A 72089-nucleotide genomic window follows, 5' to 3' on the forward strand; every position below is an offset into this window, starting at 1 on the left:
GCAATACAGACAAAGCTTTGTCAGGGGGGCTGAGGAGAGGGCTCCTGTTCTGATGCATATTTGCATGTGATGATGGAGCACTCCTAACTTGAATAGAGACTGCCACTATATGGTCTGTGTCCCAAATGGCACCCTATTCCCTATTTAGTGTACTACTTTTGACCAGGGCCCATAGGGCTTTGGTGAAAACAAAAGTAGTGCACAATATTGGGAATACTGTAGGGTGACATTTGGGACACACCCATAGGGCCTGTCAGTTTGAAAAGCCTTGGGCAGAAATGACTGATTTCTGTTTTTACAAACATTGAAATTACTCTTTCTTTTACTTTACAACCGTATTGCCACTGCAGGCACCAGCGTTTTAGCATCTTGCACGTCATATGTACAGCTCTACACACACACACACACACACACACACACACACACACACACACACACACACACACACACACACACACACACACACACACACACACACACACACACACACACTCACACACACACCAACACACAGGTTTTAAGGTGCAGCAGATTACAAAGTAGAGTGGAGTAAGGGCAGTTCTCCATGGCCTGTCCTGGTCTCTCTGGAGTAATCACCTGCTCAGACTGCAGTGTTTCTACAGGAAACAATGGCTCCATTGTGACCAGTGGATTTCTTTGTGCCCTGGGTGAGCTTAGAGCCCCATCACAGCAGCACTGGGTCCTGACTCACATATTCACAAACATGCAAGCATGCACACGCGCAATCACTTTTGACACACACACACTCAAGTGTATGCGCTCACTTGAGCGTGCACACACATACACACACACCCCAACGTCTGGAGCAACTCACTCAACCTTCTCCTATGGGACCCTACTAATCTCCCTGTGTGTGAGGGGTTTCACACCTGCCAGCACAGCTCTCACAGACTTAGCTAGATGTGCTTTTACTCAGCCACATTTCCTCATTCACAACACATCATGTGAAGTCCATGTGAATCCCTTTAGTCACTCTCCTATTCATTGATTAATATTGGCATTTTTCACACAAAAAAAATGAATTGTTTCAATAGAATCTAGTGAAGTTGAGAGGGAACTAAGGCCATTCTACGTGTTGTCCCATTTCAAAACACAGGTCAATAGCATCCTCTGCTGGAGATGTCCGTATTTTCTGAATTCATGTGTAATACTGCTTGAAGCCCAAGCGAGGGGGATATGGCGCAACATGTTGAATTCAAGTTTCTCATTTAGCTAGCCTGAGGAACTCCCTCCTTTATGCCAGGGTTTGTCAAACTATGGCAAAAACCAAAACGTGCACCCAGGGAAGGCCCCAGGACCGAGTTTGGGAAACCCCGCTTTGTGCAGTGGTGGAAAAAGTACTCCATTCTCATACTAGAGTCTAAATAAAGATACATTCATAGAAAATTACACAAGTAAAAGTGAAAGTCACCGAGTAAAATTGTACTTGAGTAAAAGTCTAAAAGTACACTACATGACCAAAAGTATGTGGACACCTGCTTGTCAAACATCTAATTCCAAAATCAAGGGCATTAATATGGAGTAGGTCCCCCCTTTGCTGCTATTATAGCCTCCACTCTTCTGGGAAGGCTTTCCACTAGATATTGGAACATTGCTGTGAGGTCGAGCACTGATGTTGGGCGATTAGGCCTTGCTCGCAGTCTGCGTTCCAATTCATCCCAAAGGTGTTCGATGGGATTGAGGTCAGGGCTCTGTGCAGGCCAGTCAAGTTCTTCCACACCGATCTCGACAAACCATTTCTGTATGGACCTCGCTTTGTGCACGGGGGCATTGTCCTGCTGAAACAGGATCTTCCCCAAACTGTTGCCACAAAGTTGGAAGCACAGAATCGTCTACAATGTCATTGCATGCTGTAGTGTTAAGATTTCCCTTCACTGGAACTAAGGGGCCTAGCCCGAACCATGAAAAACAGCCCCAGACCACTATTCCTCCTCCACCAAACTTTATTGTTGGCACTATGCATTGGGGCAGGTAGCATTCTCCTGGCATCCGCCAAATACAGATTTGTCCGTCGGACTGCCAGATGGTGAAGCATGATTCATCACTCCAGAGAACGCATTTCCACTGCTACAGAGTCCAATTGAGGCGAGATTTACACCACTCCAGCCGGCACTTGGCATTGCGCATGGTGATCTTAGGCTTGTGTGCGGCTGCTCGGCTATGGAAACCCATTTCATGAAGCTCCAGACGAACAGTTCTTGTGCTGACATTGCTTCCGGAGGCAGTTTGGAACTCCGTAGTGAGTGTTGCAACCGAGGACAGCCGATTTTTACACGCTAAAGCACACGGCGGTCCCATTCTATGAGCTTGTGTGGCCTACCACTTCGGGGCTGAGCCGTTGTTGCTCCTAGACTTTTCCACTTCACAATAACAGCACTTACAGTTGACCGGGGAAGCTCTAGCAGGGCAGAAATTTGACGAACTGACTTGTTGGAAAGGTGGCATCCTATGACGGTGCCACATTGAAAGTCACTGATCTCTACAGTAAGGCCATTCTACTGCCAATGTTTGTCTATGGCGATTGCATGGCTGTGTGATCGATTTTATACACCTGTCAGCAACGGGTGTGGCTGAAATAGCCAAATCCATGAATTTGAAAGGGAGTCCACATACTTTTTAAAATATCTGGGTTTAAATGTAATTAAGTACAGTGGTGTAAAAAGTACTCAATTGTCATACTTGAGTAAAAGTACAAAGTAAATGCTATACATCAAATTCCTTATATTAAGCAAACCAGACAGCATTATTTTCTTGTTTTTTTTATTTACTCCAGCACTCAGACATAATTTACAAACTCAGTATTTGTGTTCAGTGAGTCCGCCAGATCAGAGGCAGTAGGGATGACAAGGCGTTATATTGATAGGTGCGTGAATTGGAACATATTACTGTCCTGACTTAGCATTCGAAATGTAACAACTACTTTTGGGTGTCAGGGAAAATGGGAATAAAAAGTACATATTTTCTTTAGGAATGTAGTAAAGTCAAAATATAAATAGTAAAGTACAGAGTCAGATACCCCCCAAAAACGTCAAAGTATTTTTTATTAGTTACTTTAGTGAAAGGCAAATTCCTATTTGTTAAGTTTCAAACACTTTCAGGGTCTCTCATTATCATTGTCATCAGTTCTAGCTGTTGAAAGTGCCATTAAAGGACACCCCCCCAGAGGAAGTTGCCGCCACTATTTCAACATAATTTCCTGTCCTAGAGAGGAAATGCAAGTTTAGGTTCCACCTCCGAAGAATGACAAAGGCTACTTATACATATTCACAAATTGGGTGTAGGAATTTCCACGTGGAGTTGATGTCACGAGTTGCTAAGCCAGAACCCAGAAGCAGACCAGGACAAGGTAAGTTGAAACGAAGGTGAGTGTTTATTACAAATTCAAGAGTGATGCTGAATAATCCAGGGAACAGAGCGGGCGGCGTTGATTAGTTGTTGGGGGTGCAGTGGTTGATCCCATCCTGGGTCGGCAGCCGCCGACCACCAGGCAGAGGTTGGATGAAGGTTCCGGACGGGTGACTGCAGATGGAACAAAACGGGGGTAAGTAAGCAACAAACCAACAAGGTGCAAAAACAACAAAACTAACGCTAGGCTCTAAGACTGATACTCTGGTAAACCTACTGTTCATGGCTAACGATCCGGCAGAGAATGGATGTTAGGCCAGAGCCTAAGAAGGGTGATGATCAGGACCAGGTGTGCAGATTGCTGATGGGATGCAGGTGCGGAAATCAAGAGAGCTCCCCGGAGCGTTCCCGAACCCTCGGGAAACTGGAGATCACGAACAGAAAAACTAGTCACCAGACAGGACCCGACTCAGACTGCCGGGATCGTTACAGTTGATAAACATCAACAAATAGGGCACTGACAGCTGTCAGTGTAGCTAGCTAGCATGCTAACCTTATCTAGCTAGCTAGCTAGATATCTTGATAACCTTATCTAGCTTGCTAATGTTATCTGTTGTTGCTGGGTTTTTTTACAGCGTATTCAAAAGATTACCCAGCTGTAATTTTAGTCCCATCTGAATCTGCCATGTCAGTAATATTTACTTAGCAGGAAGGTTATTATCCCAGCCCTAAAAACCTACAGTTTTTCAGCAATCTCCAAGGTCCTCTGATAATCCTTATCCCCTGCGAATCGTCATACTTGTGTTTTGAGGGATATTACGGAGTTTAACAGGTGCTGTATCCCAGTTTGGGTAAGAACATGGGAACAAATTGAAGCATATGCACGTAGCCTACAGATGAATGATCTGTTTTGTCATATATCAACTTTCGTGGTGCCATACTTCTCTTTTAAAAGATAAAGTGGACGATATTGTGCCAATGAATTGATAAATTGCCAAATACATCAAGTAATTAAATGTCCGCATAGGTTACAGTTCATGGTTCTTATTGATATGCATTATTATTTTGACTTTCTTCAAACTGAAGGCCATTAGGCCAATATTAGGCTATCCCTAGACATTTGAAATATCTTCACGCCTAGAAGAGCCTCCAGGCTTCCGTCACAACGGTCAATTGTGAATGAGGAAAAAAATGAATTACAGGGGCAGTTTGGTCAAAGTAATCCCGTCCGAATCGTCCACTGGAAAAGCAGACATGCTGGGGTAATAATTACATAACCAACTTTCTATAATGTCTATGTTATTTTTTCACAATGATGAGACTGGGTATAAATGGAGGGCTTCATTCTAGAATCAAATTAAATCTCAAATCTCTTATGAAGTGTTCTTTCGTCCAAATAATGGTCAAAAATGAATAAACACACCTTTGTCTTTGGTTTCCATCAGCTGACACCAAAGACTGTAGGTCAAAGTTGAAACAGAAAGATTGGATTGGCTGAAATGTGGGAAATGTCATCAATTGCAGGAAAAGTGGGATCTAGCAAGCCAGCTGGCCTTGCTCCTGGACAGGCGTTGATGGCAGCGAGTAGTGAGAATGCGGCGATGGAGGATATGGAGAGAAGGTTGGAGAAGCAACAGCTGCGCTCAATATGGTTGATAGTTTTGATGATATGGGTCGGGAGGATGAGGGTCAGTAATAGGAACAAGAGAGACCATGCTACTGAAAACAGTGGCGCTTCTAGTGCAGAGAGCGTGATGATGGGGAAGGTAGGGAACAAGAGTAATGATGTGTTGGAGTGGAATGTTGTGATGGTGTTTGATGTGACCACAGGGCCGCATCTACACCCTATCCCATTAACCAATGGCATAAAGAAAGAAATAGGTGAAGTAAAACTAGCCCGGTTCATTGGAAATATTAGACTGCTAATATTCTGTGCTAGCCGTGCTCAGCAGGGGAAGATTCTTCAAATATAAATTCTCAACGGGAAGAAGATCAAAAGCCATGACCCTGGAGCTTATGCTAAGTTGAGGGGAGTCATTTCTGGGGTCCCACTATCCATGTCCATAGATGATATTAAATAAAATGTGAAGGGAGGCATAGTGATTGAGGCCAAAAGGTTGATCAGTAGGAAAGAGGGTCAAATAAATTAAAGTTTATCATTGCTACTGAGGTTTGAGAAGATTTTGCCTGAAAAAGTACAGACAGGATTCCTTAGTTTCAATGTCAGAGAATTTGTCCCATCCCATTTGCAGTGTTTTAAATGCCAAAAAATGGACATGTAGCTGTTCAGTGTAAAGGAAAGAAAAGATGTGCCAAGTGTGGAGGGGAAGATGATTACGGTGACTGAGGGAACAATGTGAAGGATAAGTGTTGTAATTGTGGGGGGAACATAGTGCAGTATTTGGTGGATGCCAGGTGCAGAGAGAGGCTAGAGAGGCCCAGAGATATAGGATCAGTCATGATGTCTCATATGCAGAGGCTGTAAGACAGATTGGTGGAACTACTAGACGGATTGATGGAGCTTCCATGGCTGCTCCCGTAGTAAGTGGACATACAGTCAGAACTGGTGCTTCTACTATTCCTGAGTGTGATAGAAGGAGTCAGGCGCAGGAGGGTAAATCACCGAATACAGAGTTTATTCCGTCGTACACAATTGCGCTGGATAGCGACACACGAAAACAGGCACAGGGGAAACTATCTACCCTGGCAATACACGGTACAGGATACTGCAACAATATACAGGCACAGGGGAAATATCTACCCCGCCAATATAAAGTGCGAGTAGCTCCACCGAGCTACACTACTCTCACAAATAACAATCACCCACAAGGACAAGGGGGGCAGAGGGAACACTTATACACTGACTAATGAGGGGATATCAACCAGGTGTGTGTAATTAACAAGACAAAACAAATGGAATGATGAGATATGGAGCGGCAGTGGCTAGTAAGCCGGTGACAACGAACGCCGAAGCCTGCCCAAACAAGGAGGGGAGGCAGCCTTGGCGAAGTCGTGACAAATCCTGACATGCTTTCGAGGCCTGTTCAGAAATCTTGCTCCCACAAATGTGCTATGTCAAAGGACACTTTCATAGTAAATAAAATTGACTTCATAGCTTTCATTGGAAAGGTTATCAACACGACTCGGATTGTGGAAAGCAGAAATGCCAGGATGAAGATTATTGTGGATACGGCAACAGAGTTATTGGGGGTAACAGATGTTACCCACTAGGCACACATTGGTTGAATCAACGTTGTGTCCACGTCATTTCAATGAAATGAAATTGAACCAACTTGGAATAGACGTGGAATAAACATCTGTGCCCAGTGGGTACTATATATGTTTGTAGTACAGAATTAGGCACACCATGATTGATCGCACGGTCCAGCACAGTAGGTGGCGGCATGCACCTTAAACATTTGTTTGCGGAATGCCATTATACCATAGAAGAAGAAGAATAATATTTGAAGGTGAAGAAAAAGATGGTCACAGAAAATATGTGTAATGTTAGTTTAGCTGAAAACGAAAAAACATGCTGGATTGAAAGCATTAACTTTGGAAGTTGTCTATATCACTCTTGCTCGGATAATCTGTTTTTCGACAGGTCAGTGTTCAATACGCTTTCGCTAGCAAACATTAGCTACATTTCCATTGCTTGTTGTTGCTTGTTGTCTGTTTACTTTACCGGCCGCGACTTGTCTGGCCTAACCAAATCATGTTTGGCAAAAGAAGAAGTGCCAAGGAGTTGAATGATAGAACAGACTGCTACCCTACCCAGGCTAGACTTGACCCGATCAGAGACCTTCTATTCCCAATGTTCTACCATTCACTTCATTGTAAACTCTGGGTTTTCTAACACAATTTCTTCTAATAACTGAAATGTAGGCTATAGCCCATTATCACGGTTGTTATTTTATAATGTTGAAGGCCTCAGCAAGTACAGTACCCATCCCCAACACCCCTACCAACACCACCCCATGAGAGCTGATTACAATTTTCTACCCTCTGGACTCCCCAATAACACACCACACCCAACATACCACTACTTCCTTCCTGCATCACACCCACTTACTCTCCCACCTATTTCAATTTCCTCATGCTATCACCCCACTTCCCAAATGCCACACCATCCCACTCAGCAAACTACCCCACTTTTACCCTTGCACTTTTCACATATACACTGAGTATACCAAACATTAGGAACACTTTCCTAATATTGAGTTGCACCTAGGGCTGTGGCGGTAATGACATTTAGTCAGCAGTTTATTGTCATGCAAAAGACTGCCGGTTTCACAGTAATTGACCGTTAGTTAACATAAATACATTTAGCGTCTCCAGGGCTCCATACAAGCCGCATACAAGCCGCTGAAACGAGCCTTTGGAACATCTACATAAAAAAGTCTAATAAATAAATTGAACATACACCATCACAATAAATCCATTATTTATTTTAGGCAGGTCTAAAGAAACATTATGATATGAAGAAAATGTATTTCAGAAGAACAGAATATGAGTTGGCCTACTGTATGTTCTCTGGCTATGCGCCATGCCATAGGCTGCAGGCTTGTTCATTTAGCAGACAAGATATGTGTTTAAGTCCCGTGCCATTATTTTATATTATATGATTTTATTGTAAGAATATAATTGAACTTAAAAAAGAAAGGATATTTGCACGCATATGAAGTGGCAATGTTGAGCATGAAAGTGATCATTTGAAACAGGTCCTATAAACTAGATTTAGAGTTATTTGGCAACTTTAGTTGTGAATGATACAAACCTTAGAATGTCTTATAAATCAAACATATACTGAACAAAAATATAAACGCAACATGTAAAGTGTTGGTCCCATGTTTCATGAGCTGAAATAAAAGATCCCAGAAATGTTCCATACGCACTAAAAGCTTATTTCTCTCTAATGTTGTGCACAAATTCGGTTACATCCCTGTTATTGAGCATTTCTCCTTTGCCAAGAAGATCCATCCACCTGACAGGTGTGGCATATCAAGAAGTTGATTAAACAGCATGATCATTACACAGCTGCACCTAAAAGGCCACTCTAAAATGTGTAGTTTTGTCACACAACACAATGCCACAGATGTCTCAGGTTTTGAGGGAGCGTGTAATTGGCAGGCTGACTGCAGGAATGTCCACCAGAGCTGTTGACAGAAAATTGAATGTTAATTTCTCTACCATAAACCGCCTCCAACGTCATTTAGATCATTCGGCAGTACATTCAATCAGCCTCACGACCGCAGATCACATTTAACCACGCAAGCCCAGGACCTCCACAACCAGCTTCTTCACCTGCGGGATCTTCTGAGACCAGCCACCCATTTTATCGATGGTAAATTGAATGCACAGAGATACAGTGATGAGATCCTGAGGCCCATTGTCGTGCCATTCATCCGCCGCCATCATCTCATGTTTGAGCATGATAATGCACGGCCCTGTGTTGATCTGTACACAATTCCTGGAAGCTGAAAATGTCCCAGTTCTTCCATGGCCTGCATACTCACCAGACATGTCACCCATTGAGCATGTTTTGGATGCTCTGGATTGATGTGTATGATAGCGTGTTCTAGTTCCTGCCAATATCCAGCAACTTCGCACAGCCATTGAAGAGGAGTGGGACAACATTCCACAGGCCACAATCAACAGCCTGCTCAACTCTATGCAAAGAAGATGTGTCACGCTGCATGAGGCAAATGGTGGTCACACCAGATACTGACTGGTTTTCTGATCCAAACCCTACCTTTTTTTAAGGTATCTGTGACCAATAGATGCATATCTGTATTCCCAGTCATGTGAAATCCATAGATTAGGGCCTAATTAATTGTATTTCAATTGACTGACTTCCTTATATGAACTGTAACTCAGTAAAATCTTTGAAATTGTTGCATGACGCTACTTAGATTTTTTTTGTCAGCTCCGGTTGTACAACTGACTAGCTATTCCCTTTCCCCATGATGTATGTACGCAGACCTGCGAGCAACTGCGATGAGTTCAGACACAGAGTTTCTAAACCCAGAGGCACAACATCGCTAGACTTCCGGGAATGCTTGCGAAGCAGACCAAGCAGACCAGTTTGGGGTTAGAGAAATCAATGAAACATTCTTCCTTAGTTGTTCATTTTTTGCCAAATCTAAAGGCACAACCTAGATTCGAGCCGATGTCTTAAGTAGTTGAACATGTTCTTACTCCAACCTCGTGAAAGTGACAAACTGACACGTTTTCATTTTCGTCAAAAACAACTTTATATAGGAGTGCCTTTGAGTTGACGGCTTGCACATGCGCAGTTCAGCATGAGATGACCGTTAGACCCGATGATGTGTTTCTGCACATGAAATCTTCATACTGTACTGTTCCGATTTTTTTGTGGCCCCCACCCCCATCAAAGTTGCCCAGGCCTAAATGGAAGACAGATGCCACAAACATTTTGTCACTGAAAAATACTGTTGTCTGCAACTGTTAAAATCAGTTAAAACATTGTACAGTAAGTGTATATTTTGAATTTGTGAAATTATTTTTTATGTTATGCTGCCATGCTGGAGGAGCATGCAGCCTTTCGCTGTGCGACAGGTGATATTTCCCCCAAACTCTGTATGCCATGGGCTCTCCAACCCTGTTCCTACAGCTACCCAGTTCTTAATTTGGGAAACCAAGTGAAATCTGTTCGGGAACATCGATAGTAACATGTTTTCACAAGGAAACATATTTCATTAAACTGTTGACAGCCCCTCTGTGTGCACTTGAGAAAGGAATGAAGGAGAGAGGGGAGGACATGAAAATGAATGGTGGTGAGATCTGAGTCTGTAGTTAAAGGTAATGTGTCAGCCTATTAATTATGAAAATATAAAAAATGCCCTATTACTAGACTATTCAGAATCAAATACAAATTCACTATAATTGTAGGCAAACTCTGTAAGCTGCCCTGCACAATCAATGAGCCAACAGCATCACCTAGGCCTATAGTCCCACACAGTGGACGCATCATAATACCCATACAGCCTAGCGGTCAAACACGGAAATGGTTCCAATCGTCTTTCCACCATATATTTTTCACATAGTAAATTTTACAAACACTTCAAATTAAGTATGTGTTTGGTGTAGCCTTACCTTGGCGTGACGTTTTTATAACCGTGTAATTCTCTCTCAGACAAGGTGAGTTTTATCAATATACTCGCCTCAATTTACTCAAAAAACAGAAAGACAGAAAAGACCTCAGCAAGACTACAAATTCCTGCAGGAAGCTCCTGCATGTCATTTCTAGCTGACACTGTCAGCTACCATTCACCAGCGAGATCAGAGACCTGTGCCCAATCCATGATGAATCCATGTGCTGTATTGAAATTAATTGAATAAAGTGTTGAACTTCTTCTGTCCCCTTTCTCTGTCTTAGCTAGCCACGGACTACACTTTAGCTAGCTAGTTAGCAGAGCAGTAGATCAAAAATGTATTTTGTATTACTTAGCCTAGATAATTGTTTGTACAGGATGTCGACTTTAGTGTCTATTTCAGACCTTATGGCATTCTTCAAGGATGAGCATCAGAGCATTAAAAGGGGAGAAGATCACTATAAGTCTGGCCATGTGGAGAAGTGCAGCTATAGTGAAGGGCAACTTACTGGTTTGGTCTGGGCCAGCATGTGGGTTAAAGTTTATCCTGTGTCGGTGAGTGTAGCTATTAAGTTAAATTTGAGCATCTTAGCAACACAATGTGTTCTATACAGCTGTCAACATACTACAAGGAAAGAGCCACTTAATAAATTATGTAATCATTAACCAGATTACCCCGGATACCAGACTTAGATGAGTGATAACTCAGTTCTAGAATGTTATCATTGATGAGAATGAATCAAAAAATCTATTGACGTTCAGAATTGACTTTGTTTAGACATCCAGCCTGTATTGTAGTTTCATGACCAGAGACAGATATTCAAAGGCACAGTATTTATTTATTCGGAGTGGTACATGCATTCACACAGTCTTGATTTACAGGATCCTTACCACTATATGATTAATATGTCAAGTGATAAAATCCCAAGTTATCAATTAAAAGTGGCGCAGTGGTCTAAGGCACTGCATCGCAGTGCTAACTGTGCCACTAGAGATCCTGGTTCGAATCCAGGCTCTGTCCAAGCCGGCCGCGACCGGGAGACTCATGGGCGGCGCACAATTGGCCCAGCGTTGTCCAGGGTAGGGGAGGGAATGGCCAGCAGGGATGTAGCTCAGTTGATAGAGCATGTCGTTTGCAACGCCAGGGTTGTGGGTTTGATTCCCATGGGGGGCACTTGTCCTCATGTGAAAATTACAGTTTATTAGATATTCTACAGCTGTAATGTCATCAATCAAATCCAACTTTGTTTATATAGCACATTTCTTACAACAAATGCATTTCAAGGTGTTCAAAGTCATGCACTGAAAGGCATGTGACACTTAACATCCTTCCTCTTGGCAGGTCTCTATAGGTGACCAGGGGATTCTCTCTACCACATGTGAATGCCTCTGTGGAGCTCATAAGTGTAGCCATGCAGCCTATTTTAGCGGTTCACAATATCAGCTGTACGGATGTGGAATGCGAATGGAGGAAGCCAGCCATTCCCAACCAGGTGCAGTCAGTGGAGGACCTGTACCCGGCCGAAGACTACAACCCTCTGTCCCGAGAGCCCACAGAGGAGGATCTTCAGTGGATAAGGAACCGTCTTCGGAGCAGGTTTAGTGGAATGGCATGTCAGACTTGAACCTGAACCAGAACAACCGCTACCCTCCCTTGTCATCCCTGTCTGTACCAGACATTGTTAAAAAACAAGGGCACTTGGGGCATGCAGGCATCCTGACTGGCATGGCGCTGTCAGTGGAGCAGCAGGATATAGCAGGCAACAGTTGGATAGCGCACCAACCCCAACTGGCACACCAGAGGAGAGGGAGGTTGACGGACAGCAATTATGGAGCAGTGGTTAGGGACAAGCACGTCACTCTGTCGCTGCTAAAAAACAGTCGTTGGATGGGGTGTTGTCTGTAAATTGGGGAACAGATAACGAAGAGGAGGACATCAAGCCATTCAAAATGGCTACAGGGATGGATGTGCAGGAGTCATGGCTTTGGTTCACGGGGTCTGGGATCCTGGGTGCCTCACTGGATGGTCTGGTGGGCACCACAGCAGTGGTGAAGGTCAAGTGTCCCTATGGTGCAAGGGACCTTACCATTGAAGAGGCAGTGAAGTTAAAGGATTTCTATATCAAGGAGGGAGGGTCTTACCGCCTCCGTGAAGACCATCCTTACTGGCACCAGGTCCAAGGTCAGCTCCACATCACTGGAAGGGACACCTGCTTCTTCGTTGTGTGGACCACCAAAGTCTCCATCACCATCCCCATCCAGCGTGACAACCTCTGACAGACTCATATTGCTCCTCCTGTCAGTACCTGTTTTCAGGGAAGTCAATGGTCCAAAAATATTCCACATAGTTCATACACACATACTAGGCTCCCAGATTAGGTTATATTACATTCAAGTTTTGCTCAAAGCAGCCAACTAAAGTAACGTAGTTAACTTTATCATGGGCACAGTTGGAATTTATATCTGTGATGTTCAAATTATGGACTTGGTCTTTTACCAAATAGGGCTATCTTCTGTATACCGTGGATTACCCTGCTACGTTCATCACTGATAAGAACATAGACTGACTCAGTGACAATAATGAGTTGACCATAGCTTTATAATGAGAAACCAGCTATGGTCTCTCTCTCTCTCTTTCTCTCTAGCTGTGAGATTCCACCTCAAGGGGAACCATGTGTGGGTTGGTGTGAGCTATTTATCATGGGCATGAACTTCCCTTTCTCTCACACTGGTTGTGTCCCAATTAGCACCCTATCCCTTATATATTGTGCATTACTTTTCACCAGAGCCCATTGGGCTCACTATGTAGGGAATATGGTGCCATTTGGGACACTCACTGTGTGGAGGAGGGTGATCGTCAGAGCGGCTTGCCTCAGATCTATTAGTAAATAAACCTGCAACTGTAAGTTCTATGTGTTATCTGCATCACAGCCACTCATATGGCCTGTCCCCGGTCCTGCCCACACACTGTTACCATGACATTTACATAATTTTACATTTACATCATTTAGCAGACACTCTTATCCAGAGCGACTTACAAATTGGTGCATTCAACTTATGATAGCCAGTGGGACAACCACTTATTTATTTATTTTATGGGGGGGATTACTTTATACTATTCCAGGTATTCCTTAAAGAGGTAGGGATTCAAGTGTCTCCGGAAGGTGGTCAGTGACTCCGCTGTCCTGGCGTCGTGGGGGAGCTTGTTCCACCATTGGGGTGCCAGAGCAGCAAATAGCTTTGACTGGGCTGAGCGGGAACTGTGCTTTCGTAGAGGTAGGGGAGCTAGCAGGCCAGAGGTGGATGAACGTAGTGCCCTCGTTTGGGTGTAGGGTCTGATCAGAGCCTGAAGGTAAGGAGGTGCCGTTCCCCTCACAGCTCCGTAAGAAAGCACCATGGTCTTGTAGTAGATGCGAGCCTCAACTGGAAGCCAGTGGAGTGTGCGGAGGAGCGGGGTGACATGAGAGAACTTGGGAAGGTCGAACACCAGACGGGCTGCGGCGTTCTGGATGAGTTGTAGGGGTTTAATGGCACAGGCAGGGAGCCCAGCCAACAGCGAGTTGCAGTAATCCAGACGGGAGATGACAAGTGCCTGGATTAGGACCTGTGCCGCTTTCTGTGTAAGGTAGGGTCGTACTCTGCCAATGTTGTAGAGCATGAACCTGCAGGATCGGGTCACCGCTTTGATGTTAGCGGAGAACGACAGGGTGTTGTCCAGGGTCACGCCAAGGTTCTTTGCACTCTGGGAGGAGGACACAATGGAGTTGTCAACCGTGATGGCGAGATCATGGAGCGGGCAGTCCTTCCCCGGGAGGAAGAGCAGTTCCGTCTTGCCGAGGTTCAGCTTGAGGTGGTGATCCGACATCCACACTGATATGTCTGCCAGACATGCAGAGATGCGATTCGCCACCTGGTTATCAGAAGGGGGAAAGGAGAAAATTAATTGTGTGTCGTCTGCGTATCAATGATAGGAGAGACCATGTGAGGATATGACAGAGCCAAGTGACTTGGTGTATAGAGAGAATAGGAGAGGGCCTAGAACTGAGCCCTGGGGGACACCAGTGGTGAGAGCACGTGGTGCGGAGACAGATTCTCGCCACGCCACCTGGTAGGAGCGACCTGTCAGGTAGGACGCAATCCAAGAGTGAGCAGCGCCGGAGATGCCCAACTCGGAGAGGGTGGAGAGGAGGATCCGATAGTTCACAGTATCAAAGGCAGCGGATAGGTCTAGAAGGATAAGAGCAGAGGAGAGAGAGTTAGCTTTAGCAGTGTGGAGAGCCTCCATGACACAGAGAAGAGCAGTCTCAGTTGAATGACCAGTCTCGAAACCTGACTATTGGATCAAGAAGGTCATTCTGAGAGAGATAGCAGGAGAGTTGGCTTAGAGACGGCACACTCAAGAGTTTTGGAGAGAAAAGAAAGAAGGGATCGAGTGTAGGTTTTTTGAGGAGGGGTGCAACTCTCGCTCTCTTGAAGACGGAAGGGACATGGCCAGCGGTCAAGGATGAGTTGATGAGCGAGGTGAGGTAAAGGAGAAGGTCTCCGGAAATGGTCTGGAGAAGAGAGGAGGGGATAGGGTCAAGCGGGCAGGTTGTTGGGCGGCCGGCCGTCACAAGTCGCAAGATTTCATCTGGAGAGAGAGGGGAGAAAGAAGTCAAAGCATAGGGTAGGGCAGTGTGAGCAGGACCAGCGGTGTCATTTGACTTAATAAATGAGGATCGGATGTCGTCAACCTTCTTTTCAAAATGGTCATCCACAGAGAGGGAGGAGGGAGGGGGAGGGGGAGGAGGATTCAGCAGGGAGGAGAAGGTGGCAAAGAGCTTCCTAGGGTTAGAGGCAGAGGCTTGAAATTTAGAGTGGTAGAAAGTGGCTTTAGCAGCGGAAACAGAGGAAGAGAATGTAGAGAGGAGGGAGTGAAAAGATGACAGGTCCGCAGGGAGTCTAGATTTCCTCCATTTCCGCTCGGCTGCCCGGAGCCCTCTTCTGTATCAAAATTCTGACATCAGAGAGACTACGCTATGGGAGCAACATGCGTCCTGATAATAAGGAAATTGATCTCTGATGCTATCAAGGAACTGTTCTTCATAAACAAAAGTACCAGAACACAGAGACAGATACTGTAGTTATGTAACAAAAACATTTGAGCATGTTGGATGGATCCCCCCCACATAGTGGTTGAAGGCAGAGTTGTAATGTAAATAGTATGCAAACATTATAACAATTTGCAATTCTTCAAACACATTTAAAGAGTAGGAACTAGTATCTACAGGACTTTGTGTGTATGAGCTGACTGATTGCTCTGTGACGTGATCACACAGAGAGGAAGCTGACCAGAGGAGAAAGAGATTTTAAAAAATATAACCTCCCCCTCCTCCCACTCACTCACCATAGAAACAGATAGCCCTACCTTCAATATGATGTTAGTCTCCCTTCCATTTTATCTGGGTATTCAACCATAAACATGACTAAAACACAGGTGTTGACTTTTTCATTTTATTCAGATGAATTATATGACATGTTATTCAGTAATTCAACTTCAAATTATTGAGACAAAAGTACAGTGTAAGAGACTGAAGTCAGTTTACAAAATGCTATAGACATTGTTATCTCATTAGAAAACCACAAATCCAACAGGTAAAATACATGTAAAAGATCATTGATTACACATGTACATCATGGTGTAACTTGCATAGCAAGTACTCAAAATATAATATTCAGATTCCAAAGGAACAAACAGAAAAGTTCATTAAGAACTTCAGACTTCAAACAATATTGTTTGTACAAACCGCAAATACATTGTCAGAAATCATATTGACACACAGAATGCCTCAATAATAAGACACATTCAGACACATTTCTTTACACTGAAAAAAAATAAAGGTTTTTAAATGGTTCTTCCTCAGCTCTGAACATTCCTTGGAGAACTCTTTCCTGATAAAGAACCTTTGAGTTAAGTGTGGGGTTCTTGACGTGGCATCTACGGTTCTTCAGAATTCTAAAAGGTTCTTGAATTGTATGGAAGCCTGCAGATGTGTCCCTTTCATAGCAGACAGCAAATTGTCCAGTGTTAACTAGTGTTGATTTTTCAGTGTAACATTTCTAGTGTTGATCCAAGTTAAACTAATACCGCAAAGAGGTAAATTAACACTCAGTGATGTAAAATAACCCCAGTGTTGGTGTTAATAACCAGAGTTGAACCAAAACCACGCCCATCGTTATCATATTTCCCAGCATGCTCTATTGCAGGTTGATTTTTTTAGAATTGTTTTTTTAATGTTCTATGTTTTTGCATGCACATTGATTGATTAATAAATGTTATGCTACTCAAATATAAATAACATACATTTTTGTAAACAATTCTAATCTGTTATTTGGACTTATTGCACCCGTTACTGAAATGGTTGTTCCAGTTTAGATATTTAAGGTAGACTCATATTTTAGTCTTCCCAACCCTGGCAGTCATTTTGAATGCAGGTTGCGGGTGAATAAAAATTCCAAACGTTGAATAACCCCAGTCTGTCTGGATTCCAATAGGAATTACACATCACTTAGCAAGCCAGCATAATGTGGCCTGTAACCTATGCATTTCAGACCACAACTAGGTACTCAAAAAAGGCCTTATGAAATATGTATTGTATTGTTTTAGATAATAATATTTTAATGACAACATATGAATTAATGAATGCAACAACCATGTCTCTGTCACTAGCAAACACAGTCATGGGTGGTACGGTAACTCTAATATTAACTTGAAAGGCATCCTGGGAAATATGCAAATAAGGCTTAAAACCCTACACCAACGCTTAAAACCCTACACTGGTTTTGGATTTTGGTATGGTTCTTCAAAGAACCATCCTATTTACCTTTCTTCAGAGTCCCTAAAATGGTTTCCCTATGGCATCGCTCTCAAGAATCTGATTTGGTTCCAACTTGCACCTTTATTTTTAAGAGATGAATAAACAAACTGTAAAACATGCTAATATATAATGTATCTACAGAGCATGCCACAAGATGTCGCTGATTCCACTGTTAACCAATGAAACACAGAGTTACTGAGTAACGCATCTCTTACAACCAATGAGGCGCAGCATTGTTGAGAGATGGCAAACTAAGGCAGCTACAGAAACCACTCTTCAGACATTGGTCCATTTCATTGCACAAGTACAGGCTATTAACCTGCTCTACCCAAAAAAGTATCACTCACACATTCACCATTGAGTCTTCATGAGATCCAAACTCAACTTCCTGAGAGTCTCTGACCTAACAGTTCACCAGTACCAAAATGTTCCCATGGGGATAATGAAGTAATTATCTTCGTACCAGGCTAAGGTTAAAGTTACATTTATAGCTTTACCAGACCAATTTCCTTCAGAAGTCCTACTAAAGGTGTCTTTGGGTTAGGCTCAGGGTTAGCCATATTCTGTGGCAGGGGGACCTCTCACTAGATTATAGTACCCAGCCATTGCCCCCAGGTCGATGTACAGCGATCCCTTCCTCCTCAGGTGGGCAGAGTCCTCAGGCTCAGAGTACAGAGAAGATTCTGCAAAAAAAGATCATTGTATAGTTATTGGTAACATATGCTCTCATGAAGTTTCATACAAATGTTAGTGTGTATGTGTCGCTTGAGGAAGTGCGTATGCATTTTACCACAGCCCAGTTAACATTTGAAGTCCCTGCCTACATCCGTAGGGAACAATATGCGGAACAAAGTCTATTTTAGGGAACAACCATGATATAGAACAGTAAGATATAGAAGTCCCTACCCTGTGTGGTGTCAGGCTGCTGGCTGTGCTGCCTCAGTGGGTGGGAGGCCTCCACCAGGGCTGAGTCCAGGCTCCAGCAGCGTGGTTGTTCCTCCCTGGGAGGGTTGATGGCCTCGTCCCTCAGGAGCTTGGCTGCAGAGCTGCGCTGGGCAGGGTTCCTCTCCAGGGCTCGCTCCAGGAAGGACCTCATGGCACCGCTGCAGTCCTCTGCTATGTCCTCCAGGGGAGGGGCCTGCTTGTGGATCTGAGGGGAGAGAGGAGCCATATAATTAGAATTATAGTAAAGCCATTCTAATTCTGTGGTAGAACCATATAGGCCTCCTGTAGCTCAGTTGGTAGAGCATGGCGCTTGCAACGCCAGGGTTGTGGGTTCAATTCCCACGAGGGGCCAGTATGAAAAATGTATGAACTCACTAACTGTAAGTCGCTCTGGATAAGAGCATCTGCTAAATGACTAAAATGTAAAAATGTAAATATAGATCCTATAATTATGGGTTCACAACTATTCTTATAGTTCTACACTAAAAAATGTTGGGTAAAAAAACAACTAAACTACGCCTCCAGTCTTCTGATCTGAACCGCTGGGTCATATCTCAATAACCCAGCAGTTTTTAAAGAAAACAACCAAACTAGGTCTGATGCAACATTCTCACATGCCAGTCTTCTATCTATGGAATGTAAGAATGCGATGTCAGGTTAGGCGAGACTTAGCCACCATCACTATAGGCATTCCTTGTCTTTTTAGTCATAGTGATGGCTAGGTGAGACTAAAAGTTATCCAGCATTTAATCTGCAACTCTATGCTATCTCCTGGCACCACTTACTGAGTGTAAAACAAGTTTGATGTACAAGTAGGGTTGCAAAACTCCATGAACTTTCAATAAATTCAATAAATTCACTGGTTTTCCAGAAATCAGGAAACCCAGGGAATTTATTGAAAGTTCCCGGAATTTGCAACCCTATGTACAAGGGAGCAGTGTTTGGGAGAGGTGAATAAGTTGAATCAGTAGCTCTCTTAAGCACTTCCCTATGACAGTGAAGAATGAGGAATTAGTCCTTCCTGAAAGCAGAGATGAATGACACTTAAAAAAGAGAAGACTGAGGCTACGAATACAGAATTTTTGCCCGCGCCCCGCCCCCGTCCCACCCCTCTGGAAACATCTTTCTCAAATCACGTTCTGTGCATGTGTTATTATACACACACATTCACGTTTCTCTCTTTTCTCACCCTCTTCTGAACTCTCAACTAAGTTGATCAACCTGTTTGTGTCGTACTTATGTTTGCAATAGCCTACTGTTACAACAGCCAGTTTGTTCGAACTGTTTTGTGTACAGGCGGCAGCGGAGTCATGGAGTGACTGAGCACTGAGCAGCAGCTGAAAAGAAATAGGCTATTGGATCCCGAATGCGCAGAAATCTCAGTAGTTTTAGCAACAGAAAGTCAGGTTCCGGAACAGCAGCCACTCCAAAAAGAGAAACAGGACCTCTTCAAATCAGGAACATGATCATGAAAAACACTGTTAAAAGCAAAACAGAACTAGTGTACTGAGCCTGAGGGAGTATGCTGATAATGTGCCAGAGACAGAGGTTGCATCCCAAATGGCAACTTATTCCCAATATAGTGCACTACTTTTGACCATACAGGGAATACGGTGCCATTTGGGACGCAGCCAGTCACTTTAAGAGATCACATGATGTTTGAGAAAAATGATCTTGCAAGAATCTAGGCCTATGCCATAGAAATCTGAACCGGGTGATGTTAAAATATGTCTGTTTCAAGGAAAGACTGGCCACAAGTGGGGGTTTCCCCTCCTTCAGCCATGTCAGTGTAGCAAGAGGAAGTCCTGTATGTTCACCATTCACTAATCTATACACTTCATCCGTCCACTTTCCATTGTCCCATTACTTAGTGGAGTTGTCACTGATTATGCTTCTGCTACACTACTTTCAAAGCTCTATATTTGTGCATTTATTGGAAGTGTATAAATCATGTAATAGTGTTTTTTGGTGAACTATCAGGAGATGCTTACTATGTAGAGATAGGATGGCTAGGGGTGGAGATCGGGAGAGTGGTACTTACTATGTAGAGGTAGGATGGGTAAGAGGTGCGTGGGTATCTCCTGACCCAGGGTGGGCTGCCAGTCTGCATGTGGATGATGGTGGTGCCCAGACTGTAGATATCCGTCTTGGTGTTGTGTCCTCGACACAGAACCACCTCCGGGCTCATATACATCTGAGGAAGAAAACACAAGACAACTGTTACTCACAGGGTCAACGGTTACTCACAGGGTCAATGGCATAATGTCATTTGTAAAAGAAGAAAATAAGTGTTTGGACAGTACCCAATCTTTTTCTTCATCAAATGTTTTTTTTTTTTATGTAGTCATGACGCCAGTGATAATAATCATACCAGTCATAACATTAATAATAACATTAATAATACACAGTGTCTCTATGACTATGTATTAATACAGGAACCCTAAGAGCAGCTGGGCTGGTGTTAGGCTCTGTACTGTACTGTACTGTGTACGGCCTTTGAAGTGTGAAAGAGTAAACACATCAGACCAGAGTCCATCTCTCAACTGGAATTTCCAGCCTGCCCCCATGTTAGCTAATGTCAGCCTAGTCGCAGCAGCTCCACTCTGTTGGCTAGCTGTCTGTTTGATAGCTATCTCCCTGCCTGTTATTACTGCTGTCTGTCTGTCTCTCTGCCCTGGGACTTTCCCTCTCGGCCACCACGGGTATAGGTCACCACAGAGGGGAGGAGAAGAGTGGATTAGGAAGAGGAGGATGAGGAGAGGGATGGTCGTGAGAAAGAACAGAGTGAATGCCTCCTCCTAGATTTTCCGAACTGTGAATAAGGATGTAAATTGGAATCTGAAAATGCTAGTGTTCAAAGGCTTTCAACCTACTGTATTATTACTGATAATCAATGTAAATTTGAGACAACTCTGTAGCCTATGCATTACACACAAAAACCTATAGTCCACTTATAAACCTATACAAGATCTCTTCGTGTTCGATGTGATTACCCTGCACCTTTTCTTTTACTATAAGACCATGTGAGACAAACACTGACACGTCTTCTAACTAAATCATTTTCAGAGTGCCCTGAGGCATCGCTTGACCTCAATCTTGAACTAGAAACAGCTGCTTTACCTTCTATTAAACACACCTATTGAACATCTCACAGATTAAGAAGTTGCTCTTGTTGTTGTAATGTCATAGGTCACCAGGATTGGAGAATATTCAATTCCAATTCACAATTCAGGAACTGAAATTCCAATTGCAATAAAAAAGTTTTTTGACTGAATTGAAAATGAATTGACCCTAACCCTGTAGGTCATGTCGTAGACCTGAGAGTGTATTTTGTTGTTATGTCATAGGCCCCAGAGTGTCTTTTGTTGTTATGTCAAAAGCAATGAGAGTATCTTTTGTTGTTATGTCAAAAGCAATGAGAGTGTCTTTTGTTGTTATTTTATAGACCTGAGAGTGTCTTTTGTTGTTATGTCACAGGCCTGAGAGTGTATTTTGTTGTTATGTCATAGGCCTGAGGGTGTTGAAGAGAGCAGACAGCAGTCACTTACCTCTGTGCCGCGCAGGTCCCTAGGGGTGTACACCTCCCCTGTCATCTGTACCGTCAGGCCAAAGTCCACCAGCACCGCTTTGTCTGACATCAGAACGATGTTGCTGGCTGAAGAGAGAAAGGAGGGAGGGAGGGAGGGAGGGAGGGTGAGTGAGTGAGTGAGATTCACCAAAAAAGCTGTTCAGTTCAGCCATGTCATAGCTAAAGAACATGTGCTGCAAGATACAGTGTAATCTCATAACCCAATATAGTGTGCGCTAACTTGCTACTGTATTATGTCTGTCACGAAGGTCAATATTTCTTCTATCATTTGCTAAAATTGCTATTGACATACAGTATATGTGATGGGAACTGTATGTACATTTAAGGAAATGAGAAATATCAACATTTGCACTGATGTAATATGTAAATTCATACCCACACAGAGCATGCTATGAGGCATGTTGAGTCTCTGAATGGCTTTTGACTAAAGGAAAGTACCCTATTCCCTATATAGTGCACTACTTTTGACCAAAGTCTTATGGGCACTACATAGGGAATAGGGTACTTCATAGGGAATAGGGTGCCATTTGGGATGTAACCTTTGACTGGAGGACAGGAAGAGCACAGAACTACAGTGCCACGTCAGAAAGTCATAACTCACTGGTTTCTTGTAAACAGCCCTACAGTTAGAGTTAACCCTGTTGCAGGGAAGGAGGGTCTGGCTGGAATTTCCAGATGCTACATATAGTGCATTTAGTCTTTAGCCAAGCCCTGATTGACTGACTGAATGATAATAGACTGATCCACAGGTCTTTGAATGTGTTTAAAGTTTAATGCAACACATTAACCCCTATAGATAGTATAACTTTTACTGGGGAACACCCCACATTATAAAGTTAACGTTAATACAATACATTTACTGGAGGAGAGAGTATCGCTTGCTGAGTTTAAAGCTCTGATAGAGGAAAATGTTGCTAACCATTGTAATTGTTTTTAATTTACAGTATTGTATTGTGCTCGTGTTGTATGTACACACCGACTACTTCCTGCTGACCTCTTGCCAGGTCCCCCTCAAAAAAGGGGTTTCTAACCTCAAGGGTCTTTACATGGTTAAATAAATGTTTTTATGCATTTATCAACACAGTTTTGACTGATTGACTGATATTAGATGTAGCTCCACAGACTATGGCTCACTACAATCTTGGAAGCAAATCTCACGTGCAATGGACAGCTCACTGCCACCTGCCTGCAGCCCTAGCCTTGCTGTCTAATCTATCTCACTCAAACATCCTGTGTTTCAGCAATCTCAGTAGCTAGCTAAGCAGATACTGGGGTTTGTCCCAAATGGCACCCTATTACCTATACAGTGCACTACTTTTGACCAGGTTAAAGCTAATGCACTAAATAGGGGATAGGGTGCCATTTGGAACATAACTTATACAACTTTAGCTACCTGTGTGACCTGAACACCGTCAGCAACACCACAGCTTCATCCTGCCTTTTTACAAGGCCTAACATGGTTTCTTTGTTGTCTATGGTTGAGTTTCCTGTGAAGCCGTTGGTTCAAGGTGCAGTTTACTCTAAAGTCCTTTCCTATCTTGGTTACATTTCACATAAAGTGGATAATGACAGTCACAGCCCACTGGGCACACCATGTCATTTCAATGTGGAGATATTGGGCAATATTTGTTACATAAGTTGATCAATGAGATTTCAACCACTCAAAACGACAGCCAAAAGATTCTTGAATTCCCAATGTGTTGTCACTATGCTTTCAACCATCTAAAAGCACAACCAAATTCCAATGGAAAATCAATGTCTGGTTTTTAGTTTATTTATACAACAACGTAATGTGTTATCACTGTGCTTCATCTATTAGCAGAACCAAATGACCTGGATTGTAGTTAGTATAAATTACATTAAAGTACATGGTGCAAGGGATCAATGCCGTTCGAGAATCTGTGCAGATTATTATAGCAATTGTTTAGATTTCCAAAGACCTTCGACACTGAACATGCATGCTTTCTATGATTATATAAGAATACATTTGTTACAGTAACCTCAAAATTTGGCCATGGATGTGTTACACATTTTAAGGTTGAATGTTACATTAGTTTGTAAGATAGACTTAACTTTAGGCTATTTACTGTCTTACAAAAGTAATATTGAATTGTGTTTGGTTGACAATGCAATCAAACACAATTCTACTGCTTGATAGTTCCCTCTGATCCACTGGCTTAATCCTATTCTTTAACTTTAATTTTTGGTTGAGATGGAGACATGCATTTTTAACTTGTCGACAGTTAATAGGCTATTTACCGTATTGCAAAAGTGATATTGAATTGTGTTTGGTTGTCAATACAACCAAATATCAACTTTTGAAGAAGATGTATATTCTGCTTGGATAGCTCCATCTTTGCCACTGAGTCTTGCTTTAATCCCAGTTTGTCTACAAATTAATAATTGACATGTTGGATTCACGTCTCCATTTCGACCAAAAATCTAAGTAAAAGAATAGGACTAAATCAAATCAAATATTGACAGTTTAATTTGATTCAATTCTTGAACTTGTATTTTTGGTTGAGATGAAGACTTGAATCCAACATACGTATTATTATCTCGTAGATTCCATTTGAAATCAACCAAAGCTTGAAACCCTAGGCCTACATGGGCTGAATTTAAACAACAGCTGTTGATGACTGACCAAATGCTATATAGGCCTTAAAAGCATAATTTATAATACATGATTCATCAAGTATGGTTACATTTCATTTGCTCTGTTGAACCTATCATTTGGAATTAATTTGATAGTGCCAGTGAATCTATTAAGTGTAGATTTCTCCACAATCCTTCTCACAATAGCACATTGGTAATAGCCAGTGACAAATATCAAAGCTGGGCTTGGTTAAAACCCTGGATGGGAGACAGAAAGAAATAGCTGTAGATAGCTCAACTCTCCAGTAGGAGGTGCAGCCAACCCAGCCTATAGTTTTTTTTATTTTAGTGGCTATAACGTTGAAGATCTGACGTTGTTTCAAATGTAAAAATTCAACAGACTTTATACAAGGTTTGTCTCTGTTGAAAATTGGTTACCATGATGACATAATCCTGTGGTTGAAATGTTACACTCAAAAACTATTGATTTTTCAAATCCAATGTATTTTCCACGTAGATTCCATGTCATAATACGTTGACAAATTACGTTGAAACAACGTTGATTTAACCAGCTTGTGCCCAGTGGAGGCCACACATACTCCTAGTGTGCATGTGTTTTGGAGACATACCTGGGTTCCATTTTTGATGTATTTGGGGTTAGAAGTTGAGAAAACCTGGCTTTCTAAACCCTGGTAAAAGCAAAGGCTACAGGCCTATAACTTACTTACGCTCACTCTTATGCTTACTAATTGAGTGTTCTAATGTGCGTTTTTTAACGTTTGTTTTGGGCACTTTCCACTCACGTTTGATGTCGTGGTGGATGACATTGTGAGAGTGCAGATACTCCAGGCCCCTGAGGACCTGCTTGGTGACCCAGATGATCTCAAACTCCCTCATGGGTCCACAGCTGTCTAGTTTCTCCAGAACCGAGCCTCCCTCGCCGGCCTCCATGAACAGATGGATGTTCTGGTCCCAGAGGAGAGCGCCGTAGAGCTCTGCAATGTTCTCGTGATGGAACCGGGCCTGGATCTCCACATCGGCTGGTTTGAAATGCTCCATGGGGATCTAGGTGTATGAATATAACCATTAAGGCATAAAAAACATTCTATAGACATTCTATTTAAAAAGAGATTTAGACATCTACAGTAAAGTATGTCTATTATGCAAAGTATCTACAAAGTCTTTAGTATGTAAACATTCCACTGACGATGGAATAACCAGACCAGGAGGCCACTCCCATCGTGTGTAACTATTTGTGGGCAGAAATAATATAAATGCTATATCCTCTCTTCTACCCCAGGTGAAATACCAGTTGTGATTAGAGTGCCCGCCTGAGATTGGAAGGTTGGGAGTTCAATCCTTGGCCGAGTCATACCAAAGACTGTAAAAATGGGACCTGATGCGTCTTTGCTTGACACTCGGCACTAAGGAGATAGATTAGTGGTAAGGCCCTGCGATAGACTAGCGTCCTCTCCAGGGTCGTACTTGTACATCAAGCTGCCTCACTACAGAAACAGGAGATAGGCTGCTGTTACAGCTCGCACAAGGCTACTTACTTACTAATCATTTGGTATGAGAATAGGAGCAGAAAAAACATGCTGTAAAGGTGACATTCTATGATGCCCTTTGATTCTTGTCCACTACATTTGTTATTGTTTTAACCCAGAGCTGTTACTGTGGGGGGTTTCCTGTGGGTTAACCAGCCAAATACTTTCAGTTTCTATCTGCAATACTGGCTTTTGAGACGACGCAAATAAATATTTGTATATTTCTACAGTACATAGTGTTCCTCATTTTAGATGTTCTGTTGTTGCAGGTTTCAAAGTGTTTGGGTGCAAAGACCTGACTGACTTCACGTGACATTCTGCCTTGATATTGGCCTAACAAATTAGTTTATATTGCTTTGAAAACAAAACTTCCTGCCTGAAATCAATCTTGGCACATAGACCGGCCAGCGTCAGTTTCGAGAAATCCACTCTGCAAACATGCCAGACATTCCTGCACGCAGACTCATTGACTCACCAGTTTGCATGCCATTCTCTTCCTGGTAACGGTATCCTGGGCCAAGTGGACTTTTCCAAATGAGCCCTTTGGAACATGGCCGCCGGAGCCTGGAGTCTTGTAGGTCCACATCCATGGAAAAAGAAGCACATCCAAATCGATGCGATAGCGACCCTTCTTCAGCACCATGTGTTTCTGCACAGAAGTAGGGAAATGTGGTGCTGCTGAACAAGTAAAGGCTTTAAATAACCCTACAGACAGACTATCTATACTTGACCACATACATACACATACTCGCAGACACACAGACAGACTGATTGACTAACAGACGTAGGGACAGACAGTTTCAATCACACTTACACTGCCTTCGGAAAGTATTCAGACCCCTTGACTTTTTCCACATTTTGTTAGGTTACAGCCTTATTATGAAATTGATTAAATTGTTGTTTTTTTCATCAATCTGCACACAATACCCCATAATGGCAAAGCAAAAACAGGTTTTTAGAAAATAACTGAAATATTACATTTACATAAGTATTCAGACCCTTTACTCAGTACTTTGTTGAAGCACCTTTGGCAGCAATTACAGCCTCAAGAGTCTTGGGTATGACACCACAAGCTTGGCACACCTGTATTTGGGGAGTTTCTCCCATTCTTCTCTGCAGCTCTGTCAGGTTGGATGGGGAGTGTTGCTGCACAGCTATTTTCAGGTCTCTCCAGAGATGTTCGATCGGGTTCAAGTCCAGGCTCTGGCTGGGTCACTCAAGGACATTCAGAGACTTGTCCCGAAGCCATTCCTGCGTTGTCTTGGCTGTGTGCTTAGGGTAGTTGTCCTGTTGGAAGGTGAAACCTCGCCCCAGTCTGAGCGCTCTGGAGAAGGTTTTCATCAAGGATCGCTCTGTACTTTGCTCCGTTCATCTTTGCCTCGATCCTGACTAGTGTCCCAGTCCCTGCCGCTGAAAAACAATCCCACTGCATGATGCTGCCACCACCATGCTTCACCGTAGGGATGGTGCCAGGTTTCCTCCAGACGTGACGCTTGGCATTCAGGCAAAATAGTTCAATTTTGGTTTCTCATGGTCTGAGAGTCTTTAGGTGCCTTTTGGCAAACTTCAAGCGGGCTGTCATGTGCCTTATACTGAGGAGCGGCTTCCATCTGGCCACACTACCATAAAGGCCTGATTGGTGGAGTGCTGCAGAGATGGTTGTCCTTCTGGAAGGTTCTCCCATCTCCACAGGGGAACTCTAGAGCTCTGTCAGAGTGACCATTGGGTTCTTGGTCACCTCCCTGACCAAGGCCTTTCTCCCCCGATTGCTCAGTTTGGCCGGGCGGCCAGCTCTAGGAAGAGTCTTGGTGGTTCCAAACTTCTTCCATTTAAGAATGATGGAGGCTACTGTGTTCTTGGGGACATTCAATGCTGAAGAAATGTTTTGGTACCCTTCCCCAGATCTGTGCCTCGACACAATCCTCTCTACGGACAATTCCTTCGACCTCATGGCTTGGTTTTTGCTCTGACATGCACTGTCAACTGTGGGACCTTATATAGACAGGTGTGTGCCTTTCCAAATCATGTCCAATCAATTGAATTTACCACAGGTGGACGCCAATGAAGTTGTAGAAACATCTCATGGATGATCAAATTGAGCACCTGAGCTCAATTTCGTGTCTCATAGCAAAGGGTCTGAATACTTATGTAAATAAGGTGTTTCTGTTTTTTATTTTAAATACATTTGCAAACATTTCTAAAAACCTGTTTTCACTTTGTCATTATGGGGTATTGTGTGTACATTGCTGAGGATTTTTATTTATTTCATCCATTTTAAAATAAGACTGTAACGTAACAAAATGTGGAAAAAGTCAAGGGGTCTGAATACTTTCCGAAGGCACTGTATACACACAATGCCACTTCTAAGCATTCCATTGTCCTTTGCATATGACAAATCAACTTTGATACACTATATATACAAAAGTATGTGGACACCACCTTCACATTAGTGGATTCGGCTATTTCAGCCACACCCGTTGCTGACTGGTTTATAAAATCGAGCACACAGCCACGCAATCTCCATAGTGATCCAATTTACATTTTAGTCATTTAGCAGACGCTCTTATCCAGAGCGACTTACAATTTGTGAGTGCATACATTTTTCATACTGGACAAACATTGGCAGTAGAATGACCTTACTGAAGAGCTCAGAGACTTTCAACGTGGCACCGTCATAGGATGCCACCTTTCCAACAAGTCAGTTTGTCAAATTTCTCCCCTGCTAGAGCTGTCCCAGTCAACTGTAAGTGCTGTTATTGTTAGGTGGAAACGTCTAGGAGCAACAACTGCTCAGCCTCGAAGTAGTAGGCCACACAAGCTCACAGAACGGGACCGCCGAGTGCTGAAGTGCGTAGTTTGTAAAAATCGTCTGTGCTTGGTCGCAACACTCACTACCGAGTTCCAAACTGCCTCTGGAAGCAACGTCAGCACAAGAACTGTTTGTCTGGAGCTTCATGAAATGGGTTTCCATGGCAGAGCAACCGCACACAAGCCTAAGATCACCATTTGCAATGCAAAGCGTTGGCTGAAGTGGTGTAAAGCTCGCCGCCATTGGACTCTGGAGCAGTGGAAACGCATTCTCTTGAGTGATGAATTACGCTTCACCATCTGGCAGTCTGACAGATGAATCTGTGTTTGGCAGATGCCAGGAGAACGCTACCTGCCCGAATGTATAGTGCCAACTGTAATGTTTGGTGAAGGAGGAATAATGGTCTGGGGCTGTTTATCACGGTTCGGGCTAGGCCCCTGAGTTCCAGTGAAGGGAAATCTTAATGCTACAGCATACAATGACATTCTAGACGATTCTGTGCTTCCAACTTTGTGGCAACAGTTTGGGGAAGGCCCTTTCCTGTTTCAACATGACAATGCCCCCGTGCACAAACAGAGGTCAATACCGAAATGGTTTGTCGAGATCGGTGTGGAAGAACTTGACTGGCCTGCACAGAGCCCTGACCTCAACTCCATTGAACACCTTTGTGATGAATTGGAACGCAGACTGCGAGCCAGGCCTAATCGCATAACATCCGTGCCCAACCTCACTAATGCTCTCGTGGCTGAATGGAAGCAAGTCCCCGCAGCAATGTTTCAACATTTTGAAATGAAATGTTCGACGAGCAGGTGTCCACATACACTAAAAGTATCTAATGAGACCTTTGTGGGGACAGATACAACAACATACAAAAAAAAACACTAATGTCCTGAAGTCTCACCTTGTTCAGTAACACACCCATCTCCTCAGGCTGGCGCTGCAGTGCTTCTGGCTGCATGTTAGAGATCAGGTTGACGAAAGAGAGCAAGTCCGACACCGTCCCGTACCTGACCCTACCACCACCATTCCCCTGCTGTGTCCCCTGGGTCCCTCCTGTCACCGCTGTCACTTCGTCCCCTGAATCATCCACAGTCTCCTCGTTCTCGTCCATCTCCTCCTGAGAGAGACCCTCCTCACACGACGCCCCAGCCTCTTCCTCCTCGGTGTGATAGAGATTCTCAACAGCGTCAATGATATTCTCTATGTTCATGTGAGCCAGCAGGAGTTCTATTCCAGCATTGGCATATTTGTAATCCATTTTGATATTCTAGCTTCTGCTGGGTACTGAAATGGAACAGTGATGATTCATTAGGCAACTGAAATTCCAATTTGGGCTGGAACATAATTACAAATAGTTTGTAGATTGCAAATTGACCGCAAGAAGCCCAAACAGATATAATATTTGACTAAAACATAATAATTTCAAATCTTGTATACGATGACATATATCTCTCTATTATGCGTGGGAATAGTTTTGAACATATTTCCCATATTAAAATCACTTGGAGATGATTTGCTGGTGTTTTTACAGTCTTTTATGTCCAACAATAAAAAATATAAAACATATTTGTATTTGTTTAGAAAACTTGGGGGGCCAATAAAATCACCCGCGGGCCAGTTGGGGAACCCTGCTGTAGGTTATAGCCAAGTGAAGAAGAATTAACTCTGAGTGTAGGCTACAGCAACCAATTGCCCTCCCAACACTGAACACTCAACACGAAACACTAAAGTCATTAATACTTTTTGGAAAGGTTGGAGGCAAATATAAACTGATCATTACTTGTTTGTAATACCGTATTGTCGATGTGCTTACCTGAGTCTTTGTAATAAATAACGTAGGGTAGGATCAGGTCCGAATGCGCTACTCCATTCTTGCGTCCGACTGCTGTCAACTCTAGCCCGCACTGAAGCGCCTACGGACTGTAATTCCCACTCACGAGCTAGGAAGTAGAAGAGGAAGTATTTATCAGTCTCTGTGTTTAGGTGGTATTGTGTAAATAAAAACATACGCCGAAAGTGGTGTCTTGTAGCCGCAGTGTATTCCTCTGTAGTTTCGTTTTTAATTTCATATTCTTGAATTTCCCCGTAATATTTGATTTCCGTAGGCAAACGGATTCAGCTAAAGGAAGCCAATAGAATGACTTTCTGTTAGCTGTTCGTATGATTCCATGGAATAGTTCGGTATTTTCTCAACTCCCACAATTCTGCCTGTGCTTCGATACAATTATTTCGCAATGTCCCTTGTTGTTGAAGTTCAATAAAAACAGTATATGAGAGAACTGACTGTATAGTGACAGCATGATAAAAATTGTCATCATGAGGCTATTTGCAGGTTACATAACTGAGGGCCAATACCATACACTCGTTTCAATCATACTGATCAAGTGATCAGTTTGGTCTCGCAAATATAGGAAAAACGCAAAATTCATGTTTGACGCTGACTGAGATTCTATTTCTGGCAGGTTTCGGATACCATAGAACACACAGCACACGCATGCGCTTTCACGTCAGTCTCAGCGCAGCAATGGCGTCTTCCATTGCGGTGTGCAGGTTACGTATGAGGGGCAGCCTCTCTAGATGCTTTAAAAAGGTGGATTCATGTTTTCAAAGAAAGTTCGGAACTAGTACTGATGCTACGAAGACCGATGCACCCAATAAGAAATATAAAATCGGTAGGTTTCTCATCCACCGACCACACACAACCTGGCTGTAACCACATGACTTGCAACGTTAGATTGCTAACTTTGCTAGCTACCTAAATGTCCATTCATTATAGTGAGCTGCCAGTTGTCCAAAGAGTGTCAATGGATTGCTGCTTATCTCCAGTCCAGCACAAACTCCCTTCCACTTGTCAGGTCATGTAGCTAGAGACATAGCTACATGTTCTGTTTAGAGGCGAATTGGTTCTGGCAGCCAAATACTCAATCTAAACGTGAATAGATTCACAATTGCGGTACAGTTCTAGAAATATAAAGCCCTCTACGCTCATATCACAATTTCACAAATTCAAAATACACACTTACTGTACATCACAGGAGGTTGGTGGCAGCTTAATTGGGGAGGACGGGCTCGTGGTAATGGCTGGAGCGGAATGGTATCAAATACAGTGCATTGGGAAAGTATTCAGACCCATTTACTTTTTCCACATGTTGTTCCATTACAGCCTTTTTCTAAAATGGATTAAATAGTTTTTTCCCCCTCATCAATCTACACACAATACCCCATAATGACAAAGCAAAACCATTGTTTTTTTATTGGCAAATGTATAAAGAATATAAAACTGATATGACATTCAGCCTTTACTCAGTACTTTGTTGAAACACCTTTGGCAGCGATTACAGCCTCGAGTATGACGCTACAAGCGTGGCGCACCTGTATTTGGGGAGTTTCTCCAATTCAGGTTGGATGGGGAGCGTCGCTGCACAGCTATTTTCAGGTCTCTCCAGAGATGTTCGATCGGGTTCAAGTCCGGCCTCTGGCTGGGCCCCTCACATACATTCAGAGACTTGTCCCGAAGCCACTCCTGCATTGTCTTGGCTGTGTGCTAAGGGTCATTGTCCTGTTGGAAGGTGAACCTTCGCCTCAGTCTGAGGTCCTGAGCAGGTTTTCATCAAGGATCTCTGTACTTTGCTCCGTTCATCTTTCCCTCGACTCTGACTCCCTGCCACTGAAAAACAGCCCCACAGCATGATGCTGCCACCACCACCATGCTTCACCGTAGGGATGGTGCCAGGTTTCCTCCAGATGTGATGCTTGGCATTCAGGCCAAAGAGTTCAAACTTGGTTTCATCAGACCAGATAATCTTGTTTCTCATGGTCTGAGTCCTTTAGGTGCCTTTTGGCAAACTCCAAGCGGGCTGTCATGTGCCTTTTACTGAGGAATGGCTTCCGTCTGGCCACTACCATAAATGTCTGATTGGTGGAGTGCTGCAGAGATGGTTGTCCTTCTGGAAGGTTCTCCCATGTCCACAGAGGAACTGTAGAGCTCTGTCAGAGTGACCATCGGGTTCTTGGTCACCTCCCTGACCAAGGCCCTTCTCCCCCGATTGCTCAGTTTGGCCGGGCGGCCAGCTCTAGGAAGAGTCTTGGTAGTTCCAAACTTCTTCCATTTAAGAATGATGGAGGCCACTGGGGACCTTCAATGCTGCAGAAATGTTTTGGTACCCTTCCTCATATCTGTGCCTCGACACAATCCTGTCTCGGAGCTCTACGGACAAATCCTTCTACCTCATGGCTTGGTTTTTGCTCTGACATGCACTGTCAACTGTGGGACCTTATATAGACAGGTGTGTGCCTTTCCAAATCATGTCCGATCAATTGGATTTACCACAGGTTGACTCCAATCAAGTTGTAGAAACATCTCAAGGATGATCAATGGAAACAGGATGCACCTGAGCTCAATTTCGAGTCTCATAGCAAAGGGTCTAAATACTTATGTAAATAAAGTATTTCTGTTTTCACTTTGTCATTATGGGGTATTGTGTGTAGATTGATGAGGAACAAAATTAATTTAATCCATTTTAGAATAAGACTGTAATGTAACAAAATGTGAAAAAAGGGAAGAGGTCTGAATATATGGTTTCCATGTGTTTGATACCATTCCAATTACTCCGTTCCAGCCATTATTATGAGCCGTCCTCCCCTCTGCAGCCTCCACTGCTGTACAATGTTGTAACCGATTTTAACAGTTGTAGCCAACAGTATTTTTCAGAGACAAAACGTGACACTGGTCACTTTAATAATATTTGCATACTGTTTTACTCATTTCATATGTATAATACTGTATTCTAGTCAAGGCCATCCTATTCAACTATTGCTGTACATTGGGCTCCCGGGTGGCGCAGCGGTCTAAGGCACTGCATCTCAGTGCTTAAGGCGTCACTACAGACCCCCTGGTTCGATTCCAGGCTGTATCACAACCGGCCGTGATTGGGAATCCCATAGGGCGGCGCACAATTGGCCCAGCGTTGTCCGGGTTTGGCCGGTGTAGGCCGTCATTGTAAATAAGAATTTGTTCTTAACTGACTTGTCTAGTTAAATAAAGGTAAAATAAAATAAATAAAAAAGAAACATATACTATTCTATCCTACGTATTCTACAGATATACTACATATTCTATCCACATACTGTCCACAATGTCTATACATCCCATATCATATATATTTATACTCCGGACTCCGACGTTGCTCGTCCTAATATTTCTTAATTCCATTCTTTTACTTTTAGATTTGCTTGTATGGTTGTGTATTGTTAGATATTACTGCACTGTTGGAGCTAGGAACACAAGCATTTTGCTACATCCGCAATAACATCTGCTAAATATGTAAATGCGACCAATACAATTTGATTTGATAAAGAAATCAGTAAATTGAAATAAATTCATTAGGCCCTAATCTATGGAGTGATTTTACATGACTGGGAATACAGATATGCATATGTTGGTCACAAATACCTTTAAAAAAACAAAAGTTGGGGTGTGGATCAGAAAACCAATCAGTATCTGGTGTGACCAACATTTGACTCATGCAGCGCGACACATCTCCTTCGCATAGAGTTTATCAGGCTGTGGATTGTGGCCTGTGGAATGTTGTCCCACTCCTCTTCAATGGCTGTGCGAAGTTGCTGGATATTGGTGGGAACTGAAACACTGTCGTACACGCTGATCCAGAGCATCCCAAACATGCTCAATGGGTGACATGTCTGGTGAGTATGCAGGCCATGGAAGAACTGGAGGCATTTTCAGCTTCTAGGAATTGTGTACAGATCCTTGCGACATGGGGCTGTGCATTATCATGCTGAAACATGAGGGGATGGCGGCGGATGAATGGCACGACAATACCATAACCCCACCGCAGCAACGTTGACATCTGCAAACCGCTCGCCCACACGATGCCATACACGCTGTCTGCCATCTGCCCGGTACAGTTGAAACTGGGATTCATCCATGAAGAGCTCACTTCTCCAGTATGCCAGTGGCCATCAAAGGTGAGCATTTGCCCACTGAAGTCGGTTACGAGTCCGAACTGCAGTCAGGTCAAGACCCTGTTGAGGACGACGAGCACGCAGATGAGCTTCCCTGAGATGGTTTCTGACAGTTTGTGCAGAAATTCTTCAGTTGTGCAAACCCACAGTTTCATTAGCTGTCCAGGTGGCTGGTCTCAGATGATCCCGCAGGTGAAGAAGTCTGATGTGGAGGTCCTGGGCTGGCGTGGTTACACGTGGTCTGCGGTTGTGAGGCCGTTTGGACGTACTGCCAAATTCTCTAAAACAACGTTGCTTATGGTAGAGAAATTAATATTCAGTTCTCTGGCAACAGCTCTAGTGGACATTCCTGCAGTTAGCATGCCAATTGCACGCTCCCTCAAAACTTGAGACATCTGTGGCATTGTGTTGTGTGACAAAACTGCACATTTTATAGTGGCCTTTTATTGTCCCCAGCACAAGTGCACCTGTGTAATGATCATGCTGTTTAATCAGCTTCTTGATATGCCACACCTGTCAGGTGGATGGATTATCTTGGCAAAGGAGAAATGCTCACTAACAGGGATATAAACAAATTTGTGAACAACATTTGAGAGAAATAAGCTTTTTGTGCATATGGAACATTTCTGGGATGTTTTATTTCAGCTCATGAAACATGGGACCAACAATTTACATGTTGCGTTTCTATTTTGTTCAGTATAATTAGCGCAGGTACTCCCCTGTCTTCCGTCTGTTTTCCGTGAACAAGCGCTGTAACATAGAAATGGCATTGTGGGAACCCTAACCCTATAAAGGTAGTGTAGTAACTTAACCTTTTTTTGTTTTTTGAAAATTATTTATTGCTTATGTTTCCAAAACCGTACCGCAAGCAATGCGTTTTAACATTCAGAACGAGCATCGGGATTCTTAACAAAAACTCCCCTGGCCAGAACACACTGAAGGTAGTTAGCGTTTATGAACGGGTTAGAAATCAACTTGACATGATGTGACTCTTTGTTTTTGCCTTGTCTTTAGAATCATATGATGGCTAGATTTCGACATGGGTTATGATTTTCATGCCAAAGACAATGATATCATCTTGCTAAAGTATGCTGTAATGACATCATGACGTGTCTGTCTGTTTTGTTGTTTTTAGAACCAAAGGATGGAAGCAAATCTTTTTACACAGTCCAAGAGGAGAAGATAGAGCAGGCAGAGAGATCTGTCCTTATCAGCTGCCCGGCCAAAACCAACGAGAAAAAGTTCCTCCAGTATTTATCCAGACATGGAGATATCAACAAATGTTTCTTTTATGAAAGCTACGTAAGTATTTCAATTGTGCGTATGAGTCTACAAATAAACACTCATGTATGGAAACAGCCATGAATGTAGGCTTGCTAATCCTGCTAACCTTCTAAAAAAAATCGAAGTGCTCTTTGTAAGTAGTTATAGCTGCAGTGTGATGGGAAATAGCACTGTACAGAACTAAATTCCCGAAAAACATTGTATTGTTAAGGGAGTCATATATAAGGAGCTCTATCAAAAAAAAACGATGTTGAATAGAAGGTTGTCAAAGAGAACTGACTGTGCTGTCACTGCTCATGTTTGGCCTTCCAGGGTACATATGCTGTGGTGGAGTTTGCCAACAAGGAGAGCCTCAAATCACTGCACGAAGGAACGGCCATCCCCAGTATCAACCATGAAGCTACAGTGCCTTTCAAGTCCAGACTGCTTTCGCTCAGAAACACTGGTCCTTTAGACCTGTCCAATGGCCAGTCTGCCCCTCAGTGCCAACCACAGACCACCATACCCATTAACGACCTCATACAGAGAATGTCCAAAGAAGACAGTGTAAGTCTACATGGACTGGTTTCTAAATACTAGCTAAACGACTGAAGTTGTCTGTCTGAATGAAGATTAGCATAGAAACATGTCCCAGGGACAACATATAGGTATTATGTTAGCTTTTGTGCTAACTGATACCAATATATAGTTGAATATGAATGATGGTCATCTCAAGAGAACCCTTGCTTTAGGCTTAATATTAAACACTCCAATAATAACACTGTGTTTTGGTGTTCTCTCTTTCTTGATCTCAGATAGACAAACAAATCTCCTCCCTTACAGAGACGTACCAGCTGACGGAAGAGAACGTCTGCCTGCGCTTCCTGGTCTGCTCCCTCCTGAAGGATATAGCCGCTGCATATTTCCCAGAATGCACTATTCGGCCCTTTGGCTCTTCCGTGAACGGCTTCGGGAAGCTGGGCTGTGACCTAGACATGTTTCTGGACCTGGACAGCATCAGTGGGAGGAATCTGAAGAAGGTGAGGATGAGGACTATGTAGAAACCACATCAATCACGTTCAGTAGGGCACACCATAGCAAAATGTCTGTCAGCGAAAAAAACTAACATCTGTTTTGTTATTGGGCAAGTTTAGGTAGGAATCTAAGTGAAAAACACATCAGGGGTGTTTCCCAAAAGCTTCGTAGCACTGAGATGAGAACATATATACAGGGGGTACCGGTACCAAGTCAATGTGCGGGGGACAGGTTAGTCGAGGTAGTTTGTACATGTAGGTTGGGGTAATGTGACTGCATAGATAGTAAACAGCGAGTAGCAGCAGTGTAAAAACAAAGGGATGGGGGTCAATGTAAATAGTCCGGGTGGCCATTTGATTAATTGTTCAGCAGTCTTATAGTTTGGGGGTAGAAGCTGTTAAGGAGCCTTTTGGACCTAGACATGGCGTTCCAGTACCGCATGCCGTGCGGTAGCAGAGAGAACAATCTATGACTCGGGTGACTGGAGTCTTTGACAATTTCTTGGGCCTTCCTCTGACACCGCCTAGTATATAGGTCCTGGATGGCAGGAAGCTTGGCCCCAGTGATGTATTGGGCCTTACGCACTACCCTCTGTAGCGCCTTACGGTCGGATGCCGAGCAGTTGCCATACCAGGCGGTGATGCAACCGGTCAGGATGCTCTCGATGGTGCAGCTGTATAACTTTTTGAGGATCTGGGGACCCATGCCAAATCTTTTCAATCTCCTGAGGGGAAAAAGGTGTTGTCGTGCCCGCTTCATGACTGTCTTGGTGTGTTTGGACCATGATAGTTTGTTGGTGATGTGGACACCAAGGAACTTGAAACTCTCGACACGCTCCACTACAGCCCTGTTGATGTTAATGGGGGCCTATTCGGCCCTCCTTTTCCTGTAGTCCACGATCATCTCCTTTGTCTTGCTCACATTCAGGGAGAGGTTGTTGTCCTAGCACCACACTGCCAGGTCTCTGACCCCCCAATAGGCTGTCTCATCGTTGTCGGTGATCAGGCCTACCACTGTTGTGTCGTCAGCAAACTTAATGATGGTGTTGGAGTCGTACTTGGCCACGCAGTCGTGGGTGAACAGGGAGTACAGGAGGGGACTAAGCACGCACCCCTGAGGGGCCCCGGTGTTGAGGATCAGCGTGGCAGATGTGATGTTGCCTACCCTTACCACCTCGGGGTGGCCTGTCTGGAAGTCCAGGATCCAGTTGCAGAGGGAGTTCTTTAGTCCCAGGGTCCTTAGCTTAGTGATGAGCTTTGTGGGCACTATGGTGTTGAACGCTGAGCTGTAGTCAATGAACAGCGTTCTCACATAGGTGTTCCTTTTGTCCAGGTGGGAAAGGGCAGTGCGGAGTGCGAAATTAAAAGCGCTGCGTGCGACAGGTTCTCCTACCATGCCATTGCATCAGATCAGTACAAAAAAAATGAATCTATTGAATATATCACAGCTGGTGAGAGGATATTCGGAGAAAGAGAAGGGAACATTTATTTTCTTTCCAAAACACTTGAGCGTGCTGTCTCTGATCAACTTTCTCGTTATCTCTCTCAGAACAATCTTCTTGACCCTAACCAGTCAGGCTTCAAGACGGGTCACTCAACCGAGACTGCTCTTCTCTGTGTCACGGAGGCTCTCCGCACTGCCAAAGCTGACTCTCTCTCCTCTGTTCTCATCCTCCTAGATCTATCCGCTGCCTTTGACACCGTGAACCATCAGATCCTCCTCTCCACCCTCTCAGGCCATGCTCTTGGATTGCATCCTACCTGGCAGGCCGCTCCTACCAGGTGACGTGGAGAGGATCTGTGTCTGCACCACGTACTCTCACGACTGGTGTCCCCCAGGGCTCGGTTCTAGGCCCTCTCCTCTTCTCTCTACACCAAGTCACTCTGCTCCGTCATATCCTCACATGGTCTCTCCTATCATTGCTATGCGGATGACACGCAACTACTTTTTTCCTTCCCCCCTTCTGACACCAAGGTGGCGACATGCATCTCTGCGTGCCTGGCAGATATCTCAACTTGGATGTCGGCCCACCACCTCAAGCTCAACCTCGACAAGACGGAACTGCTCTTCCTCCCGGGGAAGGTCTGCCCGCTCAAAGACCTCTCCATCACGGTTTACAACTCCACAGTGCCGCCCTCCCAGAGTGCAAAGAACCTTGATGTGACCCTGGACAACACCCTGTCGTTCTCTGCAAACATCAAAGCAGTGTAACCCGCTCATGCTCTACAACATCCATAGAGTACGACCCTACCTCACATAGGAAGCGACCTAATCCAGGCACTTGTCCTCTCCCGTCTGGACTACTGCAACTCGCTGTTGGCTGGGCTCCCCGCTTGTGCCATCAAACCCCTGCAACTTATCCAGAATGCCGCAGCCCGCCTGGTTTTCAACCTTCCCAAGTTCTCTCATGTCACCCCGCTCCTCCACACACTCCACTAGCTTCCAGTTGAAGCTGGCATCCACTACAAGACCATGGTGCTTACCTACGGAACAGCAAGAGGAACTGCCGCTTAAGCCTGTTTATTATGTTCCCTGTGACAGTCACCACAAAAAGCAGGTAATCGTGAAGTAAAAACAGCCACAACCTTCCCAAACTCCCCTGATAGCCAGGTGCAAGGGGAGAGAAAAGGACCAACAAGTTATCTGATATTTTTCAGTCAAAGGTAAGCTAAAGTGAAGGTCAATTTTAGTAGACCTATAATAATAATATTTTACTGGTCGGTCAACAGTGCTTTATAGGCTACATCAACAAAATAGTGTGGTGACTTTGAGAGAACTTTGAGTTGATTAAATTGCAACAAGAAAACATTAGATTAATGTACATATTTCTCAATTTACAGTGGTATAATCATGTTCCATCTGCCCAGCCAAAAGCAGGGCTCTCCTTGGAGTACCAGACAAAGAGGTCTGCATCTGAGCGGGCGGCTACCCAGAGTATCCTGTCTGTGATCGGGGAGTGTGTAGACCAGTTTGGGCCCGGCTGTGTCGGGGTGCAGAAGATTCTCCAGGCTCGCTGTCCCCTGGTCCGCTTCGCCCACCAGCCATCAGGGTTCCAGTGTGACCTCACTGCCAACAATAGGTAACATACACACACACACAAGGGCTCTCCGACAGACACACACACACACATACACAGTCACAGATAAAACATATTTTTTGGTGTAATCAGTCTCCAACAGAAGTTGGGTTACATCATGGTTAATCATCAGTATGATTAAATTAGAACGGCTTTTATAATGCTTGACCAGTTCCTTTTGAACAATTGCAAATCAGGAAAGCATAACAATGCCTGCAAACATACTTCCACCGGCCTAGGTGTGATTTTGAATTGTTAATGTTGTTTATAGTTCACCTTTCCACAGAACTAAAAGTCACCTTTTAAATGGCATTTAGCTCTCATGCTTCATCGAAACTCTCTTACGTGTTAGTTCCGCATTGCCCTTAACCTACTGGCATTGCACAAACCAGACAGAAACTTCAGTTATGTAGAACTGCTCTGTATGCTGGTTCCAAGCTGTCTACCCTAAAACTGGTCGGGCACCAGAGAGGAGGAAGAAAAGAGAGGTGGCTTGTGTTTGTGCCCTGAAACTAGTCAGGCACCAAAGAGAAAGAGAGGAGAAGAGAGAGAGGGCAACAGAGGTGAGAACAAAAGGACAAAAGAGAGAGGGGAGAAGAGAAGCGTCTTGTTGTTTCACTTCTTCTCTTGGCCCGAGGGATACTGTGGTCTCTGTAGTTAGCCTGAGAGTGAAGCAACCACATCAAATCAAATGACATTTTATTTGCCACATGCGCCGAATACAACAGGTGTAGACATTACAGTGAAATGCGTACTTACAAGCCCCTTAACCAACAATGCAGTTAAAAAAAAGAAAAAGTAAAAATAATATGTAGATGTGGGTAGAGTTAAAGTGACTGCTAACGTTCAGAAACAAACACACTGACGCATCAGTTTATTAGGAAGTAGAGTAGAGGGGGGTTTCTCAATGCTTATGTTAAAACATAGAAGGGTATGGTTATGCACGGTTTGTCATACAAAACCTTTCAAAATAGAGGGATGTTTTGGTACTAAGTGAGAATTGTAATGTTCAGCTGAATGCTGCCCTCTGGTGGATATTGTGTGCCACTGTCTTTTTCATTTTCTCTTCTCACAAACTTCTGTAACCTTCATGGTTTCTATTGTCAGATTGAGAAGTTTTGTACTGAGAATATATCATCATTTCAAACACTTAAAAATGGTGATCGAAAATTGCATGTTATACATGTTTTTCAATTCAAAAGTCCCAGACAGTATCAAATCTGTCAGATAATGAGGGTATCCTGTTACTCCAGTATGTCGTCTTGACTACCATTTCTTTGTGTATCATCATCAAATTAAAATATTAGGAATGGTGATAGAAATGAATGTGTTAGAAAGATCAATTAAAAGTTGCAGACAGTATCAAGTGTCTCAGCTAATATGAGTAGGCTGTACTGGCTTCTTGACTGTCCTTCTGTGTGTGTCCACAGGGTGGCGATGAAGAGCTCAGAGCTGCTGTACCTGTATGGAGGGCTGGACCAGCGGGTACGTTACCTGGTGTTCAGTGTCCGGTGCTGGGCTCGGGCCCACAGTATCACCAGCAGCATACCTGGAGCCTGGATCACCAACTTCTCTCTCACTGTCATGGTCCTATTCTTCCTCCAGAGGAGGACTATTCCTATTCTACCCACCCTGGACCACCTCAAGGAACTAGCAGGTATCTTATAATGGAGCACTGTGACAATTTATGTGGGGGGGAAAATCTATACTATCGGTATCTCACCTCAAAGAGCTAGCAAGTAGTAGTCTGTAGTTTTGCGTTGTTATACTTCCTAGTTGTATTCAGAAAGGTGGAAATTGAGGTTCAGCAGGTAGCAATGGACCACTGAGCGAGTGGCAATTGGGTTACTAAATGATTATTTATTTAATGGATTTCAGGCAATTGATTGTTGATCCTCATTGTCAACAAATATCTGTGTTGGTGTAGTGCAGTCATGCTCCTCCACTTCTCCTCCCAGCGCTCATATTCCTGCTTCCCTTGTCACCTTGGCTCACAGATAATTGCCTTCCAAAAGCAATCTATCCTCCCTCCCTCCATCCCCCTTAGCCCAGACAGAGACACTATCCTAGGCAGCGCCACATAGTGCTTACAGCACTATAAATTTGAAACCCCACCTCTTTAAGGAATACCTGGGATAGGATAAAGCAATCCTTCTACCCCCCCCACACACACACAGCGGAGTCGCTCACCACCTTCCGGAGACATTTGAAACCCCACCTCTTTAAGGAATACCTGGGATAGGATAAAGTAATCCTTCTACCCCCCCCACCCCACAGCGGAGTCACTCACCACCTTCCGGAGACATTTGAAACCCCACCTCTTTAAGGAATACCTGGGATAGGATAAAGTAATCCTTCTACCCCACCCCACCCCACAGCGGAGTCACTCACCACCTTCCGGAGACATTTGAAACCCCACCTCTTTAAGGAATACCTGGGATAGGATAAAGTAATCCTTCTACCCCCCCCCACACACAGCGGAGTCGCTCACCACCTTCCGGAGACATTTGAAACCCCACCTCTTTAAGGAATACCTGGGATAGGATAAAGTAATCCTTCTAACCCCCCAAAAAAAAAAAAAAAAAAAATTGTAAAGTGGTTATCCCACTGGCTATAGGGTGAATGCATCAATTTGTGAGTCGCTCTGGACTAGAGCGTCTGCTAAATGACGTAAATGTGCCCTTGAGCAAGGCACTTAACCCTAATTGCTCCTGTAAGTCGCTCTGGATAAGAGCGTCTGCTAAATGACTAAAATGTAAATGTAAATAAAGGCCCCATCACTCTGGCAGGGGCCAAGACCCTCCCAGCATTGGGCATCTATTTAACCACACACTCGCGCACGCATAGCAAACTCATACAAACCACCAGCCTCTCCTCTGACCCTCGGCTGACATGGTCAAGAAGACTGGTACCAAGGCTCTGATGGAGAGCTATCATCCCACTCACATTAGCAATCTTCTCCCTCTCTCTCGTTGCCTGTCAGTTTTCCTAGTGACACCATCCATCTTTTAAGGCCTTATAAAATCTGCTTTGCTGAGGGAATAACGGAATCCAGACATTAAAACGGAATTCAACAATATTGGAAAATGTATTGAACTTATTAGAAAATGCTTTAATTTACCCAAGTTAATCATAAGATGTAAACAAAATGCATCAGTGATTCGTATTTTGTTGCAACTATCTGAAACGGCACAGGAATGCACCTGTGTGTGTGTGCGATGATGCTAATGATAACAGTCTTCTGGTAGAGATTGAAACGCTTTCTCAAAAACGTTCTCAATTAAATGTTAACTACAAAGTATCCTACCTGGCAGAATGATATCATGATTATTTGCATCAATCCAGTGGCCATTTGTTTCGCAAACTCTGCAATCACATGAGCACTATAGAAATATCGCTAATCAAACAACGTTCTCTTGCTGGTGTGCACTTGCATTAAAGGGTAACTTCACCCAAAAATCTATATTTCTTAGATTTTTCCCAGACCTCAAAGTGGTCTCCTTTACACTCATGGGAATTGGCTTATATCGATAGGGCTTATACGAAAATAATTAATACAAACATTACACTGTTGATTTTATGTGCATTTTACATTTACTGTACTTTTCGCTGCATTTGTTGATAACGAAATCTGAAAATACTCTGTATCCATTCAGTAACATGATAAAAATATTCCTGGAAAATGGGGTGTACGTGCAAACTAAGACAACAAAAATGACAAGGGTTTGAGTGAGAGGACCAACTGGTGTCTCCAAGTGGCCACCACCTCTCCAAAGTGTGCACAGTTCCTAAGCAATTTCAATGCACTTTTATGACTCAAAGAAGAGTCTTCAACTATAAGGTGCTTTTTTTGTGCTCTCCTAGCTGTGCCTTTGAGGAACTACAGCAAGCACACTTGTAGTTTTACTTGGAACACAATCCTGCATCCCCGCATCACACAATTACTGTTGTTGTTTACGCAATCCAAAAACAGCCCATTATAAATCGCAATCTGGGTCAGGTGGGCATAATTTGAAAGCTAAATACGATCTTACAGTGTTAGGCTTTCACACTGCAATTCAGATTGTAATTTTGATGTATGATACTCACATTTTCCCTATACCCATCATGAGGTTGCTACAACCTAGCCTACGAATGAAAGTTTACAACGTAGGTGCACAGGTCGAGAGAAATTAGAGTAATCAAGGTGACAGACATTGACACATTCAATACCGCCTTGTACACTCTTGCCTGCATCTAGCTGATCTAGGCCAACAGTTGCAAACAAGAGTTTCTATTGGACAAATTCAGGTATGTTTATCCCCATTTCGTTCGCTTCTGTTTAAGAAACTTTTTTCAACAGAATCGGCGGAACGAATACACCCCTGATCACACGCAAACACAGAACTGGCAGCCACATATTCACTTTGCTTGTTGTATATATAATTCCTTCTCGCATCTACACTCTCTCCTCCTCTCACCTTTTCCCTTCACTTGTGGACTTCAGTGCACAATACAACAACTGCCTGTGGCCAGGCGAAATAACATTCCAAGCCAAACTTTCATACCATAACAGCTAACCGCTGCACACAGCGTACATTGTTTTCACCATATTAACGGCATAGTCAACATAGCTACTAGAACTAACGCATTAGTAAACCTGCTACAATCCTGCAGTACAGTTAGCAAGCAGTTTAGAAGTTACACATGCGGGCCCCGGTGGCAATACATTTATAAAACCAAAAGGGGAACTTTAAACAACATTAACAATTTTTGATTTTTGAGACCGAAAACCTGGAATATCAAAACAAAGAGAACTGAATTTGGGAAAAACAGTATCAGGCAAAAAATTAAACGGATTTTATAGGGCCCTAATCTTTGTCTTGTTCAGGGGCTGCCCAATTCCGGTCCTGGAGGGCCGAGACACTTCTAGTTTTCATCCTCTCCTTCTAATAAGGGAGTAATTCAGCCCTGGGACACCAGGTGAGCACAATTAACTACCAAGTAGAAACAAAAACCAGAAGTGTTTCGGACCGGAATTATGCAGCCCTGGTATTGTTTATGGACGTGTACATAGACGTCCAGGATGTTGTATGTCATTTACTCTTTCTCCCTTCTCTTGTACAAGGCCCTAGATGTGTAGTGTCTTACCTTGTGATATATACCATATTATTTACCTTATGTTCCCCCCCCCCTTTCTACAAGGCCCCATAGATAAGAGTGTCATCGAGGGAAACGACTGCACGTTTGTCAGCGACTTCACAAAAATACAACTGCAGGACAACACAGAGACATTAGGTGGGCCCATAGCATAAATGTGAATGTTTTGTTAAAATGTTATTTCCACATGGAAACAGGTTTCTTCATCAGTATGAATGTGGTATTTCTTGTCATACTCTTTGTATTTCCTTTCAGAGCAACTGCTGCAGGAGTTCTTTGAGTTCTATGGAACCTTCGCATTCAACCGCATGTCTATAAACATCAGAAAGGTAACACACAGACAAACAATGAAGGTGCACGAATTGGCGGGAGTCAGTGCGCATTAGTGGAGAGAGACGTGCCTAGCGGGTCTTCGCCATATAGTATTTGACATTTTTTAAAAATCTCTGGTTAAAGATTGTGTTTTGACGGACGTTCGAGTACTCATACACATCCCTAGCCTAGGCTACTCTAACTTTTACCAGCGCACCCGGTTTAAATGTGACATGGCCTGCGTATGGTCTAAATGAACGAAAGCCTGAATTAACGTAATAATTAACTGAATTAGCCTATTGTAAACAATTTCCGAATTAGCCTATCGTAAACAAATTCCTGCTTGCACTTTTTGCTGGCTGTGTATCCATCTACCGGGTTGTTGTTGTTGTTGGCCACAATGACTATGATACGTTTCAGCACCACACAAATAATGGACAGTTCCCTGATCCACCGCGTGAATGTCTGCCTCACCGCTTACAGAATGGAATTCGCAACACAAGGGTTGAATGTTTTCATTCCACCCGCGGGGAACCGTGGCTATCCGACCCGATGCCGGAATCTAACACGCACGCGCACACACACAAACTCCATTTTGTTTGAATCAGTATCAACTAGTAAGTCATTCTGTTTCTCCATTCATCAGTAGACACAAAGGTGACCGTGCTTCACTGAAAGCTTTAAACAGAAATAGCCTTTCTTTCTTCTCTGCAACCCTTTTAGCTTTAAACTGACAATCCTTTCAGAACTGCTTCCAGCTGCACTTTCACCCCTGTGCCTAATTGCCATAGTTTATAATTGGCCAGAAAATGCTAACGGCGTTCAAGATCTTTCATCGGCTATCTCTGAGGGGAAGCTAGTGGTAGTAAAGTGTGTGGTTTGTGGAACACACACACACCAACATCACACTGATGTCCCTCGGTGCCTGCTAAGACTACAGCTGTCAGAGGACTGTGTGATTGATGGCTGCTGCTGCTCTCCACCCATCTCTATATGAACCCAATCTCTAGTTTATCACGCTCAGTAAGCGAAAACGATCAACACGTTTATTCAATCTTATCCACGTGTTCATTTGGATACCATTTACCCAGTTTGTTTTTTGCTTGGTTGCTCCTCCTTGGTCTATAGAGATATAGTGTAGGAAAGACGTTAACCTGGGGTCAGCCGTGCTTGTGTGTGTGTGCATGCCCCAGGGTCAGGATTGACGTATTGAAGGAAGGCCTGTAGGAAGCCTGGTGGCAATGGCCTTTCAATAGTAGAGAAACCACCATCAATCATCTTTACGGTGTAATGTCTCTCTCCTGTCTCCCTCTCTCTCTCTCTCTCCCCCCCGACTGATCGCTTTATGCTCCATGGTCATCCCATCCCTCCATCCAATGGAGCTGGAGGCTCCATCGCTCTCTTTCTCTCTCTTTCTCTCTCCATCTATCCAGTCAGCCATTTTTTTACAACCCCAGGCTTAGATAGGGGATTGAGGTGTATTGCATGCCATGCTTGACCTGGATTCAAATAGTATTTGTTTTGTGTCGAATACCTCGTGTGGTTCGATTGAGCCTGCCTGGAGTGTTGCACCTTTGGGACTATTCCATTGGTTCCATTTCGTCAGGCAAGCTCAATCAGGCGCAGCTAAAGCATTTTAGGGAAAACAAACGCTATTTGAACCCAGTTGGGTCTGTTGCGTGCATAGAACCTTGGAGGGCTCTGGAGATAGAAATCCGTAACACAGGTTTTTATTGTCCGTGTGACAGTTACCGTATAGGACACAGGGCTGCTCTGCTTACGTCCCAAATGGCACCCTATTCAGTGGCACAAAGCAGCAACGGTGTAGCCTTATGGAATTGTCATGCGTGACAAGGAGTTAGAAAAATGGCAGAAACAGATCTAGGACCAGCCTAGTGATGGTGTCAGAGAGTCAGTGGTATGATGGATGAGGCGTGGTGAATCTGTGTCTACCCTGCTGGTGCTGCCCCCAGGCTCGTTTCTCATAGCTAGGCTGACACTGGCTGCGTCCCAGATGGCATCGTATTCCCTACATAGTGCACCACTTTTGACCAGTGCCCTATGGGTCCTGGTCAAAAGTAGTGCACTATATAGGGAATAGGGAGCCATTTGGAACGCACACCACATCCCCATTTTAGCCTGGCCTGGGAAGAGGAGAGGTGTGCCAGACTGAGACCAGCCAGATCCATTCTATATGGGCCCATGTGGCCTAGATAACAGCAACAAACACCTGACCTCACCAGCGTGACCAATAAGATAGATGGACCATGTATAAAGACCAGTTGGTGTTTTGCCAGCTCTTTCTCATGATCATGTTCCCTCTCTTTCTTTTTCTCTTTCTCTCTCCATCTCACGCTTTCTCTCCTTCTCTCGCATGCTCTCTCTTTCAATCTCTAACAGGGCAGGGAGCAAAACAAACCTGAGGTGTCCCCATTGCACATCCAGAACCCCTTTGAGCCTGCGCTGAACGTCAGTAAGAATGTTAACGGAACGCAGCTGGAGCGCTTCGTGGCGCTGTGTCGGGAGAGCGCCTGGATGCTGCAGCAGCGGGAGTTCAACTTACCGCACAGCGGTAACGGGGCCAGTACCGGAAACAACGCCCCCTGGGGCCTGGCAGCGCTCCTCATGCCCTCTGTCTCCCAGGCGGCCGGGGTTAAAAGTCGTAAGAAGAGGAAGAGAGAGCCGGCCAGCGAGAGGATAAAGGGCCTGCTGGATTCTCTAAAGAACAGGGAGGAGAAGAAGAGCTAGAGAGCGGCCATGCAGAACAGCCCCACTAGAGGTCACTGGTGAGTTCTGGGTCTATGGGTAACAGTGGCTATGTACCCTATCATGGCCGTAAAGAATGGACATGTTTGGACTTGTCCAATTGCTTTTCACACAACTGCAAATAACCGATCAGAGCCAAACCAAGCTGTACTGATATGCCCTGCGCTATGGTTGCTGTAACCTACCTGAAAAGGACAATGTGACAACAGTTTGGTTCTGTTCAGCACGGTAGTGTGAAAAGGGTACCTGTGACCAGATGCTCGTTATAAGAAAGCCGGACTACTCTACATGGCGACGTTTGCAAATAGATGTACATAAAGATATTAAGTTATAGCGTCTGCTGACATCTTTTTGTTTGTATACATTTATATCAGATGTATTCAGATGTTGTTTTTTATTAAAGGTCCTGAACAGTCATTCTGAAAAGTCATTCTCTCATGGCTAACTACCAGGAAGTTTGAAAAGACAGGCTGAGTTGGCGGGGAGCTTATATTCATGAGCTCAACTTGACTGCCAGCTCTTTGAAATGCCTATGTCAAGAAACTTGGATGCAGTGAGCAGTGTTTCAGTAAAGCAACTCAAACAATATTGAAATTGCATCAATTATATATATATATTTTAGTATACAGTATATCTCCCATTTTGGCATGTCTCTTATAATGTGATTCACAGCAGCACTGACTGATGTGTTGACATGACAACTGTCAGAGTTTTGAATGACCTCCCCCCCCCCCTTTTGTTCCATGCTGGCTGAAGACCTAGCTAGCCAGTAACTAACTAACACCAGACACAGATAAAAGGGGAAACATATAAGTATCTTTACCATAAATTAATAGGGTAAACTTTTAGTTATAATTCCTGACACCCTACAGTCAATATTTGGCACCAGTAGAGTAGATATCTAGGTATATAAACCACACCCTTTTTCATACTAGCCCCCCGTGGGAATCGAACCCACAACCCTGGCGTTGCAAACGCCATGCTCTACCAACTGAGCTACATCCCTGCCGGCCATTCCCTCCCCTACCCTGGACGACGCTGGGCCAATTGTGCGCCGCCCCATGGGTCTCCCGGTCGCGGCCGGCTACGACAGAGCCTGGATTCGAACCAGGATCTCTAGTGCGCCACTGCGCCACTCGGGAGGTTGTTTGACATAGGGGAGGGGATCAGTAACTTTATGATCAAAATGTATCAGTGTAGAAGCAAGTCATTTTTCATACTTTGGTGATCATACTTTGATCTGGTTTCCTTCAAATATCATCCAATTTCATGAAAAACACGATTTTGACTGTTCATTACCTTTTAAATCAGTGTCACAAAATGGACTAGGACTTTTTATAACAAAATAAAAACAGTTCTGGTCAAGTTTATTGAAATATGTGTGGCGTATGATGAACAGTAAGACAGTCGGACTCATTCAATGTGCTGAAGGGTTCTGTTATTTCTGGATTCAACTTTTACCATCGACCGTCCAAAAACTATAGCTTCGCCCCAAATGGTGCTCTATTCCCTATATAGTGCACTACTTTTGAACGTAGAGCACTACATATGGAATAGGATGCCACTTGGGACACCTCCAATGATGCATCCATGCTAGCTTGTTAGTCAATGCCATATTTAAACACTTAGTCCATACCATTGGTCATCCAGTCAGTCAGGAGCAGAGAGGAACCAGCGGTGTGGTTATTCTGTAAAACGGATTGACCTCTTCCTGGATACTGGTTGAGCTAACATGTCAAATATGTGGCTAGAGAGGAGGCACATTCCATTTTAAACACAGGTCCTTAGTTTTCTCGGTAGAGAGAGAAAGACAGGGCCTTAACTTTGTTTTTACAGAATCTGCTCACAATGCCTGATTTGCCAATCATGTTAATTAGACATGTGGCATTTCCGACCCAAGCCATGATAAGCTTGGTGAACTGTGTACACAAGATCAAGTCATTTAAACCGTTATTATTTTTGCCACCTAAGCACTCTCTGTGAATGACCCCTACTCACTGAATAGTTTGCCGTTAGGGAATGTGTGTTTTTTCCAGCTACGGTAAGTTTCTGCCTCATTTGCGCTTCTTCAAACCATAGAGGTACTACTGTAGGGCTCATGCTTGTAAATTTGTGTGTGTTTGAGAGAGTGCTTGTGTGTGTAACAGTGAGGGTCCCAGGAGATTGGTTCAGGAGCAGGAGTGTGGTGGCCCCACAGCTGTTTTTCCACTCTGTGCAGTAGGAGGTTAGGGGGTGAAAAGGGATCCAGTTTTAACAGTTCCTCCTCTGCCACGGGGGCACGGCGATGGGAAGGAGAGGGGCGCCAACTGCCGCCTCACACACACACTTTATACAGTGACTGACTACATACACACATTACACACACATTTCATACACCCACGCCAGGATGGCTTTGGATTTATCTTCTTTCCTCTCACCCCTCTCCCTCCTCTCCCCCCTCTCCCTCCTCTCCCTCCTCTCCTCCCTCTCCCTCCTCTCTCCCCTCTCCCTCCTCTCCCTCCTCTCCCCCCTCTCCCTCCTCTCCCCCCTCTCTCCCTCCTCTCACCCCTCTCCCCCCTCTCTCCCTCCTCTCCCCCCTCTCCCTCCTCTCCCTCCTCTCCCCCCTCTCTCCCTCCTCTCACCCCTCTCCCCCCTCTCCCTCCTCTCCCCCCTCTCTCCCTCCTCTCACCCCTCTCCCTCCTCTCCCTTCTCCCTCCTCTCTCCCCTCTCCCTCCTCTCCCTCCTCTCTCCCCTCTCCCTCCTCTCCCTCCTCTCTCCCCTCTCCCTCCTCTCCCCCCTCTCCCCCCTCTCTGAGTAGCTGTAGGGTTAGAGAGAGCCTGTGTGTCAGAGGTTTGTTCAGGAGGGTGCAACTTAACAGAACACTGAGATAGAAATTCATTTTGCAGAACATATCTGATTTTCTGTCCTGTACCTAATTATGACTGGCGTACTGTTAGGAATTTATTCATACACAAGAACAATGATTTAACATGACAAACTCTTCTCTTGGATTTATTGCTAGGTAGGTACCATAGGTATTCATGTGTAATACAATCATCGTTTTTGACCATTTGCGGCCATGAACCAATACTTCCTCAACAGAGAGGTGGGAAGGTCAGGGTCACAGTAATACAGTATCATACCTTCTCTAAATGTCTACCTATGCTATGTAACTGACTGTTTCTTCCTTGGCAGAGATAAGTATGTCTGTCCTCTGCAGAAGTAGTACCACTCCACAGAGAAAGCGAGAGGTGTGTCCTAAATGATACCCTATTCCCTACATAGTGCAGTACTTTCCTATATGGGCCCTGGTCAAAAGTACTAAATAGGGAATACGGTGCCATTTGAGACACACCCTCGCTCTCTGTGTAGGGGTACTCATTTTGAAGAGGGTGTAGTGGGTCTAGCTGCACTTGGGACTCTCCAGGGGTGTGTTTGGCTAACCTGCTAGCGCTGACCCCCATTCTCAGTGTCTCCGGGCAGCATAGGCTCTGATTTATGAGCCAACTTGGTGATAGGTCTGCGATGGATTGGAACACTCAGAGAAACTCAGGAGGTTATAGCGGCAAACACGCCGTGGATGTGGTCAGAGTCAGGCCTGGGTTCAAATAGTATTTGAAATCTTTTAAATATTATTAGTGTTTGTTTTAGCCTGCCTACAGTGATAGCTGGGAGGGGGTCTCAGTTGTATGACTGTTTTATTGCTACAGCAAGCTCAATCACGCCCAGTTAGAATAGTTTAAATTATTTAATATAGTTGAACCCAGGTCTGATCAGAGTTTGTTGCTGGGGCTTTTCTTGGCTCCAAGCTGCTCGCCCTTCAGAGCCTTCAAGAATTTCTAATGGTGGATTGAGGGTTTGAAAAACAGGGAGGGATTGGAGCAAAAAACAGAGGGAAAACAGGATTAAAAAATGGTCTTGGCTTGCAGTTGGATTTGGAATTCCACTTTTAAAAGCTTTTATTAATTTCTTTATATATTTTTTTGTACACAGCGTTTTAAAAACTGGTGTGAAATAGTGGACCACGGAGGGCGCCAATTTGATTGTAATTTATGAAACTACATCTTTCTATTTTGTTTGATGAAAACACATTCCAGTGCTATAGTGTGTGTCCCAAATGCCACCCCTATGCCTAAAATAGTGCACCAGCACTACCTTTGACCAGGGACTCTTAGGGCCCATAGGGCTCTGGTCAGAAGTAGTGCACTATATAGGGAATAAGCCGACATTTAGTCCCTATTCGGCCTTCTCTTTCGGACCACTTTGATCAAACCATCTGATCCATGCTAATAACACTTACCTCCCCAGGCTCCACACACGATGCGTCCCAAAATGGCACCCTATTCCCTATATAGTGTTGTACTTTTGACCAGAGCCAGTCAATAGTAGTGCACTATACAGAGTAGGGTTAGGAGGATACCAGTATCACAATATTTTTTCCACTGCAAAAATGAAAACATGAAGCAGACCAAACTCTTTGGTCCTTTAAAAACCTGCTGTATGTAATATAGTGTGCTATAGCTTGGAAAATAAATACATGTGATTCTGGATGACAACATAATGATGTTTGTTTCCAATGTTAGGGCCGCTTTCTTAAAGAAGGTAAATCAGGTTCATGTTTAGTTTCCTTGCCACGATACTAACGAGTATTGCGATACTGGTATCGTCAGAACCCTAATATAGAGAATAATGTACCATTTGTGACGCACTCACAGTTTACAAAGACCTGTGCGTAGTGGAGAAAGTAATCTCCAATCACTTCCCCTCCCAGTTCCAGGAATTGTTCTGACAGTGTTGTCCGGGGCTATTACACGGCTTCCGTGGGTTGAGGGACAAACTGGACAACCATCCAAGTCTCCCAGGCTGTGTATCAGTGTATAGCTCCCCCAATCCCCTTTAATCCACACCACCCATTCCCCCGTCATCCAACCAAGCAGAATTGGCCCACTCCCAACTCCTCTCTCTCTTCCTCTAACGCTACCCTCCCTCTCTCTCTCTCTCTCTCTTTCATATACAGTATATATAGTATATGCCATTTAGCCTGTGTCTCTCTTTCTTATGGGAGGGGTGTAGGTAGAGCAGACTCAGGTCCCATGAGGTTATCAGTGTGTATCTCTCTCCTCTCAAGTTCTCCTACTTAGTTGCGGTGGCACGTCAGTCTAGCTTTCACTTCCAGTCACTGAAAGCTCCCAGGTCTAGAAAATACACTAGCTATCGCAGTTCAACTACGGGAAACTGTTTTCACCTCAAAGAAAGCAGAGTAAAGGTAGCCATTGGCGACTCTGCCAATAATGTAAGCAATGTGTACAGTGGAAGGGAATGCCTCCATCTCACTGTACTGTACCAAGAGGGCAATTGTTTCAGGTCAGGGTTCAGGGCGCTCTGCTGCCTAGCCCTAGTTGGTGCCTGGCACAGGGTTGGTAATTCATTTGAATGGTGGCACCATGGTCGTTCGCACCTTTATATCCGTTATAGCAGACCTAGGGTGGATGGACGAGAAGGCCACCCATTCAGTAGCCTTCTATTGATTCAATATCTGTATGGCTTTATTAATAAAAGGAACTGGAGTGTGGTCCCATGCCATATACAGACACACGGTCCCATTGTGCCAGATACACCCCCACCCCCACCGGAATGAAGGACAAGGGGTGAGTCTGTCACCATGTGTAACACACCCTCCGGAACACTTTCACAGCGTCCCAAATGGCACCCTATTGCCTATATAGTGCACTTCTTTTGACCAGGCCTCCGGATCCTGATCAAAAGTAGTGCACTATATAGGGGATAGGGTACCATTTGGGACTCATCCTCAAGGCTGGAGGCTGGCCGAGGATGGGTTCTCATAGGGGTCAGCCGCTCATTGGAAAAGGATGTGATGGCAACATGTTTACAACGTTGTTACTGTACATCCTGGCTGTGGTTAAATCCAGCATTGTTTGGGATGTGGATTGGGACTGGTAGGCTACTGTACTGCCCATTTGAATGCCCTGTTAAGGGCAGCTGTTTGGTCCCCCCTGGTTGGTCTCAATGTAAAGCTCTGTGTGCCCAGTGTGGGCCTTTCTGTGGTTGCCCTGGACACTGTCAGGATCCATGATGCATCCAGGTGGGTGGAACAGTCTGTCCTGGGCTGAGGGAGGGTAGATGGAGACCGATGGAGAATGGCTCTCTGCCAAAGAGATGATCAGAACCCGCCAGGGCCAGATCTCTCCTCCTCCCTCTCTTGTCATAATCAGCCAGAACTGTGAGAGAGCCTAACTCCTGGCTCCCCTACACACACACACACAGACAAACACACACACACACACACACACACACACAGACAAACACACACACACACAGACAAACACACACACACACACACACACACAGACAACACACACACACACACACACACACACACACACACACACACACACACACACACACACACACACACACACACACACCTCATCTCCACCTCCCATTGCCCTAATAAACCACCATACTTTAAGGCAGCCACTATCAGGGGACACAATTACCACCACACCAAATATAGCCTTCTTGGGATCCATTCATCCATTTAATCTGACTTCTGTTGTACCGTATCACTTCAATTAGCCAAACACAACCTTTTTCTCTCCTGTTTGGACCAGCAGAATGAGGGCAGTGAGTGATAGTAAGTCTGAATAAGAAGGGCTGTTAGGGGCTGTTAGCTAGCTGCTCTACAATACCATATGGTAGAGTCTGATTCGTTTAGTTCACTTTCCTATGACCGCTGATTCTGATCCAGATTCATTGTTACTGAAAGACTGACTGACTAGACTAAAAAGTGAAGCTATTTAAGGAATTCAGCGACCACATACATCTGAAATTAATCGTCCAAGAAGAAGGAGGAGGGGGAAAATGTATTTTGTGGAACTGGACTGGTGGAGGAAGGGAGGAGGCCTATACTCAGTATAGAGCATGAACAAAACCATTGAAGGGAAAATGTAGCAGGGAGGGAATGAAATGTGGTGTGAAGAAATGGAATAAAAAAGGAGGGACTACTAGTCTGATTGTAGTGACAGAGCCTCAGAAAATGTGGGTTTATGGTTTCCCAGAATGAATGCCATTACGCACTGTACTGCATGGACAAACCAGAGCCAAGATAACCTAAGACAGCACATAGGAAGGGTTTCTGCTGCTGGGGTCGGTCTGTGCAGATGTTCAGAGACGACTATTGTAAATGTCACCCGCCTTCTGGCTGTGCGCATTGAGAGCTATGTGTGTACATCCATGTGTGTGTAGACAAACACATTTGATCTCGGTCAGCTTAGCTGGGACAGAACAGGGCAGTAAGGGTGTGAGAGGTACAAAAGAGGCCCTGTATGAAGCTATTTTTCACACCCACCGTCAGAAGTAGGGAAGTTTTGCTGGCTGGGAGACAGCTGCCTATTGTCTCAGTGGACAATCAGTGGTGTAGATACAGCGATCTTTCGCTGGTCATTGGTCACACCCCCGTAGTGTGATGAGTTCTGTGTCCACTCTGCAAGATCTGATTGGCTGAGGGACTTGAGAGTAAGGTGGAGGAGAAAGAGCATACAGATGAGATACAGAATGCAAGTTGAGTTTTCTCCTTATTCCCCAGATATATCCTCCCTCTTTTCCTCAACCTCTTTTTCTTCCTGCAGATCAGGGAGAATATGAAAAATGCTGAGATTAAATAAAACGCTGCCCACCTCCCATTTACTCCCCCCTCTCCTCCCTCTACTCCTCCCTCTCCTCCCTCCCCCTCTACTCCCCCCTCTCCTCCCACCCTCTACTCACCCCTCTACTCCCCCCTCTACTCCCTCTCCTCCCCCCTCTACTCACCCCACCCCTCTACTCCCTCCCTCCCTCTACTTCCACCTTCCTGATTGGCTCCAATTAAATCCGTCCCAGGTTAGCTTGCGTAATTAAAGCCTTATACAATTCTATCGGCTTCCTGGTGCAGGTTCAGTCTCTGGTTAACGAAGGCTCCATCAACTCCTTACACACAAACTCACAGAGTGGTGACTACGTCTTGTTAAAGCCTCTGGGATGTGAGGACTTCTACAAGGATATCAGAGACTTTACAGGTCCCCCCATGTCCTTTATAATCTTACTCATTATGATCTGAAAGGTTAAACTGATCCTAGATCAACACTCCTTTTTATAAATAAAAATGTATTGGCCCCCTCTTCTGAGGACAAAGTAACTTTCTTTAAAATGTTTGTTTTTACAGCTTTTTTGTTACAAATACATTTTATACAAAGTAATTATATAACAAAGATAATGTAAAAAATACACATTACATTTTGGATAGATAGTACTCAGACTATATAGTGTTTTCAGTAATAACTATTACCGATTAGCTTTTTAATCCCGCCATTCCTGAACCTGTGACCAGAATCAAACTACAGAGGGAAAATACCAGAATCAATGATCTAATGATTCTGTTTCTTCGCTGCAAAATCTGCAAAGCTGAGATTGTTGTATGCCCCATATACTGTGAGCTCGAAAAGTATTGGGACAATGACACGTTTTGTTGTTTTGGCTCTGTACTCCAGCACTTTCATTTTGAAATTAGAGTATTTTCATCCATATCGGGTGAACTGTTTAGTAATTACAGCACTTTTTGTACATAGTCCCCCCTTTTTAGGGGACCAAAAGTATTGGGACAAATTCACTTGTGTATTAAAGTATTCGGAAGTTGTGTATTTGGTCCCATAATCATAGCACGCAATGACTACATCAAGCTTGTGACTTTACAAACTTGTTGGATGCATTTGCTGTTTGCTTTGGTTGTGTTTCAGATTATTTTGTGCCCAATAGAAATGAATGGTAAATAATGTGTTGTGTCATTTTGGAGTCACTTTTATTGTAAATAAGAATAGAATATGTTTCTAAACACTTAATGTGGATGCTACCGTGATTATGGATAGTCCTGAATGAATCGTGAATAATGATGAGTGAGAAAGTTACAGATGCACAAATATCATACCCCCAAGACCATTTCAATAACAGAGGTTAGCATTTTTGGAGGGTTATGATAATTCACATGGATGCTGGCCCATGTTTACACCAATGCTTCCCACAGTTGTGTGAAGTTGGCTAGATATCCTTTGGGTGGTGGGCCATTCTTGATACAATGGGAAACTGTTACAACGGGAAACTGTTGAGCGTGAAAAACCCAGCATCGTTGCAATTCTTGACACAAACCGGTGCGCCTGGCACCTACTACCATACCCCGTTCAAAGGTACTTGAATCTTTTGTCTTGCCCATTCACCCTCTAAATGGCACACATACAGTGAGGGAAAATAGTATTTGATCCCCTGTTGATTTTGTGTTTGCCCACTGACAAAGAAATTATCAGTCTATAATTTTAATGGTAGGTTTATTTGAACAGTGAGAGACAGAATAACAACAAAAAAATCCAGAAAAACGCATGTAAAAAATGTTATCAATTGATTTGTATTTTAATGAGGGAAATAAGTATTTGACCCCCTCCCAATCAGAAAGATTTGAAATTTTAAAGGGAGTGCTCCTAATCTCAGTTTGTTACCTGTATAAAAGACACCTGTCCACAGAAGCAATCAATCAATCAGATTCCAAACTCTCCACCATGGCCAAGACCAAAGAGCTCTCCAAGGATGTCAGGGACAATATTGTAGACCTACACAAGGCTGGAATGGGCTACAAGACCATCGCCAAGCAGCTTGGTGAGAAGGTGACAACAGTTGGTGCGATTATTCACAAATGGAAGAAACACAAAATAACTGTCAATCTCCCTCGGCCTGGGGCTCCATGCAAGATCTCACCTCGTGGAGTTGCAATGATCATGAGAACGGTGAGGAATCAGCCCAGAACTACACGGGAGGATCTTGTCAATGACCTCAAGGCAGCTGGGACCATAGTCACCAAGAAAACAATTGGTAACACACTACGCCGTGAAGGACTGGAATCCTGCAGCGCCCGCAAGGTCCCCCTGCTCAAGTAAGCACATATACAGGGCCGTCTGAAGTTTGCCAATGAACATCTGAATGATTCAGAGGAGAACTGGGTGAAAGTGTTGTGGTCAGATGAGACCAAAATCGAGCTCTTTGGCATCAACTCAACTCGCCGTGTTTGGAGGAGGAGGAATGCTGCCTATGACCCCAAGAACACCATCCCCACCGTTAAACATGGAGGTGGAAACATTATGCTTTGGGGGTGTTTTTCTGCTAAGGGGACAGGACAACTTCACCGCATCAAAGGGACGAAGGACGGGGCCATGTACCGTCAAATCTTGGGTGAGAACCTCCTTCCCTCAGCCAGGGCATTGAAAATGGGTTGTGGATGGGTATTCCAGCATGACAATGACCCAAAACACACGGCCAAGGCAACAAAGGAGTGACTCAAGAAGAAGCACATTAAGTTCCTGGAGTGGCCTAGCCAGTCTCCAGACCTTAATCCCATAGAAAATCTGTGGAGGGAGCTGAAGGTTCGTGTTGCCAAACGTCAGCCTCAAAACCTTAATGACTTGGAGAAGATCTGCAAAGAGGAGTGGAACAAAATCCCTCCTGAGATGTGTGCAAACCTGGTGGCCAACTACAAGAAATGTCTGACCTCTGTGATTGCCAACAAGGGTTTTGCCATGTTTTGCAGAGGGGTCAAATACTTATTTCCCTCATTAAAATGCAAATCAATTTATAACATTTTTGACATGCGTTTTTCTGGATTTTGTTGTTGTTATTCTGTCTCTCATTGTTCAAATAAACCTACCATTAAAATGATAGACTGATCATGTCTTTGTCAGTGGACAAACGTACAAAATCAGCAGGGGATCAAATACTTTTTCCCCTCACTGTACACAATCCATGTCTCAATTGTCTAAAGGCCTTCTTTAACCCGTCTCCTCCCATTCATCTACACTGATGGAAGTGGATTTAAAAAGTGACATCAATAAGGGATCATAGCTTTCACCTGGATTCACCTGGTTAATCTGTCATGGAAAGCGCAGGGGTTCTTAGTGTTTTGTACGCTCAGTGTATATTTTATTTTATTTATACTACTGACAACATTTCATGAATTTTAACCACATTCAAATGGATATAACTCCATCATTCCACATGTAATCATACATCATTAAAAAAGCCCATTTCATAGAGAATGTTACAAACTAGACTATAGGTAGTAACTTACTTTTAAGAGATCGTGTAGCCTCCTGTAGCTCAGTTGGTAGAGCATGGCGCTTGCAACGCCAGGGTTGTGGGTTCGATTCCCACGGGGGGCCAGTATGAAAAATGTATGCACTCACTAACTGTATGTCGCTCTGGATAAGAGCGTCTGCTAAATGACTAAAATGTGATTGGGTCTAAATAGGCGATTGGTAGGCTAAATTCATTGTACTTCTCCTTAACTGCCGTTTCCTGAAAGTCAGACTCTTCCCACAAGCCAACTCATTTCTCTCAGCTTCTGCATTCACAAAGTTTTAGATATATTCTCCAGACTTGAATAGAGCGTATTGTTGATACAATTGTGATATGATTAAGTGAAAAATATTACGCTATTAGGGTGTTGCGCCTCGTCTTAAGAGCATGAGGGTGATAGTTTGTAGTGTGATTTCCTTTTTCCTTTAGATCAGCACACCAGCTTAAAGATGTTAGTGCCTCATTAGAAGGACATCTGTGGCAACAGCCCAGTCCCAGTGACAAGGAAGACTGATTGGGCTTCAAGGATGACAGGCTGTAATGGAGAACCAGGTCTGTGATCCTGTGATGTCCCAGGTGGAGCTTGCTACTGTGGTTACCCATGGCTACTGCCTTGGAACATTTCGTGTCACCATTAATACCTACCTTGTTCATCGGAGGACACCATCAGTAGGCCTAAGCTAGATGATGGCATTGTACAACAGCTTCCAGAAAACACTGGGCCCCCATCTCCAGCCACGGCCCAGCTCAGCACAGCAAAACCCAGCCCCATACAAACAGTCCATCCCATCCTATCCCAACCATCAGCTGTAGTGTAGGGCTTCAGCTGCCCATAATGCATCTCTTGTTACCAAATATTTGGATTCTGGAATTTGCAGAGTAAGCCTGTCTGAGCCAGGAAAACATCAACATCATGCTGATTCTTTGTATGGCCTCTTCTTCTCTTCCTCAACTATTATACCCAGACAGAGCTTTGCGTTATCTTAATGAACCCCATTAGGAAGAGTAGTCTCCGTTGGGCCTCCAGTGGGTCTGCTCTGTGCTCTCCATCCCTCCCTCATCCCCTCCCTCCATCCCTCCACTGGCTGGTTGTGTTGCCCCCCCCAGAACTCCAGACAATGATAGTCTTTTTAAGGGATGTGGGAAGGTAGGCCAGGGACGTGGGACGGTATGCTTCGGGCTGGGGGGCTGTAGACAGGCTAACTCATATTGCATTAGTGATGCGGTCCATAATGAACAACAGGCTGTGTGTGTAACCAGGCGATCCTGTGTGCCACACGACCTTCATGATGCTGACCCCATGACCTGGCTGACCTTGTGGCTCTGCCCAGGGGAAGGTTGGCCATTACCCATTCTAACTCATTTAACCTCATCAGGAGACATCCTTATTCAAAAATCTAATGTTATTTGTCACATGCTTCGTAAACAACAGGTGTAGACTATAACAGTGAAATACGTACGGGACCTTTTCCAACAATGCAGAGTAAAAGATAAGATATACAGTGGGGAAAAAAAGTATTTAGTCAGCCACCAATTGTGCAAGTTCACACACGTCAACTATGACAGACAAATTGAGCATTTTTTTTCCAGAAAATCACATTGTAGGATTTTTTATGAATTTATTTGCAAATTATGGTGGAAAATAAGTATTTGGTCACCTACAAACAAGCAAGATTTCTGGCTCTCACAGACCTGTAACTTCTTCTTTAAGAGGCTCCTCTGTCCTCCACTCGTTACCTGTATTAATGGCACCTGTTTGAACTTGTTATCAGTATAAAAGACACCTGTCCACAACCTCAAACAGTCACACTCCAAACTCCACTATGGCCAAGACCAAAGAGCTGTCAAAGGACACCAGAAACAAAATTGTAGACCTGCACCAGGCTGGGAAGACTGAATCTGCAATAGGTAAGCAGCTTGGTTTGAAGAAATCAACTGTGGGAGCAATTATTAGGAAATGGAAGACATACAAGACCACTGATAATCTCCCACGATCTGGGGCTCCACGCAAGATCTCACCCCGTGGGGTCAAAATGATCACAAGAACGGTGAGCAAAAATCCCAGAACCACACTGGGGGACCTAGTGAATGACCTGCAGAGAGCTGGGACCAAAGTAACAAAGCCTACCATCAGTAACACACTACGCCGCCAGGGACTCAAATCCTGCAGTGCCAGACGTGTCCCCCTGCTTAAGCCAGTACATGTCCAGGCCCGTCTGAAGTTTGCTAGAGTGCATTTGGATGATCCAGAAGAGGATTGGGAGAATGTCATATGGTCAGATGAAACCAAAATATAACTTTTTGGTAAAAACTCAACTCGTCGTGTTTGGAGGACAAAGAATGCTGAGTTGCATCCAAAGAACACCATACCTACTGTGAAGCATGGGGGTGGAAACATCATGCTTTGGGGCTGTTTGGGACCAGGACGACTGATCCGTGTAAAGGAAAGAATGAATGGGGCCATGTATCGTGAGATTTTGAGTGAAAACCTCCTTCCATCAGCAAGGGCATTGAAGATGAAACGTGGCTGGGTCTTTCAGCATGACAATGATCCCAAACACACCGCCCGGGCAACGAAGGAGTGGCTTCGTAAGAAGCATTTCAAGGTCCTGGAGTGGCCCCATAGATCTCAACCCCATAGAAAATCTTTGGAGGGAGTTGAAAGTCTGTGTTGCCCAGCGACAGCCCCAAAACATCACTGCTCTAGAGGAGATCTGCATGGAGGAATGGGCCAAAATACCAGCAACAGTGTGTGAAAACCTTGTGAAGACTTACAGAAAACGTTTGACCTGTGTCATTGCCAACAAAGGGTATATAACAAAGTATTGAGAAACTTTTGTTATTGACCAAATACTTATTTTCCACCATAATTTGCAAATAAATTCATAAAAAATCCTACAATGTGATTCTCTGGATTTTTTTTCCTCATTTTGTCTGTCATAGTTGACGTGTACCTATGATGAAAATTACAGGCCTCTCTCATCTTTTTAAGTGGGAGAACTTGCACAATTGGTGGCTGACTAAATACTTTTTTTCCCCACTGTAAAATGTAGTAAAAAATAATAATTATGACACGAGGAATATACACAGTGAATAATGAATAGAAATAATGAGTAAAAATATCATGGCTATATATAGGCAGTAGAAAATAACATGGCTATATATAGGCAGTAGAAAATAACATGGCTATATATATAGGCAGTAGAAAATAAATGGCTATATATAGGCAGTAGAAAATATCATGGCTATATATATAGGCAGTAGAAAATAAATGGCTATATATAGGCAGTAGAAAATATCATGGCTATATATAGGCAGTAGAAAATAACATGGCTATATATAGGCAGTAGAAAATAACATGGCTATATAAATAGGCAGTAGAAAATAACATGGATATATACAGAGAGTAGAAAATAACATGGCTATATATAGGCAGTAGAAAATAACATGGCTATATATAGGCAGTAGAAAATAACATGGCTATATATATATATAGGCAGTAGAAAATAAATGGCTATATATAGGCAGTAGAAAATAACATGGCTATATATAGGCAGTAGAAAATAACATGGCTATATAAATAGGCAGTAGAAAATAACATGGATATATACAGAGAATAGAAAATAACATGGCTATATATAGGCAGTAGAAAATAACATGGCTATATAAATAGGCAGTAGAAAATAACATGGATATATACAGAGAGTAGAAAATAACATGGCTATATATATAGGCAGTAGAAAATAACATGGCTATATACAGAGAGTAGAAAATAACATGGCTATATATAGGCAGTAGAAAATAACATGGCTATATATAGGCAGTAGAAAATAACATGGCTATATACAGGGAGTAGAAAATAACATGGCTATATACAGGGAGTAGAAAATAACAAGGCTATATACAGGGAGTACCAGTACTGAGTTGATGTGCAGGGGTACGAGGTATTTGAGGAAGCTATGTACTGTACATACAGTGGGGAGAACAAGTATTTGATACACTGCCGATTTTGCAGGTTTTCCTACTTACAAAGCATGTAGAGGTCTGTAATTTTTATCATAGGTACACTTCAACTGTGAGAGACGGAATCTAAAACAAAAATCCAGAAAATCACATTGTATGATTTTTAAGTAATTAATTTGCATTTTATTGCATGCCATAAGTATTTGATACATCAGAAAAGTAGAACTTAATATTTGGTACAGAAACTTTTGTTTGCAATTACAGAGATCATACGTTTCCTGTAGGTCTTGACCAGGTTTGCACACGCTGCAGCAGGGATTTTGGCCCACTCCTCCATACAGACCTTCTCCAGATCCTTCAGGTTTCGGGGCTGTTGCTGGGCAATACGGACTTTCAGCTCCCTCCAAAGATTTTCTATTGGGTTCAGGTCTGGAGACTGGCTAGGCCACTCCAGGACCTTGAGATGCTTCTTACGGAGCCACTCCTTAGTTGCCCTGGCTGTGTGTTTCGGGTCGTGGTCATGCTGGAAGACCCAGCCACGACCCATCTTCAATGCTCTTACTGAGGGAAGGAGGTTGTTGGCCAAGATCTCGCGATACATGGCCCCATCCATCCTCCCCTCAATACGGTGCAGTCGTCCTGTCCCCTTTGCAGAAAAGCATCCCCAAAGAATGATGTTTCCACCTCCATGCTTCACGGTTGGGATGGCGTTCTTGGGGTTGTACTCATCCTCCTTCTTCCTCCAAACACGGCGAGTGGCGTTTAGACCAAAAAGCTCTATTTTTGTCTCACGAGATGCCCCACGAGGTTAGATCTTGCATGGAGCCCCAGATCGAGGGTGATTGTCCGTCATCTTGAACTTCTTCCATTTTCTAATAATTGCGCCAACAGTTGTTGCCTTCTCACCAAGCTGCTTGCCTATTGTCCTGTAGCCCATCCCAGCCTTGTGCAGGTCTACAATTTTATCCCTGATGTCCTTACACAGCTCTCTGGTCTTGGCCATTGTGGAGAGGTTGGAGTCTGTTTGATTGAGTGTGTGGACAGGTGTCTTTTATACAGGTAACGAGTTCAAACAGGTGCATTTAATAAAGGTAATTAGTGGAGAACAGGAGGGCTTCTTAAAGAAAAACTAACAGGTCTGTGAGAGCCGGAATTCTTACTGGTTGGTAGGTGATCAAATACTTATGTCATGCAATAAAATGCAAATGAATTACTTAAAAATCATACAATGTGATTTTCTGGATTTTTGTTTTAGATTCCGTCTCTCACAGTTGAAGTGTACCTATGATAAAAATTACAGACCTCTACATGCTTTGTAAGTAGGAAAACCTGCAAAATCGGCAGTGTATCAAATACTTGTTCTCCCCACTGTATAGGTAGGGGTTCCTATACCTAACAATACAACATATCTTTAAACAACATAACTTAGGGTCTTCTTTGCAGAACTTTCCGAAGAGGTTGCCATAGATAGTATTATACTACTAATGGGCCTGTCCTTATACCTAACAGTTTAAGTTCTAGAAGTTATTACTCTGCTGAATTCTGCTGCAACTTTTCATTATTGGTTGTTTCAAACATGTAACTTGATAAAACAGTATAACCTTTTCCTTCTTCCATGTGATATATGTGTGGTATGGTACGGCCTAGGCATACATCCTGAGTGCTGTCTGGGTGTGTCTCTTCCTTCCTCAGTGTGTTTAGGTAGCAGGCGTGGGGGCCTGAAGACACAGGCCAGACCAGATGCCTGATTCTATGCCTGTGTCCCAAATGGCACCCTATTCCCTATATAGTATACTACTTTTGAACAGGGCCCGCATAGGGCACTGGTCAAAAGTAATGCAGTATATAGGGAATAGGGTGCCATTTCAAACTTCGTCTCCATGCCTAAGCCTCAGACAGAAGGTTCCAATTCTGGGGCTCGGCCAATAGGGGCAGGTTGACCTACTCAGAAGGACAATATTTGAATGTGGCCAGGTTTATTTTCTTTTGATTAAATAGGCATTTGGGGCATTTGGTGCAGTTGGACTAGACTCTGTAACTCTATAACGCTTTTATTCTGCCCCTGGCCCTTGGGGGAGCAGGGGGGTGAGGAGGAGGAGGTGGTTCAGGATAGATTTTGGTCTTCATTTAAGGTTAGGGATAAGGTTTCCAGTGTGGTTAGGGTTAAGGTTGGGGTTAGGTTTAGGTTTAAAATACAATTTTAAGAAGATAAATTGTAGAAATTGATGGGGTTTAGAAATAGTTATGACTTTGTGGCTGTGTTAACTAGTGACGACCGAGCAGGTGGGGTGAGGAGGAGGAGGAGGAAAGGTTGGGAGTGGGTGATGAAGAGCAGTTGGAGGAGTAGCCCAAAGGTCGGCAGATGGCGATATTGTCATTTCATCTTACCGTCCAAATGCATTGTACGCAGCCGGCAATACATTCGTATTCCTTGCGGAACGGTTCGTACCAAAGACATTCTCAGTTCAGACTGCATAGGCTTCGATTTCCTCCTTAACTTTATTTAATGGCGAGAAGGCAGAAAAAAAGGGGAAAATATACATACATTCTTTATGAAACACCATTTTCCACCACCATGCTAGAGTGGCTAAATGCTAATGTGTATCACGTTCAGCCAATCAGGTTGCAGCAGTCCGTTTTTTCACCCCTAACCTAACACAGCAGGCATAAAATAAACAGAACCCCTGGTCAACCTGATTGGCTGAACCAGAGATCCTTTTGAGGAGTTGGGAAACTCCATTGGAATCGTATTAACACCCATTGTGTACGTTGCCCATGAGTTATCAACAGGCCGCGAGGTGCATTCTGGGCGATTCTGGGACAAGGAGACCACTCCTTCAAGTAGTGAATGGGAGTCAACATTACCATGAATTACGTGAACAAGAAGTACAACATTACCATGAATTACGTGAAGAAGTACAACATTACAAATATTTTCCGAGATGTGAGATAATTAACTTGTTCTCTGTAATATTTTATAGCTTTAAAATTATGACATTACGTACTTTTGAGGAAAAGAGGCAGGTTTCTCGACTCATACCCTGACATTTAGAAGGGATTGCGTGGCGATTAGTTTAACAACCGCATGACGCAGCATGACAACGTGAACGTGATTGGTCGACAGTCTGCCGGGTGGAGCGTTATACATTTCTCCATTCATTTCCCGCTGGGATTCTTATCTCCTCCTTTTTTACTGTCTCTGGCCGAACACGATACAGAGCATCCGGAATTAGCATTTAGCCACTCTAGCATGGTGGTGGAAAATGGTGTTTCATAAAGAATGTATGCATATTTTCCCCAATTTCTTTTCCGCCTTCTCGCCAATAAATAAAATTAAGGAGGAAATCGATGCCTATGCAGCCTGAATGGAGTATTATTTTAGGTACAAACCGGTCCACGAGGGATACGAATGTATTGCCGGCTGCATACAATGCGTTTGGACGGTAAGATGACATGACTCAATATGACCATCTGCCGGCCTTTGGGCTAACAGTACCTCTTCTGCAGTGCTCTGCCTCTGTCTTGCGTTTCTACTGAGTTGTATATAGTTCATATACAGAGGGGGAGGATCTGGAATTCTGGATACAGTAACAAGCAGTACATTTTATCCAGTCATCACCTCTCCACCCCAACGCTATCTCCCCATCCTCTCACTCTCATTTACACCCTTCCATTTAGACAGCCTTAAACAAATAGACGGAGTGACAGCCAAACGAATGGGACATTTTCTGAGACAGACTCCATTTATTTTGCACACAATCGTTAGTTAGGCACCCCTCTTCTAATAACCCCACCCTGTCTACCCCCCTTCGCTCTAATTGCATCTGGGTTAACAGTTGAGGAAGGTGAGGGGTGGAAAATTCCAGAGCGGTAAGATAACTTCACTCCTGGGCTCCCTTCTTTCCAAATTAAAGGCATGTGTGGAATTTCGTGCCAGACCTCTGACAGCGAGTGGAGGACAGAGGGGAGAGACGGAATGGGGAGAGGGGAGAGAAGTGGGGTGCTGCTGCGATTACGGGACGGAGCACATGTGCTTCTCCTCCTCCACCTTCTCAATCCACCTCACCCCCTCTTCCCAAAAGCCCATCTTAGCATGGGCAGCGCCAATGAGGACTTTCACAATTTTTAAGTACCTTAAAAATTCTATTAAACGCCAAATCTCAAATAGCCACATGTCCCTTTTAATAGCTGGGCATCTGCACAAATTTCAGCAAATAAACACCTGTTTCAAAAAATGCTGGGTCTAAATTAATTGTTTACAAGGTTACCATGGACACAGCTCTTTAAAAGCATTTCTTTAAAATTCTGTCATCGTTGCTAGCCATGGCGCCACCAATAAGAAAACACAACATCTTATTCAAGCTAGCATTGATCAAATTCGCAGAGGAAAATTTGGGCGAGGCAGCAGTCAGGCATTTTGGAATTGATCCAAAACAAGTGAGAGAATGGCGAAGTCAAAAAGTTGATATTCATCTTTTGTCTGAGGTGAATCAGAAGAGGGTGAGACTGCGAGGTGGGGGGAAGCTGTGTGCATTAATGAAATAGGCACCTGGCTCAAATAGAAGCATGTATATAATAAGCGCCGGTTGTGTTCAGTGATTGAAGCCAAAAAATGCCCAGGCTATTAATTTAAGTTTAATGGTCTTTAACTGGGTAGGACTTCATATAGGTTAAGGAAGGATCACATAATTCCATCCAGGTCTTCTGGAGGGTTCAGCCAATTAATTATACTTGTGAGCAAACATTTCATAACTGCAGGAGGCTGAAAATCGCCAACCTTGGCTTTATATCTGTTCAAAGAACAAACGCCAGGTGGCAGTATGCACCCTTGCAGTTTGTTTACCAACTCATAGAGAAGAAGAAAATGGACTACTTCAAAATGGAGATGGCCTCAATCGCACTGCCCGTGCACTCACAGACACCATAATGGGACAGATACAAAGAAGAGTCCTCTATCATTCTCTATGGTCTAACATTATTTCCTCCTATTCTATTCTTCAATCCCACAATGCCATTCTTCTACCCATCAGTGATCTTTCTCTTCTTCTGTCTGTCTGTCTGTCTGTCTGTGAACCTGCTTACTGTATTATATGTCACAGGATCACATTGTATGAGTCCCAAATGACACCCTATTCCCTACATAATGCACTACTATTGACTGCACTGTATAATGAATAGGATGCCATTCAGACGCAGCCCTTGTGATGCTTCTGACAGATACAGTATGTTAGACCAGTTAGCTCAGTGTTCCACCACATGGCCTGCTGCTCTTGTACTCTGGCTTCTGTAATGGCACCCTATTCACTCTACAGTGCACTACTTTTGACCAGCGCCCAGTAGTATACTATACTATACAGGGAATAAGGTGCCATTTTCAGACGCATACTCTGTCTTCTTGTCCATGGTTTGATTTCTTTCTGCTCTCCTTTTGTTTAAGAGCGAAGAAAGTCAGGGTTAAAAAAAGAATACTGCTGCCTTTGAAGTTGTAGAGGAGAACTTGTGTGGAGGAGAGGAGAGGAGAGGAGTGGGGAAACGGTTGAGTCCCTGCGACTTGAAATAGTAACTACAAAAAACGCTTTGATATTTTGGATACTGGAGGAACACGGCCGGTACGGTAAACCCTACTATTACACTGGGGTAATAGAGAGAGGGTTGCGTCCCAAATGGCGCCCTATTTCCAATAGGTGCACTACTTTTGACCAGGGTCCAGAGGGTCCAAAGTAGTACACTATATAGGGAATAGGGTGCCATTTGGGACGCAGGCAGAGAATTTCCATTTTCTCTCAGATAAATAACCACACTGATCTTTGAGACAGATTTCCATCTTTCCATTTCAAATGAGTTCAGAGACAGACAGTGGATGAACGGATGCTTGTCTCTCTTCGTTTTCTCTGGGATGAGATTTGAAAGCACAAATTAATATCTTTAATGACAGAATTTATTTCTTCATTAATGACATAATTCTTGATGAATGTAAAGTAAAAGTCCAGTAAGTAGTGAGATATGTAAGCTATATTAACCTACGTATGACACATATTGGATGCGACAGATAGGAAGCAATGGCCGGTACATTTGATCTACTTTTCAAATACATTTGATTGTGGACTGCAAACACACTAGCTATTTGGCAACCACTCATCCATTATAACATTACTGTATTGGTGGTTGTCTGAATGTCAATGTATGATAGACTGTGTAGCAGGCAGCAGAATGTGAACGGGAATACACACCTGTTTTGATTACATTACAATCAACTCTCTCCACCGTCTGGCCCATTCCACCGTCTGGCCCATTCCACCTTCTGGCTCATTCACACTCTCTCGCTTCCATTCCACTGGTCAGCAAATCAAAACATGGGTGTGTGCTGAAGAAAAGGAAGGAAGGAAGAAATAGAGGGAGAGTTTTTTTTTCTTGTTCTCCTCTAGAGAGAGAAAGAAGGAGATGGGGAAAAGAGAGAGAGGGGTATGAAGAGAAAGGGAGAGGGGGGGGGGGGAGAGAAATCAAGTGAAAGAAAGTGTCTAGCTCTTCACAGACCCCTACACTTTGAAAAGTAAGAATCGAGAAGTGAGTGAGAACTATAAAACAGTGGATTTGTTTGAGGGGTAAGCAGTTGGTTTGTTGTCCATGTCCTCTCACAGAACTCAGACTATGGGTGCGTCCCTAATGGCACCCTATTCTCTAAATAGTGCACTGCTTTTGCATAGAACCCTATGGGCCCTGGTAGACAGTCAGGTAACATTTTACTTGACACCCAGCGTCATAACACATTATGACACGGTCATAACCATGTCATAATATGTCATAACATCTGATATAACTTGTCATAACCTGTTATAATATGGTCATAACACTGTCATGACACATATGTTTAGACCTGTTGTGACATATATTGTGTTATTTTATGGCTGGTTATGACACCTACATAAGTGTCAAAACCCACAAAACCTACCACACAAGGTGAAACATTCCATTACACCATAGCCTACATGTCAACAGTATGTTTATGTTATTTAAAAAAATGTATTGACCATATTAAATTATAATTGTAATTGCACACACATTGATGTCAGACATGCACCTACCCAATGCTCTGTTGCTGATGACTGGGATGAATGCAGGAGCAGATTTCAGGAACAGGACAAGAAACCATCTTTATGACTGATGACTGATATAAGGGCCTGTACGTGATAGGCCTATCTGGCTGATATGATTATGATGGTCATAAAGTGTATTTTCTTAGTCCAAGTAAAGTGACACAGGATGGGCATAATGCTTCATGACAGTGTCATAAATAAACTTTTATTTTCTATAAGTTATTTAAAATATGATGAAAAAACCATGACTGTAAATAATTCATTACAACAACAACAAATTATTTAAGAAACAAACTCATTTGAATAAATGTGGGTTTTGACGCTCTTATGTTAACCAGCCATAACATAACGCAATATATGTCACAACAGGTGTAACTATATGGGTCATGACAGTTTTATGACCATATTATGACGGGTTATGACAAGTTATGTCAGCTGTTATAACATATTATGACATGGTTATGACCGTGTCATAACGTGTTATGACACTGGGTGTCAAGTAAAGTGTTACCTGACTGTCTGCTATTACTTCTCCATACTACATTTAATTAATCATCAGATATTACTGGAGGTACAGAAGAGAGAAAACATGTCTTTGTGATATGTGATCTGGTCAATAGTAGTGCACTATAAAGGAAATAGCTTTGGTTATCTGGTTCTCTTGATTCGTCTCCAACCCGCCCTGCCCTGCGTGCCTGCCTGCTGGGTTTCCTGTGCCTGTGCTGGGGAGAGAGACGGGTGGCAGAGGGCCAGGACTGGAAGCGCATGTGAGCAATCTGTATAGTCAGGATAGTGTGTGTGTGTGAGTATGTGTATGTGCATGCATATATGCATGCCTGTGTGTATTAGTCCATAAGTTCACATACCTACGTAATCACATATTTTAATGGTACACTTTAATGCCGTGTGCTCTACATATAGCAGCATACATATAATCACGTGCGTATAATCATGGTCTTTTCAATCTATGATGGGTGGTTTGGGTTTGAGGTCCGGTCTGCTGCCAATGAGCTTGATTTGAGATCTGAGCTGCAGCTCTCTGTTTATTTTCCTAATCGTCTGCAGACTAAATAAGACCTAAAATCTCTTTTCATTTCCATTTCAAACTCGTCTTATGTGAAGACACCCACCATGTTTTCTCATTAAAAAGTACCTGTTTGTTTGTTTTGTTGGTTGGTAAAGCTCATAGTGTAATGTGTGTCATTGCTCAAACACACAAACGAGTGACCCTGTTCTCCCCAGAGTTAGGAGTTATTCCCATGAGGCCTGGAGAGTCTCCGAGCGATGACCTGTGAGAGTGACCGCCCCGTGAGAGAGAAAAATATATGTTTTATTGTCACATGCACCGGATAGGTGCAGTGAAATGTGTTGTTTCACAGGGTCAGCCATAGTAGTACGGCGCCCCTGGAGCAAATTAGGATTAAGTGCCTTACTCAAGGGCACATCGGCAGATTTTTCACCTTGTCAGCTCAGGTATACGAACCAGGG

General features: G+C 43.7%; 2 protein-coding genes across 2 annotated transcripts; one reads left to right on the forward strand and one right to left on the reverse strand.

The window, feature by feature from the left end:
* Window positions 1-16756: 16756 nt before the first annotated feature.
* On the reverse strand, window positions 16757-31016 carry LOC121549952 (mitogen-activated protein kinase kinase kinase 8). Its single transcript, XM_041861957.1, has 8 exons — window positions 30637-31016; window positions 29725-30107; window positions 26490-26663; window positions 25271-25532; window positions 21832-21938; window positions 20325-20477; window positions 18245-18488; window positions 16757-18021 (listed from the first exon to the last, which is right to left on the reverse strand). The coding sequence occupies exons 2-8, from the start codon at window positions 30079-30081 to the stop codon at window positions 17891-17893; spliced, it is 1428 nt and encodes a 475-aa protein (XP_041717891.1). The 5' UTR covers window positions 30082-30107; window positions 30637-31016; the 3' UTR covers window positions 16757-17890.
* A 325-nt stretch (window positions 31017-31341) lies between these two features.
* LOC121549953 (mitochondrial poly(A) polymerase) lies at window positions 31342-48984 on the forward strand. Its single transcript, XM_041861958.2, has 9 exons — window positions 31342-31495; window positions 35941-36107; window positions 36402-36635; window positions 36884-37108; window positions 39971-40182; window positions 41610-41836; window positions 45364-45456; window positions 45574-45647; window positions 48031-48984. Exons 1-9 carry the CDS (start codon window positions 31348-31350, stop codon window positions 48376-48378), a joined length of 1728 nt encoding a protein of 575 aa, XP_041717892.2. The 5' UTR covers window positions 31342-31347; the 3' UTR covers window positions 48379-48984.
* Window positions 48985-72089: the final 23105 nt, after the last annotated feature.

The sequence above is a fragment of the Coregonus clupeaformis genome, chromosome 34 (assembly GCF_020615455.1).
Source record: "Coregonus clupeaformis isolate EN_2021a chromosome 34, ASM2061545v1, whole genome shotgun sequence".
In the NCBI taxonomy this organism is placed as follows: domain Eukaryota; kingdom Metazoa; phylum Chordata; class Actinopteri; order Salmoniformes; family Salmonidae; genus Coregonus; species Coregonus clupeaformis.

Coding starts and splice junctions, on each gene's coding strand:
- LOC121549952 (XM_041861957.1), bottom strand. CDS start 30,081: ATGGATTACAAATATGCCAATGCTGGAATAGAACTCCTGCTGGCTCAC. Junction 21,939..25,270: donor CATCCACCACGACATCAAAC/GTGAGTGGAAAG, acceptor TTCTCTCTTCAG/CCAGCAACATCGTTCTGATG. Junction 20,478..21,831: donor GGGACCTGCGCGGCACAGAG/GTAAGTGACTGC, acceptor TTTCTTCCTCAG/ATGTATATGAGCCCGGAGGT.
- LOC121549953 (XM_041861958.2), top strand. CDS start 31,348: ATGGCGTCTTCCATTGCGGTGTGCAGGTTACGTATGAGGGGCAGCCTC. Junction 31,496..35,940: donor CAATAAGAAATATAAAATCG/GTAGGTTTCTCA, acceptor TGTTGTTTTTAG/AACCAAAGGATGGAAGCAAA. Junction 45,648..48,030: donor TGTCTATAAACATCAGAAAG/GTAACACACAGA, acceptor AATCTCTAACAG/GGCAGGGAGCAAAACAAACC.